Source organism: Zootoca vivipara, chromosome 15 (genome assembly GCF_963506605.1).
Source record: "Zootoca vivipara chromosome 15, rZooViv1.1, whole genome shotgun sequence".
Lineage (NCBI taxonomy): Eukaryota > Metazoa > Chordata > Lepidosauria > Squamata > Lacertidae > Zootoca > Zootoca vivipara.
The window spans coordinates 1,961,210-2,018,447 of record NC_083290.1 but is presented as its reverse complement, the minus strand read 5'-3'; the positions used below and the strand labels follow the sequence as shown (position 1 = coordinate 2,018,447).

Here is a 57,238-nt window from a genome sequence, read left to right as displayed (position 1 = left end):
CAGACTAGAATTGGACGCAAACAATATTGATATCTCTCTCTCTCTCTGTGTATATGTTGCATAAAATAGACAAACGCGCACACACATATATTTTCTTGATCTGCATAACTAGTTCATGGCACCAGTTTTGACTTTTATCAATGCTGTGATTGAATTAGCAGTGCAAGAGCAATAAAAGGGTTGCTGTTGTTGTTGTTATTACTATTATTATTACTATTATTATTATTATTTTAAAAAATACTAACTCCCTGATGGGATTGGAGTGTTAATGGAATTGCTATTGGGGGGGGGGAGGTGTGAGAAGATGCTGGAGTTTACAGAAGCAGAAAAAATATTGAGGGGAGATACCTAAGCTTTCTCCCCCACCCTCTCTGTCCCACCCACCTTCCAAAAATAAAAATAGCCAAGGAAAGGAAAAGGGGAGGGAATGAAAAAGGAAAATGGGGTGTATGGGATAGAGTATCCTGGAGGAAATAATGGGTGACTTGCTCCCTGAACAGGGGCACTCTTGTGGGGAAAGGAGGGTGCGCTGCAACACTTTGTTGCTGCTCCCCCCCCCATTTTTTACAATAAAAAATTGAGGGGGTTTTAATATAAAAAACTGGGGGTATATCATGTGGGCTACATTTTTAGGCCTTTTGGAAGGTTTTATTTGTTTCATAAAACATCAAACAATAAAAATACTACTGAGAAAAGCTAACGACAGTAATAGAAGACTTTCAAAAATTAAAATAACAATAGACTAAAAACAGGTGAAAACTCACATCAGCTTTCTAAATGTCTGGGTAGGCTTATCTAAACAGGAATGTTTATGGAGGAGCTGAAAACAGTACAGGGAAGGCACCGTCAAGAGGCAGGGAGTTCCAGAGGTGCGGGTGCAGCCACACTACAGAGTGATTGTGGCAGGGCCAGTTCCTCAGATCAGAGCAGTTTATGGGGCAAGGCGATCTCCTCGGTCAACGGGCTTGGCTTGGGGTTGGCTCTGCTTCTTCTGTGTGCCCCCTGCTGACCCCCCCTCTCTCATTCTGTGTCCGCCCTTCCCCTCTGCCGCCCCAAAAGAAGCAGGATCCCTCCGCCATGAGTCGCCGGGTGGTGCGCCAGAGCAAGTTCCGGCACGTCTTTGGGCAGCCGGTCAAGGCCGACCAGATGTACGAGGACATTCGGGTCTCCAAGGTGACGTGGGACAGCTCCTTCTGCGCCGTCAACCCCAAGTTCGTGGCCATCATTGTGGAGTCTGGCGGCGGGGGGGCCTTCATGGTTTTACCCCTGGCCAAGGTACGTTTTTCCACTCACCGCTGGTGGGAGAGAGCATGTTTGGAGGAGGGGGAGGCGGATGGTTGCGAATGGTTGTTCGGCTAATAATAATGACTTGCATAGCATTCAATATCTGTATATTCAAAGCATGTTGCGTTCCTTATCTCTCTGCAACAACCCTGCGAGGTGGGCCAGTTGTCTTCTGCCCTGGAGTGTGGATGGAGTTTTGTGGCTTGAGGAGGGTACCTAGCAGCAGCCCCCCCCCCCAGTGTTGCTGGGTTCCAACTCTCATCATCCCCAGCCACGCTTGGGCTGCTGGGAGTTGTAGTCCAGAGGTGGTTGACTACAACTCCCAGCAGAACATTAGACAATTCGGGACAGGGAAAAGAAAGTCCGTATTCACTCAGGGTATAGTTAAACCATGGAACTCGCTGCGGCAGGAGGCAGAGACGGCTGCCAACTTGGATGGCTTTAAAGGTAAAGGGACCCCTGGCCATTAGGTCCAGTCGTGACCGATTCTGGGGTTGCGGCGCTCATCTCATGTTATTGGCCGAGGGAGCTGGTGTACAGCTTCCAGGTCATGTGGCCAGCATGACAAAGCCGCTTCTGGCGAACCAGAGCAGCTCACAGAAACGCCGTTTACCTTCCCGCTGGAGCGGTACCTATTTATCTACTTGCACTTTGACGTGCTTTCGAACTGCTAGGTTGGCAGGAGCTGGGACCGAGCAACGGGAGCTCACCCCGTCACAGGGATTCGAACCTCCGACCTTCTGATCAGCAAGCCCAAGGCTTAGTGGTTTAACCCACAACACCACCCACGTCTCTCTGGATGGCTTTAGAAGAGGACAAATTTCAGCAGCACCCTGTGTGATGTTAAAATTGCCCCGTGCCTCTTGCCCTCAGTTCTACGCCGCTGGCACCCAAGGCAGCCAAACTGGTCATGCTATCCTAAAATTGCTTCTGCTAGATGGGCCACTGGCCTGATCCACCGAACTCTCGTTATGTTGTAATGGAGGGCAAGGTAATATTTTTGCTGAGGGTTCAATAGCTTCACGTTGGTAGCCACTGCAGCAGAGGTGAAAAGTCTGATGCCCTTCAGACAGTTCGCAGGGTCTTAGAATTGCAGAGTTGGCAGGGACCCCCAAGGGTCATCCAGTCCAGCCCCCTACAATGCAGGAATCTCAGCTAGACCCTCCGTGACAGATGGCCGTCCAACCTCTGCTTCTAAAACCTCCATTGAAGGTTCTGTCGTCGAACAGCTCTTACCCTCAGAAAGTTGTTCTGATATTTAGTTGGACTTGTGACTTGAAGCCATTGGTTCGGGTCCTCCCCTGGGGAGCCGGAGAAAACAAGATTGCTCCATCTTCCGTGGGACAGCCCTGGAAGTGGTACAGCCCTGACTCACCTTTGCCGCATCTGTCTATCACCTGTACTTTGGTCCAGCATCACCTTGAAATCTGGGCACCCTCGCTTCTCACCTCCCGGTGTTTGGGAGAAGCAGAATTGATCAAAATCCTCCCTTTTGGCGTGACTATGAAAAACTGCCAGAGGTCTCTGTGCATTAGCTCAATCCTAGCCTTTTGGGGGGGGCGGCAGGGGAGAAGTTGCCTGAACCCCACCCCCTTCTGTTCCTGCATCCATTCTTGGGAAGAATTATTACCCCTTATTGTTATGCAACCTTGCATTTGAATTCTCAAGAGCTGTTTTTTTTTACAGGTAGGTAGCCGTGTTGGTCTGGATCGAAGTAAAATAAAAAAATTCCTTCAGTAGCACCTTAAAGACCAACTAAGTTTTTATTTTGGTATGAGCTTTCGTGTGCATGCACACTTCTTCAGATACAGTGAAGTGTATCTGAAGAAGTGTGCATGCACACGAAAGCTCATACCAAAATAAAAACTTAGTTGGTCTTTAAGGTGCTACTGAAGGAATTTTTTTGTTTTTTTTTTTAATCTCTCCACCACACATGCCCTGATATCCTCAGGCACAGCAGGGTTTCAGGGAGGGGGGGGTCCCAGCTGCCTCGGCAGGGGGCACTGTGTGGTTGTAGGAGAAAGGAGACCACCTGCCGTTCCCCTTTCTGAGGGGGCCATTTTTGTGTTACCATAAGAATGGAAAGGCCCCTTGCCAATGCTGGGCCTGCTGCTTAGATGAACATCTAGTAAGGAAGTGTTTTTTTTTGCTTTGTGGGGATCTGAATATATCAACCCCTTTGAGTCCCCACAAAGTTGCAGGAGTGGTGGGTGGGGAGAAATGAGTTGGATAAACTAGGTTTCTCTGTATTAAACCAGCAAGATAATTTCCTGGTCTTCTAAAACATGGAGGCTGTCACCCAATGTAAATGGATTTGCCAGCTGATTAATTGATGTAACCGCAGCTGATTAATCCGTGAACTGACTGAAGATCATTGGATCTTCCCTTAACAGGGGCCTTATTTTCTTGGGAGATTTATGTCTCTGCGAGAGGGTTTTGATTTTTCAATGAAAACGTGCTGTTAAAAAGAACCGCTAACATTAGTATCTCCCTCTCTTACATTTCCTAATTACAGTAACACACCAGGATGAAAGTAGGTTTTTATTTTGTTTTATAAAAGATAGCAAATGTGGACTTAGCTGTTTCTAATACAGCAGCTTGATTCTTTTAAGTGAATCAGCTGGCGCTTCCCATTCATAAACCTACAGCTTAGACGTTTTGCAACCTCACAGAGTTCTTTCGCATAATTCCAGCAGACCCATTGACACAAATGCATAAAAGCGTCTAAGCATAATAAGCATTTTTGACACACCGCCTTCTTGGTTACAACACAAGCACAATTGTGGGCCAGTGTGATGTTAATGGTTGGACTAGGACTCTGGGTGCGAGACCAAAGTTTGGATACCTGCTCTGCCATGGAGCTCATTAGATGACCTCAGGCCAGCCACTCATTCTCAGACTGACCTACCTCACAGGGTTGTTCTGAGGATATAGTGGGGGGGGGGAGAGCTATGTACGTCACCCTGAACTCCTTGGAGGCGAGGTGGGGTAAAGATAAAGAAACCGCTTGTGTTTCTCCAGTGAAGGTGCTGATTATTGCTACGTTGTATTCAACTTATGTTTCACTCAGCGTAGACCTATTGAAATTAATGGACCTAATTTAGTTTGCAATCCTGTACAGTTCTACTCAGAGGTCAGCCCCATAGAATTCATGGGTACATGAGTATAGGATTGCAGCTTGAGTCACACTTGTTAATTTCAGTAGGTCTAACTCTGATTAAAACAACAACAACAACAACAACAACAACTTATTTATACCCTGCCCACCCGGCTGGGTTTCCCCAGCCACTCTGGGTGGCTCCCAACCGAATATTAAAAACACAATACTGTACAGCGTTAAACATTGAAAACTTCCCTAAAGAGGGCTGCCTTCAGATGTCTTCTAAAAGTGAGATAGTTATTTATTTCCTTGACATCTGATGGGAGGGCGTTCCACAAGGCGGGTGCCACCACCGAGAAGGCCCTCTGCCATGTTCCCTGTAACCTCACTTCTCGCAGGGAGGGAACTGCCAGAAGGCTCTCGGTGCTGGACCTCTTGGTTGAATACCACCGATCATTATTGATTAAATGTCTTTTCTGTCCTTATGTCCAAAGGAGCCCAGGGTGGCAAACTCCCCGAGTGCAATTAAAAATAAAATAAAAACTTTATTTTAAAACCTTAAAAATACTGAAAAAACTTTTTTAAAAAGTAAACATTGTAAAACTTAAAGGAAAAAAAGCCCAGTGGTTTAATGGAAACATTAGAATATGGAGAGGAGTAAGATGGAGACCTGTGTTGATGCCACGTAAGTCAATGCCCAAGATGCAGAAGGGGCACCCCCCCAACTTCTCCTTCCCTGGTCTTTTGGGACTGGAGCCTCAAATAAAATGGTGTCCCCTCCCCTGGTTTTCCATTCTGGGCAGGCAATCTGGAAGGCTGGAACAGTTGATGGTCTTGTGGTAGTTGTTATAAGGATTTACTTACAGAATCAGCCTTGCTGGCATTTTGCAACAAGACAGGTCTCTTTTCCTTGAGGAGGCTAGTGATAGTATCTGTTAGGCCACTGAACAGGAGGCTGGACTAGATGGGCCACGAGCCTGATCCAGCAGCCAGGCTCTTCTGATATCCTTACATTAGCACAGGGGACTCTTGCACCTTTAATTGTGCAGGAAAATCCTTCTGTACATTTTAATTAAAGATGCAGTAGCCCCCTGATTATTATTATTTTTTGCATCCAGCCGTCCTACATAACTGAGGGGAGGGAGATTCCACGCCCTGATTCAGAATCCTGTTTAAAAATAAATAAATTCAAATTTATCCTCCTCTATGAACCAGATTTCTTTTATTGCTGGGGCTCTTTGGCTAAAGCGAAGCTCCTTTTCAGTTTTTTGACTTCATCCTCCAATGTGTTTGCAGTTCCTCCCGCTTTTGTGTCGCCTGCAGGCAAGGCTCCTTTTGTATGTGACGGGTAACTCGTCTTACGCCGCTGTGTCCAATTAAAAGGACGTCATAAAACCCCCAAGGGGTTGTACGAAACGCTCGTTTTACCCCGAGCAGATCCGTTGAAAACAAAGGGAGTGACTCATCTTGGGTCCGTGAATTTTGGCCGATTAGCTCTGAGCAAGATGTGGTTGAATGCATCCCAAAATGTTGATTGAAACCCCTCCCGATGTGTTCATTTTCCAGCTTTGTCTCTGCAGGACTTCTGTCCCCTGCTCCTGACCCCATCCCTCGCTTTCCTTTTTCACTGTCTTTTCCTTCCTGATGCCCCCCCCCCCGGCCTCTGAAGGGCCTCTCCCAGGTCCAAAACTTTCCCTCCCCTCCCCAGGCGATGGTTGAGAGATGGACAGACGAGAGCAGTTGGCCTTTCTGGGGACAGCGCTGTGCTCACAATAATGAATGACTCACTTCGGGAACAATTGAAATGATGGCAGGAAGTTGGGGGGGGGTCACTTTTTCCAGGGCTCAGGTTTCCAGCTGGGCTGTTTACTGCGTGACGCAGGGGGATCGGCCCGCCTGACAAGGCTGGCTCTCTCAAGGTCGTGTGGCTAAGGCAGAGGGTGGGATATCTCGGCTGGCTGAGCACGAGACACTTCATCTCAGGGTCATGGGTTCGAGACCCACGTTGGGTAAAAGATTCCTGCACTGCAGAGGGTTGGACTTGATGACCCTCATGGTCCCTTCCAACTTTATGATTCTGCGGTGAGAACAGATCAGTGATGGAACCATTTGCCTAGACCAGTGTCTCCCAAACTTGGGTCGCCAGCTGTTTTGGGACTACAGTTCCCATCATCCCTGACCATCCCTGCTAGGGATGATGGGAGTTGTAGTCCAAAAACAGCTGGAGACCCAAGTTTGGGAAACCCTGGGCCCTGGAACATTCCCTCAAGCAGAGATTGGACAGGCATCTCCTGGAGATGCCCTAGCTCTAGATTCTTCTAGCTCTGGGCTGGACTAGATGACCCTCGAGTCCCCCTGACGACTCTTAGTATTCTATGTGTTGATAATATACTTTACTGTTAGCTGGAAAAAGTTCTGCGACCTAACATACCCTGTTCAGCAGGGCAGGAAACCTTTAGTAGGTTGGCCTTCTTTTTGTGGGTTGGGGGCCAAGTGTGTGGGGAGAGGAGGGCTGCCTTTCCCAGAAATTCCCAAGATCTCTGTGTGTTTACAGACCGGCCGTGTGGACAAGAACATCCCCCTGGTGACGGGGCATACGGCCCCCGTGCTGGACATTGACTGGTGCCCCCACAACGACAACATCATTGCCAGTGCCTCCGAAGACACAACCGTCATGGTAAGCGATGGCACCTTCGGAGCAAAAGCGTGGCCAGTCGAGGGAGACACCAACATCCTGAATATTGGCAATTTCCTCCTATTTTTAGAGGGGAGGATGTTTCTAATCGGCAAATGGGGCATGTACTGGACGTGGGTCTGTACCCTGTTTCTCATATTTTAAGGCATCCCCATAAAATAAGCCATAGCAGGATTTTTAAGCATTCAAGGAATATAAGCCATACCCCGAAAATAAGACATAGTGATAGGCGCAGCAGCAATGCCGGCCGCGGCAGGAGGAGGAGGAGGAAAAATAAGACACCCCCTGAAAATAAGCCATAGTGTGTTTTTTTGAGGAAAAAATAAATATAAGACGTGTCTTATAATATGAGAAACACGGTACCTGTAGACACCTCATCAGTTTGGGTGCCCGGATGTAGTACAACAGCATTTTTCGGAGGTGGCATGGGGGGGGGGAGATGATTCAAACGCATCAGGTCGGGGTTTTTAGGGCCCCTCCACCTTTTGCTCAAAGCACACAGAACCAGCCTCCTCTTCCAAGCCAGGGAGTGTGGCCGTTTGTCTTTAAATCACTGGAAAAGGTGTCAAGGGCTGTTTATAGCTGGCCGGCCGCGTCCTCAGCCTGGCGTCTGACTTGCCTGGTATGATGCAGCGTTTTGGGCTAAGAATAGCTCGGCGCACGACAACTCAGCAACTAAGAATAGTTGGCTCTGTGGCCTTGGCCGGAGGGCGGGCGGGCGGGAATGAAGAAGGCGGCAGCTTCCTCTGATTCCCCCCGCCCCCCCAAAAAAATCCTCTTCCTCCCCTTTTTCTTCTCCTTTCGCAAAGAAAATCTTCCATGGAAGATTTTTTTTAAAAAAAATATATGTGTTTATCTTTGAGTTCATGGAATGTAGGCAGCTGCCTTATCCGGAGTCAGGTCCATTGAGTTCACTGTTGTCTACACTGACTGGCAGCTGCTCTTCAGGGTTTGAATCGGGGTTATCCGTCCCTACCTGAAGGTGCTAGGGATTGAAGTTGGGACCTTCTGCATGCAAAGCAGGTGATCTGTCACAGAGCTGCACTGCCTCCTCCTCTAAAATTGGAACAAGTTCCTAGTCCTCATGGTTCTTAATTAAAAGGCTGGTTTAAACAGGAACAAACCATGGGCCCATTTAGCTCAGCGTGGTCTGCACTGACCAGGGGTATTTCCCTGGGGTTTCAGGCAGGGGGAGCCTTATCCCAGCCCCAACTGGAGGTGCCATTGGGGCTAGAACCTGGGACCTTCTGCATGCAGAGCAGGTGCTGAATGCCTCTGAGTTGCTGCCGTCTCCATCGCCGCCTCTTTGTCCCACCAGGTGTGGCAGATCCCCGACTACATCCCCATGCGCAACCTGACGGAGCCAGTCGTCACCCTCGAAGGGCATTCCAAGCGGGTGGGGATCCTGACCTGGCACCCCACAGCACGCAACATCCTCCTGAGCGCAGGTGAGACCCTCTCCCCAGATTCAGGCCCCTCGCTGTGCCTGGTATGCTTATTTAAAGCCTGCAACTCCCAGCGTCCCAAGCCATTGGCTGGGAGGGCACCAAGTTGGCAAAGGCTGCTGCTTTGAGCTCCTTGGAGGGAAGGTAGGATTCAAATACAACATCAAGTAGCGTATGTCGTACTAGGGGCTGCCTTCTTGGCACATCCTCTGCTAAAACAGCTCACCTGGACCTCACCTGCCACCCTTTCGTCCTGCTGGAGTAGGCATGGCCACCTACTGGCAGCCACAGTTACTGCAGCGTGACGACAGCCTTACATGCATCTGTATATAGTAAGATATTTGTCTCGATCAGCCTTCCTGCAATGTGATGAAGCCTTCCAAATGTTTGAGGATTGCAGCTCTCATCACAGCTGACTGTTCTGTCACGCCAGGCTGACTGATGCCTCCTTTTGGCCCTTTCCCAATTCCCCTTCCTTCCTGCAGGGGGCGACAACGTCATCATCCTCTGGAACGTGGGCACTGGGGAGGCGCTCCTGACCCTGGACGACCTGCACACCGACCTCATCTACAATGTCTGCTGGAACCACAACGGGAGCCTCTTTGTCACCACCTGCAAGGACAAGCACCTGCGGATCATTGACCCCCGGCAACACCTGGTTGTGGCAGTGAGTAGCCGCTGCTCACCCCAGCCTGCCACTGAGCATGTCTGGACAGCCTCTCCTGCTCCCTGGCTTGTCTCTCCTTCCCTCTCTCCCCTCCCTGCCCTGGGACAGACATCTAAGGGTAAGCAGTGTGGCTCAGATTCCCTTGGACCTGTGGGTCTGTTGCTAGACTCCAACTCCCATCAGCCAGCATGCTCAATGGTCGGGGACAACGGGAGCTAGAGCTCCCTAGATGCTTGACAGCTCGTAGCGGAAGCGGTGGGCGGACTCTGCACATGCTCAGAGGCCCACTCTTCAGGCACCCTCAGGGGTACTTTTCTCCCCACGCTGTCCCCAAGCTTAACAGTGGGGTGTTCCCGTTCGAGTGTGTAGCCACTTTGAGGTGCTTTTAAACATATGTATTTATTTATTTCATAAAAGTTATACGCTGCTTGATTGTAGAAAACCGCAAAGCAGTTTACAAAAAGGATAGAACAAGAACACTAAGAAAAGAATCGCAGCAATCATTTAAAGCTTTCAAAAAGTTAAAATGACAATAGATTAAAAGCAAATTAAAACTCTCGCCACTTGCTTAGGCTTCTATAAACAAAAATGGTTTTAGCAGGTGCCAAAAAAAGGGACAGTGGAGGCACCTGTCTGATATCAACAGGCAGGAAGTTCCAAGGTATTTTATTTTATTTTGCTTTTTTAATGGATGAGCCTCTTTGACATCCCAAATGAGCCAGGGGTGCGAAGCGATCCTGCTCACATCGTGATGGAGATACGGTGTCAGGAGAAGTAAGATTGTGGTCCTCATGGTTCAAAAGAAATATCTGGTTTCGAGAGGAAGCTGCCTTAGGCTGAGTGAGACTCTTGGTCCACCTGGCCCAGTATTGTCTGCACTGACTGGCAGCAGCAAGGCAGAGTTGCAGGCAGGCGCATTTCTCAGCCCTGCCTGGAGATACCATTAAGATCCTGGGACATTCTGCATTCAGGGCAGATGCTCTCCCAGTGAGCCAGTGAGCTCTGACGCTTTCCATCTGGGAAGGGGCAAAACAGCACCGATCTGTATGTTTATGGCAGTTAAACTGGGCTTTTTTCGCGATCTGTTAACTGGGACGCGGTTTGCAAAGCCAGATCTGGTTTCGTCTCAGACCCAAAGCACCCTCCTTTAGGATCCGTCCCCCGTTTTGACCCAAAGCACCCTCCTTTAGGATCCGTCCCCCGTTTTGCACTTGCACAGACGTAAAAACGAGCCTCTACGTTAAAGGGATGTGAGTGCTCTCTGTCAGGGACACAGGGAGCAGAGAAGAGCCTGCTGGATCAGACTCACGCCAGCCTCTTCTCACAGTGGCCAACCAGGTGCCTGGGCCAAGCCCTCGAGCAGGATTCGAACACAGGAGCAGCTCTCCCTTCCTGTGATTATCCCGGCAAAGAGCTGTGTCCCTTCTTCCTCTCCTCCCCGGAGTGTGCTCTTACTTGGACCTCTACTAACCTCGCCTTGTGTGTCTGTCTCTCTGTTTGCTCCTAACCTGCTTAACCCTGCGGCCGCCAGGAGAAATTCAAGCCCCACGAAGGCGCCCGTCCTGTCCGAGCCACCTTCATGGCCGATGGCAAGGTCTTCACCACCGGGTTTAGCAAGATGAGCGAGCGGCAGCTAGCGCTTTGGGACTTGGTATGGCTTGGGGAGGGGGGGGGACACCTCTGGGGCTGCATGACGGACGGTGGGGAGGTGTGTGTGTGTGTGTGTGTGTGTGTGTTTCTCGGGAGGTGGTGGGCTAGCCTGGCCTTTCTACCAGCAGGAGGAGATGAGAAGGAAGGAGAGCATATTGAAAGCCATATCCCGGGAATCACCTCTGGTATTTTGGGAGGAAACTGTCTAAACCACAACAAAGGCCTACCAGAAATGTGTGCTAACCACAGTTTCCCCTTTCATTATCAAGGGGGGGCAGGTGGAGAAACCTCACTCTCTCTCCCCCCCACCCCCCGCGAATCATTCAGAAAACTTTTTGAACTGGTTGCCTGGAGCCGGTTTTAACTCGCCCCAGGCAACCAGACACATCTGCTAGGGCTCCCCTTGCTCTCTGTTCCATGATCTGCAGAGATGTGGATGTGAACGGAGATAAGAGGGAAAGGTTAGGGACAGATTAGGAAACACTGACTCTGGACTACATTAAAAGCCAATTTCCTTTCCCTGAAGAATCTTGGGAAGTGTAGTTTAAGGGCGCTGGGAATTGTAGCACTTTGTGGTGGTTAAACTACAGTTCCCAAGATTCTTGGGGGGGGGATAATGTGCTCTAAATGTATTATTATTATTATTATTTATTATCATTATTATTTATTATTATTATTATTATTATTATTATTATTATTATTATTATATTCCGCCTTTCCTCTAAAGAGCACAAGGAGGTGTACTTAATTCTCCCCCTCCATTTTATCCTCACAACAACCCCGTGATGTAGGTTAATCTGAAAGACTGGCCGACGGTGAGCATCATGGTCAGGTGGGGATTCGAACCCTGCTCTCCCAGGTCTTAGCCTAGCACTCTAACCACTACACCACACTGCAAGAATGTGTCCCCATGGAGTGGGGAATGAGCAGTGCTGCCCTCTGTGGCTTTTCCTCAGTTTTGCCACTTGGGGGCGCATCTCTCAAGGAAAAGAGACACCAGAGAATTACAGTACAGTGGTACCTCTACTTACAAATAACTCTACTTACGAATTTTTCTACTTACAAATGGAGCTCCGTCTGCCATCTTGGATGCGGATTTTTTCTACTTATGAATTTTTAGATAGGGTTGCTTCGACTTACGAATTTTTTCTCTCAATGCTTTCCTATGGGATTCGACTTACAATTTTTTTCGACTTACAAATGTGTGTTCGGAACGCATTAAATTCGTAAGTAGAGGTAGCACTTACAGGGATATCCCACCACACAGTGAGTTTTATTAGAAACTAGCTGGCCCTGCCACGCATTGCTGTGGCTAATTCCTGTGACTGCCACCACCCTGTCCCGTCCCATGACGTATCATGCCCCCTCTTCCCCCCACCGCCGGCTCATCCCTGTGACTGGTCCCACCGTGTCCTGACCCAGGCGAGTCCGTACCTCCATTCGGCCTAGTTTGTAAAGGCTTCAGCCTAGTATGTGAATGGCAGCCGAGGTGCTGTTTAGAGGGAAGGTTCTATAGGTGCAGTACCCATGTAACCACCACTAGAGGGTGCTGGTTTGCAACCTGGTTCTTTTCCCAGCATGCACTTTTGGCTGAGTGGTGCGTTCTGGAACAGGGTTTTTTGGGGGGTTTCACCTGGCGGAGGTGTGGCATCTGTCTTTGGTAACTTTCTAAGGTCCATCGGACATTCGCATGGGATGTTGTGTCAAAATTTGAGCGCAACTGGTCAAGCGGTTTCGGTGAAAAGTGGATACCCACCCACATGCCCTTTTTACGTTTTTATATATATAGATAAAGGTGAGGTACGTGAATAATGACCTTCCTTGAGAAATCTCGAGGGGCAGCAGCTCCCGGCCGCCAATCTCTCTCTCCGTCCTTCTCACCTCCTCCTCGCTTTTCCTTTCCACACACCCTTTTTAACCCTTTCTCTCCCCTGCTCGCCCCAGGAAAGGTTTGCCCCCCACGAAGGGATGCGGCCGATGCGGGCTGTCTTCACCCGCGATGGACTTGTCTTCACCACAGGGTTCACTCGCATGAGCCAGCGAGAGTTGGGACTCTGGGATCCGGTAGCTCAGCCACGCATGGTGTGGAGTGTTTCCCCACCCCCCCACCCCACCCCCAGGAACCTGGGCGCTTTCTGCGACATTGCCACCTCTCTCGGCACGCCGAGTGTTTGGAGCCAGGCCAGAGTCGGGCAGCTGCAAAGTTCAGGCGAGGGGACATGTGATCAAAGGCATTAATGCGCAGAGGAACATCAGAGGAACATGGATCCAATGGGGCTGGTCTAGTCCACCATCCTGTTCTCACCCATGTGGGCCATCCTCTCATTCAGTGTTTCCCAAACTTGGGTCTCCAAATGTTTTGGACTACAGCTCCCATTATCCTTGGCTAGCAAGACCAGTAGCCGGGGATGATGGGAATTGTAGTCTGGAAACAGGCAGAGACCCAAGTTTGGGAAACAACAGCTCTAATTCACACGCGCATAAAGAATCAGGCGTTGTAGCTGCTTCTTGCTCACTGACAAGGCATTTTGAACTGATTTGCATTGCTCAGTCAGTAGAGCACGAGACTCTTCATCTCAGGGTTGTGGGTTCAAGTCCCACGTTGGGCAAAATATTTCTGCATCACAGGGGTTTAGATTAGATGACCCTCGTGGTCCCTTCCAACTCTCCGGTTCTAAGATTCTAAGACAGAGGTGGCCTATAGCTAACGTTAGTCCTACTCAGAGTAGACCCACTGAAATTAACAGAGGTGGCTATCTGAGGTTCATCCCTTTCCCTGTTTTGCCCCTGGAAGGCGCATCTCTAAGTTGCTTCCTGGAAGATGTAGTCTTTCAATGCCTTCTCGGTGTTGGATTAGGTGGCGCTGAGGACTTCATCCCCCATCATGCATTGTGCAGGAGGCCAACTTTACCACATTCCCCTGAGTAGAAGGATCGTTGGATTCTAATCCAGCCACCATTAGAGGCAAATGCCATGTTCCTGGAACCTTGCAGTGGTGTGGATTTGCAGGCGCGTGTGCTTGTGGGGAGGGGGGGGGATGAAAACCACAGAGCATGCTGGGAATGCTGTGCTCCTAAGTGTGCAAAACAGAGGTGGGGTTTCTAGTTGGGGGGTCGGCCCCTACCTGGGGGCAGGGAGAGGCATCTCCACCGCCACCACCCAATGAGAAGTGTTAATCCCAGAGCTGCCACAGGGTGGGCTGTGTTGCCAGGCCTTTACACACCTGGCATTTGGCATAGCCTGCCTAGACTTCCCGCTCCAAGGCCAGCTGCGTGCTTGAAGAATGACCTGGCCCACAGCACATGCTCAGAGGCACGCAGTCTCCTTGTTTTGCTCCTCCTGGCACGGGAACCCAAAAGTCAAGGTGGTGGAAGGAAGGCGATTCAAACGCCTGACAAAGGGAAGCAGGGGGGTGTCCCTAGCTTAATGGGCTTCGTTGGCGGGTCAGACTAGATATCCTTTGAGATGCCTTTCAGTGGAGCTCAGTGGCAGAGCCCCTGCTTTTAGAAACATTGCACGCTGCCTTTGTAGACCAGGCATCCCCAAACTTCGGCCCTCCAGATGTTTTGGACTACAATTCCCATCTTCCCCGACCACTGGTCTTGTTAGCTAGGGATCATGGGAGTTGTAGGCCAAAACATCTGGAGGGCCGCAGTTTGGGGATGCCCTTTGTAGACCATGCCAGGCTCTTTCTCCATATTGCCCAGTGTTGTCTGCACTGACTGGCAGCGCCTCGCCGGGTCTTTGGCAGGAGAAGCTCTTTTCCCATCACAGGCTACCAGTTTCTGGAGATGCCAGATTTCGAACCTGGGACCACCTGCGTGCAAAGTGGGGGCTCTGCTACTGAGCTCCAGGCTCCCTCTCCACTTGGCTCCTGTGGCTAAGAGGGAGATCGAGTAGAGCTGGGCTATTGGCTGAGAAAAGCCATCCGAATTTGTGTGTGTGTGTGATTGCTGTGCCAAGATTGTGTCTGGTCTGGTTTTCCCCCTGTGCCCTGACACCCCCCTTCTTCCTGCAGAAGAACTTCGAGGAGCCCATAGCCCTCCAGGAGATGGACACAAGCAACGGGGTTCTCCTTCCCTTCTATGACCCTGATTCCAGCATAGTCTACCTGTGTGGCAAGGTAAAAAGTAGGAGGCTGTAGGATTCCTGTCTGGCCACAGAAGAGATGGGGCACTAGAACCCCTGAGACCAACTTCCCCCATTTCTCCCACTTTCCATTTTGGGCATTCTTAGAATTGTTACCCGAGCTTGCTTGCTTGCTTTCCTCTACCCTCCTCCACCCTTTTCCTTTTGCAACAACACTTCTTCTGCGGCATAGTGGCCTGTAAGAGTGTCTTGTGCTCCTGGGGTTCAGCCATGAAGCTCCCTGGGAGACCTCACGCACTGGCCACACACTCTCTCAGCCTGCCTACCTTGCAGGGTTGTGAGGATAAAACAAGGAAGTGGGCGAAGAGTCTCCAGGACTGATATCCAAGGAAACAGTTTGCCTTTCAGAAAAGTGGAAAGATGCTCAAACATATGGATTTAGCTTCTTGGATTTTGGATTTATGTAGATTTTGAGGGTTTGGGGTTTTGTTTTTGTTTTTATCTTTAAAAATATATTTTGATGTTTTGAGATATTTTGGATTTTTTTAAGTTTTGATTTGTAGAAAGAGAGCTCTCCCCTAAGGCATGCCTTACCCTGATTTTCAAAAATGTGTGTGCATTTTTTCCTATTTATATTAACCTTTCCACTTGGGGCATCCCCTATCCCTGCTTTGCAAACTTCCGTGCTGATAAAAACGCAGCGAACTTTTCCTTGCACCCTGAAATGTGTGAGATTCACGCTAACTAATTAAAAAACAAAAAACAAAAAGCCAAGTTACTTCCCATCCTAAATCTCCTGCTTCCGTGCAGGGGGACAGCAGCATCCGGTACTTTGAGATTACGGACGAAGCCCCCTACGTCCATTACCTGAGCACCTACAGCAGCAAAGAACCCCAGCGAGGGATGGGCTTCATGCCCAAGAGAGGCCTGGATGTCAGCAAATGCGAGATTGCCAGGTATGGCTCAAGTTCCAAGAGGTGGAGGGTGGCTTGAGAGGTGTGGGGAGAAGGACCTTCCTAAGGTAAGTTTGTGGCTTCGGAAAGGAAAAAAAAAATCAGTTATTACCAACCTCAGCTGGTGCATGCCAGCCTGACAAGAATTGGACGTGAATTGCATCACAGAACTGTAGCTTTGAAGGGGCACCCCAAAGGTCATCTGGCCCAACCCCCTGCAATGCGGGGATCACAGCTAAAGGGTCCCTGACAGATGGCCGTCCAACCTCTGCTTAAAAAAGAAAGAGAGTCCATCCCCTTCCAAGGGAGTCCCTTCCGCTGTCAAACGGCTCTTAATCAGTGAATCACCCAGTGGGCCTCCCTGGAGAGCATGTTTCACTGATGGAGGGGCCACCACCGAGAAGGCCATTTCCCCAATGGCTGCTAGCTCCATCTAGGTCAGTGGGATCTGAATAAAAGCCCCCAACAAACACGACCTCAGTGGATGGTGCAGCCCAGTGTCCGGGGAGCTGATACTTAAGGTGTTGGCGGTGCAAGAATCTAGCATGGGTTAAAAGGTTGTGCCTGCCCCATAACCCACAGAGGGGGAGCCGCAGCCCAGGGCCCAGGTGCTGCTCTCCAAGCCTCTCTTCCCGGCCCTCGAAACTTTCCCCTGGCCGCAGCCCTTTTCCCTCACTGGCCCCACACCTGGTGGTTTTTGCCTGGCTGGAAAATGCCTCTCGAAACTCTGACCGTGGCTCTTCACTTGCCGGGATGGAGGATGCAGAGGTGGGTGGGTGTGTCTGTGTACAAAATTTGTTGCTCCCCACACTTTTGCCTCTGGCCTCACCCCAGTCCTGGCATGCTGCCCCCAGACTGAAAAACAGGCTCCCTGCCCTCACCTGACCTCGTGTCCCCCTTTGCCTCTCCCCCATGAAACAGGTTTTTCAAGCTGCACGAACGCAAATGCGAGCCCATTGTAATGACCGTTCCACGAAAGGTGAGCAAAAAAGAAGATTCGGGGACCGTGGGCATGTAAATTTGAACTGGGGAGGGGAGGGAAGAGCCATTATTGGGGACACCCCCTCCCCAGGCTGCATCAGTTTCCCAGTATACCTGAGCTACAAGTCACGTCAGACCCAGAATCCAGGCTTGGTGGGAGTCATAGTTTAGGAGCACCCGGAGGGCTAGAGGCTCCCCCATGCCTGCTCTAGAACCGTGGTTCCCAAAATGGGCAATAGTGCCCCCTGGGGGAGGTTGGAGTACTTAGGGGGGCACTAAGAGGCAAGGGGGGTGGTGTGTGTGTGTGCTAGAGGGGTAAATGACTATCAGACTTTGAAAAACTGGGGAAAGTTCACTAATTCTATTTAATTAATTAAACCAAATAGTTTAAATTTTGTTTGGAAGAAATGTGCAATTAATGGTTGCTGCTTGGAATTTTATTGTAATATCGTCTTCCTGAATTGCTATTCTGAAATCTAAATAATGCTGTTTGTAGAGGAGGGGAGGGGGCATGGGGTGAGTTTACGGAACGGGGTGTGTGTGTGTGGCCCCCAAATGTTTGGGAGCCATTGTTCTAGGTGGAGCAGGGCATTATGGGTAGCAAGGACAGCACAGTCTGGAATCTCTCCTGTTCCCTCCTTCCTGTCCTGGGCAGTCCGACCTCTTCCAAGACGATTTATATCCGGACACGCCGGGTCCTGAACCCGCACTGGAGGCAGACGAGTGGCTGTCGGGAAAGGACGCGGAGCCCATCCTGGTTTCGTTGCGGGACGGCTACGTCCCTGTCAAGAACCGGGAGCTCAAGGTCACCAAAAAGAACATCCTGGACAGCAGACCCCCCACAGGGCCACGGCGAAGCCAGTCCACTTGCGACACAAACCTTTCGGTGAGTTTTTCTCATCCACTCAGGGTCTGGAGCGGGGTAAACTTGATGGCTGTGAAAGGGGAATGCTCTCTGCTGCTAGAGTCAAATCAAGTTGCGGCGCCACCTGGTGGCGGTTGGAGAAACAACCACGCAATGCCCTTCAACGCACTTTGATGCTGTTCAGTTTCCTCCAAAGTGGAAGTTTCAAGGGGGCTGCGGAGTGGACCCGAATGGCTACGACATTGGTGGAGGCTCACAATGCTGTGGGCTAGAAGCTTGCTTTTCCCCAACCGAAGGAATGAAGGGTTGAGACCTTTCTCAGGGAGCGTGGTGGGGTCCCCTAAGTTCTTCCTAATGTTTAGGTGGAATCTTCAAACTACAAGAAAGAAGATTCCACCTAAACATTAGGAGGAACTTCCTGACAGTAAGAGCTGTTCGGCAGTGGAATTTGCTACCAAGGAGTGTGGTGGAGTCTCCTTCTTCGGAGGTCTTTAAGCAGAGGCTTGACAGGCATATGTCAAGAGTGCTTTGATGGTGTTTCCTGCTTGGCAGGGGGGTTGGACTGGATGGCCCTTGTGGTCTCTTCCAATTCTATGATTCTAACTCTTGCCTTTCTCTCTCTTTCTTTCTCCATCCCTTCTCCCCACCTGCTCCCCCAAAGCGCTCCGCCTTGGAGGAGCTTCTTGAAGAGATCCGGTCCTTGCGGCAAACTGTCCAAGCTCACGAGAAGCGCATCTCTGACCTGGAAAACAAACTCTGCCAGTTCACCAACGGGACAGACTAGCAACTCCGCCCACCCTCCCCGAAAAACCCACCCAACAGCCTTGGCCATGCCTGGGGACACCCTCCACCGGAGACCCGGATTCTGCCTCTTTCCCCCTTCCCGGAGACTCTGCTGCTTATTCTCCCATGCTCAGCGGACGTTTGCAGTGGGGAGCTGGGACACCCCCTCCCCACCTACTGGAAATGACCCACCACCACCCTGACCTCCACCCCTAGCTTGGACTTTGATCTTAGCTGCTTTGGAACGACAGGCAAGACCTTTTCGGGGAGGGGGCAGAGAGAGTGAAGATGAGAGGGATCATATCCTGGCTCCCCACCCTGTCCCAAACTGGGCCCGACACCCACCCTCTACCTCATCCTGCCTTCTCCTTGCCACGGAACAGGACAACTGTGTTATTTTTTTGGGGGGGGTGTTCCACGTGTGTTTTGGGGTGCAGTGACTGGGGTGGGGGGGTTGAGATTTGAGGTTGAATGGAGACTGGGGGCGATGGGGGATGAGGGAAGTGGGGGCAGGCATTGTTTTCTGGGTGGGGGGAGAGACAGACCCTGCGGGCGGGGGCAGACATTGGCCAGGGGAGAGCACATCGGGTAGCCGCTGTGCTGAGCGAACCGGTGGGGCATTATGGGATGGCTCGGAACCATTATTCAGAACCCTGATGAGTTGCCTCACTTCTTTGGTTGTTGGGGGGCGGGTTGTTCTCTGCAATATTTGGTGGGGTTGGGTGGAGTGCCAGCTGGTTAAAAGGGGGCGGAGATATTTGTAGGCCATCCCTGATTTGTGCCCAGGCTTGCGAGGATGTGCCAATGAATTTTGGGGATCCCTGGAATGGAGCGGGAGAGGGGGCTGTCCCCTCCCCCCCATGCTTGCATTGCAAAGCTGCAACCTCTGGTGGGGGGGGGGGACAAGGCAGGAGGGCCATTGCTCATGCGCAAACGCTGATTAAAATATATGTGCAGTTAAAAGGTGCTCGTCAGAGGCATTCTCTTTTTTCTGTCTGTAAAAGGACAAATCTGTGTCCATCAATCCCACCGGATCCCTTCCAACGCTTATGATTCTATAGCCTCCAGGGCTGTGTAGTCATTGGACAGGGTCGGACCCAGGAGGGGCTGGGTTCGAATCAGCGCTCGGCCACAAAGCTCATCCTCAGGTGGGTTGCTCTCTGCTTAAGCTACCTCGCAGGGTGGTTGTGAAGATAAAATGGGGGAACAAACCACGAGGGAGCTCTGCCACAGGATTTCAGCAAGGTAAGAAATAAAACGAAAGAGCTTCTTCTTAAACCGTAGCTCCATGGTAGGTCCCAGATTCAGAGTTGCGGAGCCTCTCTCAACCCACTGAGCTACCACCCTTTCCCAACAGACGCCAAAAGGATGGAGGCAAGAGACAGCGAAGGTTCACGAGGTTTTATTTTGTGTCTCTGTGTAGGTAACACACCTGAGCGGGCTGGTTGGTGTGGCTTCCCCCTGGCACATGGGGGTTAAGGACCCACATCCTTTCCAAAGAGCCACATACATCCCCCCCCCGACCCCAGACCACCCCCCAAACTGTGCACGACACATTTGTCTTGTCTCGATGGGGTGTTGAGGTGGGGGCACGTCCGAGAACTAGGCCTAGAGGCATATCCCTGGCCCCCCGCCATTGCCTGGCAAAAGTTTTGGACAAGGAAGAGGTGTGTGTGTGTGTGTGTGTGTGTGTGTGTGTAGGTTAGCACCATTGAACAACAGGGGGTTGTCGTGACCTCAGAGAGCCTCAGACGCTCTAGTGGGGCTACACCAGGGGAGGTGTGTTTTTCAGGGAGAAGGGGGGGGGAGGAATAAGAACTGGAGCTAACCCTTAGCTGCAGCGTACAACCCCCTCCCTTGAAGCCAGTAAAGCCAGCGTTCATGGCTGAAACCTTCCACTTCAAAACCACTGGCCTGGTTCAGCAAACCATGGTTTACTGTGACGCCCGCCAACTTCCGAGCTCTGTCTCAAAGAGGAAAAGAAGCAAAGAGTTTGGGGCAGGGATCTGCGGGAGAGCGGAGGACAGCGAGGCAGGTTCAGGGCCGTCACATGGAGGATGGAGCAAGCTTGTTTCCTGCCGCTCCGGAAGGGAGGACCCGAACCCATGGCTTCAAGTTACGAGAAAGGAGATTCCAACTCAACATCAGGAAGAACTTAATGGCGGCAGAGCAGACTCCTGGTAGGTTTGTAAGCGGAGCTCGGATGGGCACCTGGCGTGTATGATCACATTGAGATTCCTGCATCGCAGGGGGTTGGACTAGATGACCCTCGGGGATCCCTGCCAACTCTACAGTTCTTTGCTGCTAGGGTGCGCCAAGCTGCAAACGTCTCCACCTTCAAAAACAACCTGCCCATTTACACGGACTCAGTTGTAGATGGCGATCGGAGCCCTTGAGATGTCGAGGAAAGCTTTCCCCACTTCCCGGGCTTGGGGGGGGCACGGCTTCCTCCCCCCCATGCCTGGCACTTAGACAGAGCTAGCAAAGGGTTCCCCTTGCCCTCCCTTTGGAGTTTGGAAGCCATGTTTAGGCAAAAACAGCATTACAGCATTGATAGCAAACAGGGAGGCTCCGGAATCGGGCAGGAGAGATCTGGGTTTTTTAAAAGCGGGGTTCACAAGTGCACTTGGTGCTGGACGGACGGCAGGGGAGGGCAGAGGCAACTAGCTGAATTGCAGCCTTTAAATTAAAATAACCTAGAATTTATCTCCATTATCCACCTCCAGGTTAAATTATCCCAGCGCTGTGGACTTACAAAATTCAGGGCTGAAAGTGGGGCCCACCACACCCCCACCTCTCTTTTGGGCCCTTAATCCCCAGGCCCCACCCTCTCCCTACAGCCCCCACCCCTAACTGCCCCTGCTTGAAGATTTCTGCCTGGAAATGCGTCCTGTCCTCTTGGATGGATAGAGCAGAGTGAAGACAGGTAAAATTGGCATCCTTTGCTCCGCCCACTTTCCCCGAGCCCCACCCACCGCTGTCCTTCCTTGCCAATCATCTCCTGCTTTTCTGTGCACTGGTTTTCCTGCTCTGATTCAAGCACAAGTAAAAATAAAGCTCGTGAAGGGATGTGAAGGGAAGACCCACTGCCGGGAGGGGGGAGGCTGTCTGCCATCAAGGTGTGCAACGTTTTAAACTTAAACCAACACCTTGCTGCAATTCTGGCATTGCAAGAGAGGTTGGAGTAGACGATTCCCTTATAATAATATAAATATAATACCTATCCATTCCGCCATTTTATTCTCCCACCCCCACCCCGCTTGTGACGTTGATGGTTTCTCCCAGGCAAGGGGAAGAAATTAATACATTTTGGATGGAGCTGGAACCATGGAGTTGTACTCAAAGCTGATTCTCCTCAGAGTAGACCCATTGAAGCATATAGATATGACTGACTTGGGTCCATTAATTTCAATGGTCTACTCCGTGAGCAGCCCCACGGACTCCACCTGTCTTCCACCCCCAGCCCAAACACACACAGAAGTCACTGCTTTCCGGCCCATCGTCCACATGTATCTCTGGTGCCAATGAGGGCTAGAACCTTGCTGCTTTTAAATGAAAGCTGTTAGCCTGAACTAAATAGGACATTAAATTCTCTCCTGGTTAGTTAGTTTGTAAATAATTAGCAGCCCCACAGGCTGCTTTGAAGACTGCGGCTGGAGAGATTAAGCGGCACTTGAGGAGAACGTGTTTAAACCTGTCTAACGCTAATTTTCCATAATCTGGATTCTTAAACTGTGACTCCTGCATCGCGGGGGTTGGACTAAATGACCCTTTGGGGTCCCTTCCAACTCTACAATTCAATGGCTCCAATTCATTTAAATTTTCTGTTTTTAAATTCCCCCCGCCAGAGCTAACAACTTCTGTCTTCCTCCCAGATCTAATAGCAGTTGGTGAGGGTTTTTTTTTGGGGGGGGGTTATTATTGTTATTGCTTTCTATCGATTTAATGGTTTATTTATAGTCTGTATAAGATACTCTGTTTTTTAAATGTTTGATGTTTAGTTGTGTTTTTATATATGCTGTAAGCTGCCCAGAGTGGCTGGGGAAACCCAGCCAGATGGGTGGGATATAATTTTTTTAAAAAATTATCATTAGTTGTACCTTGGTTTTCAAACAGCTTAGTTCTCAAACGTTCTGGCTCCCGAACGCCGCAAACCCGGAAGTGAGTGTTCCATTTTGCAAAAGTTATTTAGAACCCAGACATCTGATGGGGCTTCCGATCTGAGTGCAGGAAGCTCCTGAAACCACAGCCTGGTTTTCTAACGTTTCTGGAAGTCAAACAGACTTCCGGAATGGATTCCGTTCGAGAACCAAGATACGGCTGTATTAAGAACATGAGAAGAGCTTGCTCCATTAATTTGTCCGGTTCTCTTTCAAAGCCATTTTGGTTGGTGAGTTAAGTTAGATCGGGGAACGTAGAACGTTAAACAGCTCCTTTTTCCACCCACGAATCCCTCCAACTTCCAAGGCCAGCGGCTGCTGCATAGAACTCCCCACCCCCAAAATATCCACTCTGGCCCGATATTCATTCCCGCTCCCTTTGCTATATTCTGCTGGTGCCCAGAATTGCAGAAACACACACAGCCGCTCCCCCCCTGCCCCTGGCCACAGCCCCATTGGGAGGGTGGGATGTTTTTCATGGGCAATGCATAACCGTGAGGACGAATCCTGCCCACCGCAGGATGGGGAAGACACCCAGCTAAGTCTGGCAGGCTGCACAGGAACAAGGATGAAGTGTTTTGAGTGTGTGTGTGTGTTGGGGGGGGAGGATGCAATTTCTGCTTCTCTCCTCCCCCCCCTTTGCTCCCCTAAGTGCCTCCGCCGTGCAAAAACCTCCAGTTCGTTGAGACTTACCTGCCGCCGCTGCCCCCCCCCCCTAGAGGAGTGGGGAGGGCTGTTAAAATGGCTCAGTATTGGAGAGGTGGGGCGCATTTGCGCCTCCCCTGTCGGGTCAGTATTTCTACCCCCGCCCCCAAAATTATTCCATTCCTGACCCCCCACTCCAAATTCTTGCTGATAAGTCACTTGGCATGGCTGAGAATAGAAAGGGGGGGTCCTCAGAGTCCGCAGAGCTCTGGCACCACCTGGAGGCAGGCCAGGGGATTGTGCATGGCTGCTGCTAGCTCCCCACCATCACGCAGCCCCCCCTTCCCGGATCACTGTGTGTGTGTGGGGGGGGGTGCTCTGCTACTGTTCGGTGAGTGAGAGGCGCAGGATCCGCTCAAACTCCTCCTCTTCCTGCCGCGTGCGCCGCTCGGCCTCCTCTTGCTCCTTTGCGGACAGCTCCATGGCTAGGCGGAGTTGCTCTGCGTAACTGGGCAGCGGGTGGCTGGGCCCCCTGCCCGCCGAGGGTGCCGTGGGGGGCTGCTGTGGGGTTGTGGGGCGGGGCGGGGGCGTGTGCTGGGGCGTCCTGGAGGAACAAAGGAAAGAGAGGTTACTGCCTGCTTAAGCCGGCATTCAGATAAAAGCTATTGGCCAAGGGAAGACTTATTCTGCTACCTGAATGGAATTACAGTGGTACCTTGGTTCCCGAACTCAATCCATTCTGGAAGTCCGTTTGACTTCCAAAATGTTCGCAAACCAAGGCGCGGCTTCTGATTGGCCCCAGAAACAATGCCGACAGCCAAAACAGACGTTCGGCTTCCAAAAAATGTCCACAAACCAGAACACTTACTTGCAGGTTTGCGATGTTTGGGAGCCGATTTGTTCAGGGGCCAAGCCTGAACCAAGGTACCACTGTATAACACACAGAGATTTTGATTTATTTCACTTTGTGAGGATGTGGGAAGAGTCCTGTTGGAACAGGCCAAAGAGGGCCCATCGAGTCCAGCACCCTGTTCTCAAAGAGTAATGAGGGCTAGGAACTCGTCTCTTAAAAATGAAAACGATCTTCTCCAAAAGCTGAATTCCACAGCTAGCGTTAAAGAGCAGAGCCTGCTGGATCAGGCCGAGCCAAAATATTCCTGCATTGCAAAGACTAGATGACCCTCAGGGTCCCTTCCAATTCTACAAATTCTATGATTCTGTGGTTCTGAATCCACCATCCTGTTCTCACAGTGGCCAACGAGATGTCCCAACAGGCTCTTCTGATGCGAAAATGGACAGTTTTACTACGTTTGCTACACTGAATTCTGGATCCCACCCACCAACCAGCCGTGGACAAGAACATCTATCACCAAGGAGGGAGAAAGGTTGTTTTCTGCTGCTCCAGAGAAGCGGACACGGAGCAATGGATTCAAACTACAAGAAAGAAGATTCCACCTCAACATTAGGAAGAACTTCCTGACAGTAAGAGCTGTTCGGCAGTGGAATTAGCTGCCAAGGAGTGTGGTGGAGTCTCCTTCTTTGGAGGTCTTTAAGCAGAGGCTTGACAGGCATCTGTCAGGAATGCTTTGATGGTGTTTCCTGCTGGGCAGGGGGTTGGACTGGATGGCCCTTGTGGTCTCTTCCAACTCTATGATTCTATGATTCTAAGACAACCTTGAAAAATACAACCCTGTGCATAGTTCTCTATTTCAACATATTATAATACAAAACCAGTAACCACTTAAGAAGGTTAATGCTTCTCCTTCCCTATACAGTACAATTTTGCCAGTTCCATCTTCTGATGTTCTTAACGCTTATACCATAATAAAAGATGTTCTTCTTTTACGAATGAAGTGGACTCTGGTCCACAAAAACTTGGGGCCGTAATAAAATGTGCCCAGCCTTTAAAGTAAAACAAGGCACTTTGTGGATGTTGACAAACAACTGGGAGTCAACAACTGGGAGACAAACAGCAGTGGGAACACCCAAAAAGTGCCTCACTCCACCCGCCATGGTCCAATTAGGTCTCTGAATCAAAAACCAATCTTTTGCTAACGAGAAATGGACTTTTGCATGAGCCCATTGTTGAAAACAGATCCCTGAGCTCAGAGGCACTGAGTTCTCAAAAGTTTTCCCCAATGTATCTTTTGCAATTGGTTCTGGCTGGAGGGTTTGGGGGTTCTGTTAAAGAAACCCAAAGCAGATCTGACCTGGGTGAAGTTTCCCCGCCCCTGGTGTGGAGACCCCAGAAATGGAGAAGGGATTTTGCCAGAAGCATCCTGCGCTTACCTGTCGACTTTGCGCCCGTCTTTGGACATGGGGTGGGTGCCTGGCTTGCTGTTAGTCAAGGCCTCCCAAATGGTCACCTGCAAGGGACGAGAGAAGGTGAGGTTGCTTGGGGGGGGACGCAGAAGACATTTGCTTCTCGGTGCACCTGAGAGCTTGCACCCTCACCTTTCTGCCTGCTTTTGTACTGTAGTTTAGCGTTCTGCGTATGAGCGGAAGAAACGGGAAGGTTCCGCTTCCCTTTTCAGCTAACCACAGTTTAGGGTTACGTCCCAATCCAAACAAAGCATGGCTAGCCTTAAGCGTACTTTGTTCAACTGTGGTTTGCCGAAACCACGGTTTCTGAAGCTGGCTCATTTCTTTTAAACTGTAAGATCAGTCACAGTTTAGGGTTCAGGCATGCAAGCCACAGTTTAGGGTTCTGTATGCAAGGGTCGTTGCATACAGAAACAGATGCACCGGAAGAAAAGAGGGAATTGTGTGTGAGAGCCCAGAACCGCTGCATGTCACAGCAAATCATAGTTCATTGTTGCAACCAAAGCAGCCTCTTGCTTGCCTGCAAGGAGCAATGTACATATGGATGAGAGCCATGTCTGATGTGCAGCCACTGAAAGGTTCTCACTAGGTTCCCCGGCCTTGATTTAGCAGATTACTCTCGCTCTCCCCTGAATGGCAACAGCTCCCCTACGCAAAGCTCTCCCCACCAGCCAGGCTCCTGGAGGTCCTTTGAGACACCGGGGGGGGGGGTGTCTGCCAGTGACTCTTCTGCATGCAGAATAACAGATCCCCCAAGCCCTACAGCTCCGGGCTCAGGGAACAGGGGAGGGAAGGACAAGCCCACCTGGTCATACTCGCTCCCAGCTTCTAGCAAACTCTGCTGGATGGCGAATTGGAGGAGGTCGTCGTCATCTTCTCCCCGCAGGGGCTCCGGATGGGTCCCAATGACGCTGTAGCCTTGCGGGGCCTCGAACAGAGACGGGTCCATTTCATAGCACCGGCAGGAGCCTGGGGGGGGGGGCGGAGAGGATCAAAGCCACAGCACCCCTGCCAAAGATGTCTCGCTTCATCACGGCCTGCTCTGCTTCCTCCCCACCCCTGGAAAATGTACCTGCGCCCTCTCCCCCATTGCTCTGCCGAATGGGGCCTCGGACGTCTGCTCTTTCCTCCGCTATGGATCTGCTCTGTATTTTGGAAGGCGGTTTTTCTGTTTGCTGGAATCAGGTTTTGCAGGATAGCTCCCGAGACCAAGGAGCAAGATTCTTGCCCGTATTTGGAGACGGTCAGATGCCAACTTGAATCAAGACTGCAGCGGAGAACAGCCTTGACCAAAGGTGTCATGGGCTTTGAAGAAACTCGAACTCAGGACGCAAGGGAGAAACGTGCTAATCCACACCGTGGCAAATCCACACCGGGATCAACTCCCGCCCGGAAACCCATGTCCCCACTGTGGAAGGACGTGTGGATCCAGAATTGGCCTCCACAGTCACTTATAGACTCATTGTTAAAACCATGTTTATGGAAGACAATCTTACTCAGCTACGAGGGATCACGAGGAGGAGGAGGAGGAGGAGGAGGAGGAGGAGGAGGAGGAGGAGGAGGTTTTAACCACTTGTTTCCAAACTGCACTGATTATTATAATTTTTGTTTTGTTTCTGAAACTTCCGAAGCAATGTTGGGCACGTGGCCCCTAAGTGGTGTTATGATTCCTTCTGGGTGCATTGAGGATTTTGTATCTTGCTTCATGCCCCCTCCATTCCCTTTAAAAGCTCCCCCCCATTTACATCTATTTCCCTCGTGCCTCATACAGCTGAGGGGACCCCCCCTCCAAAGGCTCCCAGCTGTTTCTTCAAACGGCACATAGCTAATCTATGGAACTCCCTCCCACAGGAGGCAGTGACGGCCACCAACCAAGAAGGGTTTAAAAGAGGATTGGACTGCACAAATTTGTGCAGTAAGGAAGGGCCATCGATGGCCGCCAGCCACAATGGCTCTGCTCTGCCTACACACACAGAGTCGGTGATGCTTCTAAATCCCACCTGCTAGAAACCGCAGGAGGGGAGAGGGGTCTTGTGTTCAAGTCCTGCTTGTGGGTTTCGCTTTGGGGCATCTGGCTGGCGACTGTGAGAAGAGGAGGCTGAACCGGATGGGACATGGGCCTGATCCAGCAGGTTCCCCTTATGTTCCTCCTCCTCTACCCCCCCCAACATACCAAGAGAGCTGGAGCTGCTTATGCTGGAGCGATCACTGCCTGGCGACGGGGCGTCACTGCCGGGGCTGCCGGCCCCTCGGATCGAGACCACGGCTTCATCGCAGCCGTTGAGGTTTCCAAAGGTGATGCGGGCATTGAGGATGTGGAAGATGGGGATTTCTAGCCAGGTGGGGAGAGAAAGAGAAAGACTAGTTGTTTTATAGAACGTTACTCCTACTCAAGAGTAGAGCCACTGAAATGAATAGACATGCCTATCTGGGTTGGCGTCCATCTGTCTCTGAAGACAATGGAGTGCGCCTCCAGTGGGGCAGACGACAGGTTTGTGAATAGGGATTTTTTGAGGGATGGGAGAGTGTTGCAGGTGGAAAAGAATAAGAACAGCCCTGCATGTTGGGTGTGACATCTCCATTCCCTATGTTGATGAGAAAACCTCTGTGTAAATGCAGCTCCAAACGCAGCCGGGGACAGAGGGGATGATGACCTCTCTGCATTTCAAGCCACGAATCTTAACATAGTGTTGTCTACAGGCCCTGCCTGCCCAGAATTAGCCACGAATCCTGCACTGCAGGGGGTTGGGCTGGATGACCTTTGGGCCCCTTCCAACTCCATGATTTCTGGGAAGTGGAAAGGCTGCAGATCACCCAGCTGGGTCTCTTGCCCGGAGTGAAAGGAGCATTTCGTAAAATTGTGGATCTATTCCTCCAGGTGCTATAAGAAAACTGCAGATATTGTGCAGGACCATGAGCATCCCGGAAATGATCTCTTTCAGCTGCTGCCTTCTGGAAGGAGGTATAGGGTCATAAAGACCAGGGCTAGCCACCTGAGAAAGAGCTTCTTAGACTCATAGAATCATAGAGTTGGAAGAGACCACAAGGGCCATTCAGTCCAACCCCCTGCCAAGCAGGAAACACCATCAAAGCATTCCTGACATATGGCTGTCAAGCCTCTGCTTAAAGACCTCCAAAGAAGGAGACTCCACCACACTCCTTGGTAGCAAATTCCACTGCCAAACAGCTCTTACTGTCAGGAAGTTCTTCCTAATGTTTAGGTGGAATCTTCTTTCTTGTAGTTTGAATCCATTGCTCCGTGTCCGCTTCTCTGGAGCAGCAGAAAACAACTTTTCTCCCTCCTCCATATGACATCCTTTTATATATTTGAACATGGCTATCATATCACCCCTTAACCTTCTCTTCTCCAGGCTAAACATACCCAGCTCCCTAAGCCGTTCCTCATAAGGCATCGTTTCCAGGCCTTTGACCATTTTGGTTGCCCTCTTCTGAACACGTTCCAGCTTGTCAGTATCCTTCTTGAACTGTGGTGCCCAAATTGGTCTATCCAAGACCAATTTCAGTTTTGAACGCAGCGAAAGGCAGTCTGTGAGGGAGGGTCTGTATTCAGTCATGGGGCATTAGAGTTTTAAGGGGTAAATCAGGAGGGGTATTAAGAGTTTTTTGGGGGGTAACTGTTGATGGTTGTGTAAGCTTGATGTAGATGTTTAATTTCGTTGTTCTGCATGGGACAATGACAATAAAGATTATTGTATCGTATTGTATCGTATCGAGTTGCAAGGCACCTCGAGAGTCACGTCGCCCAACCCGCTGCAATGCACAAGCATTAAGGACAAGGACCAACCAGCCCAGCTCTGCCCAGGTGTGTGTGTGTGTGTATGGGGTCTCCTCACCAATTTTCACAGGGAACCCCGGGGGCAGGCGCAGAGTGATGAAGTCCCGCAGTTTGGCAAAGAGGGCGTTGCTGACGGCCATCAGGTCGATGATGGGGGCCACCTGCTCAGCCAGCGAGAGAGGGTGGTCTTCACAGAGCCACAACTTTGCCTTGAACCTGATGGAGGGAGACAGAGAAGCCCAGGCGATGGTGGGTGGGTGGGTGGGGAGAGACAGTGAGCCCTGGGCTGTCCTTCACCCCCACCTCACCCAAAAGAGGATCCCCCTCCCTCCCTCCCTCCCTCCCTCCCTCCCAGCCAGCCTCACTTCTGCGTCTTGGTGGTGAGTTCAATGGGGCGCCCCATATCCCGGCTCCCCAGCTCGAAAGTGGGGTTGAAGTATTCCTCTGGCGTGATGGCGTTGGGGTTGGCGTGGCTCAGCGTTTGCGTGATGAGAGCCTGGGGGGGGGAGAGAGAGAATCGAGTCCAAACCCCTCCAATGCAGGAAGTGCAGCTGAACAATCCCAGGCGGATGGACAGCCAAGCTCTGCTTAAAACCCCTGATGAAGGAGGGTCCGTCACCCTCAGGGGACGTCCGTTCTGTGGCTGAACGGCTTCTGCCATCAGAAAGTTCTCCCTGGTGTCAGAATCTCCTTTCTTGTAACTTGAAGCCATGGGTTTGAGTCGTACCCTCCAGAGCAAGAGAAAACAAGCTTGTTCCGTTTTCCAAGTGACAGCCCTTGAGATATTTGGAGATGGCTCTCCTATCTCTCCTCTCAGACTCCTATCATCCAGGCTAAACATACCCAGCTCCTTCAACCGTTCCTCATCAGGCTTGGTTTCCAGACCCTTCATCATTTAGGTCGCCCTTCCTCTGCGCATGTTGCACCTTGTCAATATCCTCCTTAAACTCTAGTGGAGGACTTTGGGTGGATGTCGGCACTCCAGACACTTTAGGGGGTGGGGTGGGGGACGGTGTTTGGGAAACCAAGGCAAGGTTGGAGGAAGGGTATCTTAGGAAGGGGGCCTTTGTTGCTTCGCCAAGCCTTGGTTTCTGTTTGAGATCCTTTTTATCCCACCTTACGAGGGGGACAGCGAGCCAGTGAAGGCATTGTGGTTAGAGTGCTGGGCTGGGACCCCAGAGAGACCAGGGTTCGAATCTTCCCACTTGGCCGTGAAGCTCTCACTGGGTGACCTCGGGCCAGTCAATCCCTCTCGGCCTAACCTACCTCGCAGGGCTGTTATGGGGATTAAATGAGGAGATGTGGAGAACTATTCACGTCTCCTTGCACTCCTTAGAGAAAAAAGGGGGGATATCAATTCAATGAATGAATGAATGAATGAAGGGAACCGTCATCAGCAATAAAAGCTGAAAAAAGGACAGGGGCCTTTCTCAGCCTTAGGGCCACCCTGCCTTTCAGACAAGCTTCTGGGGGCCACATGCCAGAGGTTGGTGGAGCTAGAGGCAAAAGTGGGTGGGACGAGAAATGCCAATTTTACCTTCATGCACCAGGCTGGTTTCTACACAAACAGCCCCCCTCTCTGTCCTCTATCCTGGAGCCGTTAGCAGAGCTCAAGGACACCTTTCCAGGATGGGGCAAAGCAAGGGGCAGTGAGGGGCCTGGTCAGTGCAGGGGGCGTGGCCTGGGAAGAGTCCCATAGGCCAAGCAAAGAAGCCTGGAGACCCACATCTCGGCCTGAAGATCTCCAAATGTGCAGCAAAACAGTATTACAACAAAAGGAGGCTTCAAATGGCCTCTGGGGTGCGGTGTCTCTCATACCTGCTGCCCCCTCTTATTACTCACCCCATTGTTGGGGCCCACGTGTTGTTCGGCAATGCCCAGGAAGGACTGGAGAGGGGTTTTCCCGCCTGTAAAAGATAGACACACCAGAAGATCTTTCTCCCAGGCTGGGAAGCTGTGCCTTCCTCTTTCTTTCTTTTTGGAGTTTAAAAATATACTTTATTAATCTTTAAAATGTTTACAAAATCATTAAATCATATAAACCATATATATCAAATCCACTCATTCAACATAAAGATTGAATAAATCATATAAATCATAAATGTTTCAAATCCAGTCATCAAACATAATATAACTGATAAATACAAAATCATAATAATTGGCTTACATAATGAAAAATGAAAGAAAAAATAAAAAAGCAAAAACAAAAATAGAAAAAACAGAAGCAAAAAATTTATTCCTACTATTTACGGCACGCTTTCCTTCTCCTAATCACTTTTCCTGCTATATCTCTCTATTCCTTTATTTATATTCTTTTCTATTGACTGTACATCCCTCCTCTCCTTTTATATCTTTCTTCTCAATGCTCAATGCCTTCCTCAATGCTCTCGGTCGTCAGCCCTCACCCACCTCTGAGACTTTGGGAACGGGCTGCAGCTCAGCGGTAGAGCATCTACATATAGGAAGCTGCCTTGGGCTGAGTTGGTCTCATCAAGCCCAGTGTTGCCTGCACTGACTGGCAGCAGCGGCTCACCAGGTTTCCCAGCGAGGGGTTTTGTCTTACCTGAAGATGCCTTTGGAGACTCAACCTGGGACTTGCCACTGAGCTACAGCCCTTGACTTTTAACTGGACTGGCAATTGGTTTGTCCACCGCAAATCCACCGAATCGCCCTCAGTTTAGGCTCTAGACCGTGGCTCTTGGGTATCAGGATTCTGCCCGCCTTGTACACCCTGGAAGACGCCTGCAAGGCTTACCTTTGGTTTTTCCTTTGTGCTGCTCCGAGAGATGCTCGGTCCGCGTCCGAGTGATAAGCTCTACATTGGAAGCCCCGTAAACCTGAAGAGGGAGGCAGGGGAAATGCCAAAGGTTGCTGCCGGTGGCTCTGGGAAAGCACAACTTCCCCTGGCTCCCCAACATTCCCTGCGGCAGCTTCAAGCTCCTCGTCTTCAGCGATAAAGCTCTCTGCTTCCATCACCCCGACTGTATGGTCCGTTGCTTACTCTCTCTGCTCAAAGACCCTTCTCCTACGAAGATACTCGCCCCGGCCGGTCCTCACCTTGGCCTCGTACCCGTTCACCACCTCCGTCTTCTCGCTCCTCCAGCCCAAAATACCCGTCTTGTTCCTGGAAGGGAGAGGTGACACAACAGCAGAGGGGAAGCTTCTCTCTCTCACCCGGCCACAGAATAAATCACCACTCAACTCCATGGGTCCAGTTCAAAGAGGAAGATGGGGAGAGGCCAGGTGAAGCCCAGTCTTGGGTGCGATTTCATAGAATCGTAGAGTTGGAAGAGACCACAAGGGCCATCCAGTCCAACCCCCTGCCAAGCAGGAAACACCATCAAATCATTCTTGACATATGCCTGTCAAGCCTCTGCTTAAAGACCTCCAAAGAAGGAGACTCCACCACACTCCTTGGCAGCAAATTCCACTGCCGAACAGCTCTTACTGTCAGGAAGTTCTTCCTAATGTTTAGGTGGAATCTTCTTTCTTGAAGTTTGAATCCATTGCTCCGTGTCCGCTTCTCTGGAGCAGCAGAAAACAATCTTTCTCCCTCCTCTATATGACATCCTTTCATATATTTGAACATGGCTATCATATCACCCCTTAACCTTCTCTTCTCCAGAGAAGAATGGATCTCTGGATCATCTCTGGAAGCAATCAGCTGGAGGAGACATTGGTTGGAGATCCCTACAAGGGGGGCTCTCACAACTCAACTCAACCCCAACATTTTCAAAACGAGGGCCACATGTCCTTCTGGGCAGCCTCTCAGGGGCCAGATCTCAAAGGCAGAGCAATGCTTGAAAGTTCTCCCTTTCTTCAGTAGGAGAGCTTCTACTCTGTCGTCATGGACTGGATGAATGCAGAGGAGTGTGGGGAGGCAGCACTTGAGGAGCCCCCAAGGGAAGAGGGCTCAGAGTCAGGGGATTGGTGGTGAGACGACAATGACTGGTCAGAGGGAGAAGAGGGAGGAGGACGGGGTGTCGGAAGCTGAAGAGGTAAGGACTTAGTGAGCCAAGAGAAAGCCAGAATCAGAGGCATAAGCGGAGGCTGGAGAGGAGGGGGGGGGTGTCAAAAGGCAGAGATGAGGCAGGCTGCTGAAGAAGCCAGGGAGCAGCTCATCTCCCCCTGCTCACGCAGAACCAGTAGAGGTATGAAGAGGGTGAAGCAAAGACAGGCAAGAGGAAGGAGCCTCAGACTGCTTGGGCAAGACCTGGGAGAAGAAGAGATTTAGGGAGCAACTGCCTTCTTGGGGCAAGTTCTGCTGGGAAGATGTGCTGTGACCACTAGGCCTGCGCTGTTTTGTTTCTTTGACTAAAGAGTCAACTTCACCGACACCTTGTGCGTTGTGGCTGAGCTGCTCCCGGCACCCACCCTGACACTGACACACACACCCTGCTCCTTCCAGCCCAGCAAAGAGGAATGATCAGGCGAAAACACTCAAGGAGAGGGTGAAGGAGGGGTGGCAAGGGGCGTGGCTAAGGAGAGGGCGTGGCCTGGGGAAGAGTCCTGGAGGGCTACATTTGGCCCGCAAGGCAGAGGTTTCCCTCCCCCCCTCCTCCAGAGGATGCGATCCTGGCTCACCTCTCAAAGGCAATGTTGCGCGTGTCCAGCTGGGTGGCGACCACGGGGGCCAGGAGGCGACCCATCACCTGCTCCTCCGTGGGCTGCACCATGGCCAGGAGTCCCTCCCGGTCGTGGGTGGCCAGCGCCAGCGTTTCGGTGTAGACCACTTGCCGGTCGTGGTCAATCTCCATTACGACGGCGCTGCTGTCTGCGGGGCAGAGGAAGAGAGAGAAATGACCGGTGCCCTTCTGAGAGGGGTGTATCCTGACAATCTGGCTTGGCCAAAGGGGAAACCAGTGGAAAACAAGGCACTGCCCCACCATTGCTAGTCTGATCTCAGCCAGCCCCCACCCAGCTGCCTTTTTGCTGCCTGCCGGTCTCTGGGGCTGCCAGCTTCCTCCTCTTCCACCGTCTCCATGAGAACTTAGCAGGGAGGAGGAAGACGGGGACAAAACAGAAGTTGGCTCTGGTGCCACCTGCCGTCGGGCTCTCTGCCTTCTGCCCCATCTGTCCCCAAAGGGCACCAGCCACCATAGGGCGCAACCCAACCCCCCAATTATTTGCTGCTTTGATAATGTGTATACCCCTCAGTATCAAAAAACAAACAAACCTCACACAAATTGTAGCAATTGCAGCAGCAAAGCTGCCAGTTGCACTAATACAACTTGTGCAGCATGCAGGTCAGGAACAAGCTTTTCCCCACCCTTCAGCCTAGCCTACCTCGCAGGGTTGTTGTGGAGGCCGCAGGCAGGTGCCTGCAGCCTCAAGGCCCTTAGAGCAGGTTAGAAATACAGAGCAGCTATACAACCAATACATATTTTATACAACTCGTCACGATATCATTGTGCCCCGTTTCAGAACCATGCACTCCTGTGGTCCCCCAAAAGCACTGGCTTTCCGCAACGGGAAAGTGTGGCCCCTGAATTTTCCTCCTTCCTCAAGTTCCCTTCCCTACGGGGTCCTGGGACGCGAAGCGGCTCAGCCGAGCTCCCAACCACCTTGTCCTCGGAAGATGAAACTGCGGCTGCCACGCTGCCACGTCATGTGGTCAAAGCCCAGGAGCGTCGTGTCCACTCGGAGGTTCTGCCCACACTTCCAGACCTTGTACGTGTCGCTGGGACAGATTTTGGAGACCAGGGGGACTGCCGAGGGGAGGGGAAGAGAGGCAGGATTAGGGGTCGGAGCTTCTGGGTCGTCCCCTAATTTACCCTGCCCGTTTTTCTATTTTGTTTTGGCTGCATGGCTTTATGTATTTTTGCTGGTTTTTAATGGGACAGTGGTCTATATAAATAAAGATCTTGTCCGCTGGGGCAAAGCGGGTTCCCAGCCATGGCTCAAAGCTCCCCCTAAAAGCCTGGCTTGGAAACCCCAAAGTGGGGAGAAAGGACTCTGTGCATGTTCAGAGGTGCTCTTGAATTATCCCAAGGATGCACAGAAGGCACTGAGGGTGGACGATAAACCCCAATTACGCTGATATCACCCATTCACCTGGGCACACTTTTAAGGGGGACAAGGGCTAGATTGCAGGATGGAGGTGGGAGCGTGTTTATTTCAATGATGGGAGGGGGAGCCCACCCACCCCCAAATGAACCCAAAGTAGTTATTAATGTTGTTATATTTATTGTTGTTGTTGTTGTTATTATTGTTGTTGTTGTTATTATTATTATTATTATTATTATTATTATTATTATTATTATTCTGCATGCAAACATACCCCAGCTCGTAAACTCCCACTTCATCTCCACGTAGAAATCTTGAGCCTGGTGTAAGGAGAGAAGAGGTCAAAGGTTAAGGGCTACAGAGGTCAAAGGGACACCGGATGCCTGGGTTCACTCCTGGCCCAGCCCTTGCCCAATCTTCTCGGTATGAGGCTTGAAAATTTGGCCTCTAGCCCAGGCATCCCCAAACTTCGGCCCTCCAGATGTTTTGGACTACAATTCCCACCATCCCCGACCACTGGTCCTGTTAGCTAGGGATCATGGGAGTTGTAGGCCAAAACATCTGGAGGGCCGCAGTTTGGGGATGCCTGCTCTACTCTAGCCCATCTCTCTCTCTCTCTCTCTCTCTCTCTCTCTCTCTCTCTCTCTCTCTCTCTCTCTCTCTCCCCGATTCATTCATTTAAACGTACAACTAGAATTGCCAACTTTTTTAAACCACCCCGGACTCCTCTGCCTTTAACAACAGCTCTAACCCCCAGGAATTAACAGATGGGAACATTTACACCTGTGCTGGACTCCAGCTCCCATCACAACCCTGTTTTTGGACCACTCTGGCTGGCACTGATGGGAGTTGTAGTCCAATAGAGGAAGAGAGGAGAAACAGAGGCAGGGGTAAACCGGGGTGGAGGGGATGCATTTATTTCCGACAAAAGGCTATAGGTCCCTGCCCTGAGGGAGTTACAATCCAGAAAACCGCAGGCAGCCGAGACAACCAGGAGGGTATTTTTTTATTCTCCCTTAGGGATGATGATGGCAACGAGTTCAAGGAAGTCCCCCTGCGTACCTTGCGCAGCCTCTCAAGCAGGAGGGGGATGCCGGCCAGGCGCTTGATGGCCCGCTGGTAGTCGCGGTAACGCAGCACCAGTTGGACGAGCTCCAGATCCCGGGTGCTCACTGCCTCCTGCAACACTGTGGAGGGAAGAGCAAAGGAGAGTCCCGGGGGCATAAAGTTCTTCCCGTGGTTTAGTTGGAATCTCATTTCTTGTAACTTGAAGCCATGGGTTCAAGTCCTACCCTCCAGAGCAGGAGAAAACACGCTTTCCCCCTCTTTTATGTGACAGCCCTTGAGATATTTGAAGGTGGCCATCCCATCTCCTATCAGTTTCTTCTTTTCCAGGCTTAAAAGACCCAGCTCCTTCAACCCTTCTTCATAAGGCTTAGTTTCCAGACCCTCCTCTGCCCACCTTCCACCTTGTCGATATCCCTCTTAAACTGAGGTGCCCAGAACCAGACACAGATGGGGTCAGACCAATGTATATAAAGAATTTATCCCTGCAAACTTCACACATCTGATGAAGCGCCTGACAGCTGACATCATAATAAACCAGCTCGCCTTTGCAGGGTGGGCTGGGGGGCCTCTGGTCCAGGATGCAATGTGGCCCTCCACCCCTGTCTGTCTGGCCCTTGCAAACTTTCTCTAGGCCCCTCCGCCCCTCCTTGATTGCTTTTTGCCTGCCTAGAACGAGTCCATTCTTCCATTCCCTTCCTGGATGAAGAAGTGAGGGCAGGTCTATGCCGAAAACTCCCAACTTTCCCTGTACAAAGGTACGGTAGCATTTACCTTTGTTGCCACGCCCACTTTTGCCCTAGGCCCCGCCCACTGATGTGGGAATGTGGGCCCCCCCACCTCTGATGAAAGGAATTTCCTTGCTGTCCTTAAATTTATTCACCTTCCCACACCCCGCCCCCACAGGAAAAGCGCCACCCTGGCATCAGAGTGTCAGACTCAGACCTGGGAGTGACCCGAGTTCAAATCCCCCCACTCAGCCATGAAACTCATTGCCTGTGACCTTGGAGGGGGGTCCTTCATTGCCCCTCAGCCCAGCCTACCTCATAGGGTTGTTTTGAGAATTAAACGAGGAGGGGAAAACTAGTGCGCATCACCTTGAACTCCTTGGAGGGTATTGTGCTGAGATAATTATGATATTAAAAAGAGTTAAGATAAGGTGCAGCAAAGGAGAGATAAGTGAAACACCATGGAAAATGGACTGGGAAATCAAAAAATAGAAAAGAAATATCTTTTTAAAATGTGTTGAAATTTGTGTGCCTTTTTAAAAAAAAATTAATAATTTTTTCATTATTTTTTTAAAAAAGAATTCCTTAGAGGAAACGGTAAATAAATAAATAAATAAATAAATAAATAAATAAAAATTATTATTTATACCCTGCCCATCTGGCTGGGTTTCTGCAGCCACTCTGGGCAGCTTCCAACAGAAAAAAATGAAATAAAATAATCTATTAAACATTAAAAGCCTCCCTAAACAGGGCTGCCTTCAGATGTCTTCTAAAAATCTGGTAGCCGTTTTTCTCTTAATAATAATAATAATTTATTATTATTATAAAGTATTATAAAGTATTATTATAAAGTAAACCGCAAAGCAAAAAAGTGAAAAGTGAAGGTGGTCAGAAGGTAAACCAACAAACCCATTGTTTAAAATAGAGGAAACAGAGAATTAATAACAGGTTGCACATCAGCCGTGGTTGAACCGGGCCGTCCAATGAGAGCAAAAGCTGGTTTGGAGAAATCTAGCTCCGCCTGCTTGTTTCAAGGCTTGTCGTTTAGCAGAGGAGCGCAATTCCATCCAAGTGCGTTAATTTCATAATTGGCTCAGCATCCTGGTAGCCGAGCTGGAAGCGATTATAGGAGGCAAAATCTCTGGAAGGACAGGCCCCATTTATGCCGAGGACACCTCGGCGGTTTTGATGTTTCATATGGCAAATTCCCTAAATAATTTTTCAAAGCAGTTAAGGGACACTCCCACCCACATCAAGAAAACCACAGAGTCGCGAGAGGTTGAAAGAAAGAAAACAAAGCCACGTAATGAATTTGTAAAAGCGACAAATCAAATATTTATTGCCGTAGGGCCGGCAAAGAGATCAAAGCTTACATCCCGTCAAAAAGGCAAAGGCATTTTAATTAGGGCAGTAAATGGGCCCTGGTGGAGGAAGGCAGTGGCGCCGTCCCAGGAAAAATTACTCGGAAGTAAGCCCTGCTGCGTTCTATGGGACTTACTCCCAGCTAACTGCCTACGTCAGGGGTGGGGAACTATTTTCTGCTCAAGGGCCGCATTCGCTTCCAGGCAGCTCCTTGGGGGCCACACGACCACAGTGGGCGTGGCCAGAGGCTCCAAGAGTGGACGGGGCAACACATGCAAATTTTACCTTTATACAGGAGCCTGGCTTCTACACCTGCACACTTCTCTCTGTCCTCCATCCAGGCAAGGCAAGAGGCATGGACAGAGTTCGGGGACCCATTCCCAGGTGGGCAAAAACCCTCGCGGAAGGTGTAAAGTCAAGCTAGTGAGAGGCACAAACAGACCATGCGCTTGGCATCTGAGGCCCAGAGAGGCTCAGAGGGTGGCAACATGAGACCTGGCCTTTTCTGTGGTGGCCCCCCAATTGCGGGATGCTCTCCCCAGAGAGGCTCACCTGGCGCCATCATGACATATCTTGGTGCCAGGCAGAATCATCCCTCTTGACCCAGGCCTATGGCCATTAAATAATCTTATGGCCTGTCAAATGTAGGAAGGACTGCTATTGCGATTATTTTATTATTATGCTCAGTGTTATGTTTTTATTATTGTGCTGCGTAAATTATATTCTTAACGTTGTACATTGCCCTGGGATAACCGGATAAAGGGTGATATATTGAAACGATAATAAAGATGATGAAGCAATAAATAGATAAATAGCAAGATATTGAGGAGCCGCCTGTGGGGCTTACCTCTGAGTAAGCATATGCACAACTGTGGCTTGTGCACTGATCCAGCCAGAATAAAACACTATATCAATGGGAAAGACTGACTGAAGCACAAGCACAGCAATCAAGGGGGTGGTACTTCATTTTGGCCGGATCGGGCCCACCCCTTTCCTGCATAGCTGCCAAGTCTCCCGTATTCCCCGGGAAACCCCCGTTTTTCCAGCTGTTCCCAGCCAAAAAAAACGGATTTTTTTTTTGTTTTCCCCCGGTTTATTCTGGCGCAACGGCCATTTTGGAACTGGGCGGAGCATGCTCAGAAGCGACTTTTGATGCTGCTTTGCCCAGTTCCAAAATGGCTGCAGCTCGACTTCTGGTGCGGCGGCCATTTTTGAACAGGGCAGAGCAGCATCAAAAGTCGCTTCTGAGCATGCTCTGCCCAGTTCCAAAATGGCGGCAGCGCTGCTTCCGGTCTGCTACTTCCGGTCCAGTCCCTTATTTCTCAGGCCGGAACTTGGCAGGTATGCTTTCCTGGCCCTTCCCCTGGCCTGCTGCTGCCAGCCAGTGCGGATCAGGCTGGCCCAAACAAACTGGCAGCCTGCCCCTGCCCCCCACAATGCAGATTTCAACTCCCAGGCGGAAGAGGTGAGACTCACCTGTCCAGCCACTGCGGTTCTCCTTGCCCACGTCCGCCCCATGGCGCAGGAGGACTCGGGCGCACTCTAGGTGCCCCAGGGTGGTGGCTAGGTGCAAGGGGGTGCGCCCTCGGGGGTCCAGCTGTTCGATATCCACCTGCCAGGAGAAAGGAAGGATGAGGTCAGTATCCTTGGGGCAGGGAGGACCCTTCGCTTTCCCCCAGTTCTTCTCTGCCTCGGTGCCCCGTGGAATCGACAGCTTGCAAAAAAATAACACCTTTCTGGACAGAAGCATGTTGTCGGCTACTCCCGCACAATTTAGAGGAATTAGGCAAGAAAGTCCACTTTCACGCTTGCTTTTCAATATTTGCGTGGAAACCTTGGTTTGCGTTAAGAGACAACATAGGGAGAACTATATAGCAGTATATATTTCAGTTGGATATAAACTGTTTTTATTTACAGATGATAGTCTTCTGTTTATGCCTCATATTACTATTCCCATGTTGATGCAAATGACAGGTGCCTTTACTAAAATATCAGGATATTCTATTAACTGGTCCAGGGTGGAAAGAGAGCTAATTGATGCCAATCTGGTGAAAATTTGGTCACCCATCCATTTAAGGAGTATCAGTTCCGCATTTGTTCTGAATCCATTTAGGTATGTCTATACCAAAAGGTCATCACCTTGCCAACAAAGGTCCATATAGTTACAGCTATGGTTTTCCCAGTAGTGATGTATGGAAGTGAGAGCTGGACCATAAAGAAGGCTGATCGCCGAAGAATTGATGCTTTTAAATTCTGGTGCTGGAGGAGACTCTTGAGAGTCCCATGGACTGCAAGAAATCAAACCTATCCATTCTGAAGGAAATCAGCCCTGAGTGCTCACTGGAAGGACAGATCCTGAAGCTGAGGCTCCAATACTTTGGCCACATAGCTGCCAAGTTATCCCTTTTTTACAGGGATTTTCCCTTATGCTGAATAGGCTTCCTCGCGAGAAAAGCGAAAACTTGGCAGCTATGTTTGGCCACCTCACGAGAAGAGAAGAATCCTTGGAAAAGACCCTGATGTTGGGAAAGATTGAGGGCACTAGGAGAAGGGGACGCCAGAGGAAGAGATGGTGGGACAGTGTTCTCGAAGCTACCAACATGAGTTTGACCAAACTGCGGGAGGCAGTGGAAGACAGGAGTGCCTGGCATGCTATGGTCCATGGGGTCACGAAGAGTTGGACACGACTAAACGACTAAACAACAATACCAAACGATATAACTCTGTTAGTAAAATGAAATATAAATAAAATATATAGCGAGGTTTCTTCAGATATTGATAGATGGGTGTCATTAAACTTTACCCTTTGGCGATTTTCTTTGTTTAGAAAATATCTATGGGGTTCCTCAACTCCAATAATGTATTTACAGAAAATGCAATTACAACTTAATGAAGGAGGGTTTGGTATTCCGAATATGGAGCTATATCATATGCTTAGGTAAAGGTAAAGGGACCACTGACCATTAGGTCCAGTCGTGACCGACTCTGGGGTTGCGCGCTCATCTCGCATTATTGGCCGAGGGAGCCGGCGTATAGCTTCCAGGTCATGTGGCCAGCATGACAAAGCCGCTTCTGGCGAACCAGAGCAGCACATGGAAACGCCGTTTACCTTCCCGCTGTAGCGGTTCCTATTTATCTACTTGCATTTTGACGTGCTTTCGAACTGCTAGGTTGGCAGGAGCTGGGACCAAGCAACGGGAGCTCACCCCGTCACAGGGATTCGAACTGCCGACCTTCTGATCAGCAAGCCCTAGGCTCAGTGGTTTAACCACAGCGCCACCTGGGTCCATATCATATGCTTACTTATTGCCAAATATTAAATACTGGAAGGCAACAACTGGCATCAATTTTCTGATCTGGGCAACTTTGGAAAGCACATATATAATAACACCTTCAGTTGGATGGACAGTATTAGGATCAAAATACGTTAGAACTTGTGAATCTCTGGAAACAATTATGCCAGATAGAAAGTTATGGAATGAAATGTCTAGTAAAAAATAGATTGGACACCTTTTCCCATGCTAAAATTGACTTTGTGGGGAAACCCAATTTTAAAAATTGGGGGAAAGATGGTGATATGGAAAAATTGGATGGGATTGGGCATATTGATTTTGGATCAACTTATAGATGATGAAATTTTAGCATACACTGTCTTAAGAGATAAATCATCTATTGGATGTAACCCAACAGCAATATCTACAACATTTGTTAACAACTTTGTTTGGACCAACAGCATTTACGATGTCTGAGACACCTGAGATAATGGAAATATGTCTTCTTAAATGCCTGCATAAGCCTAGCGAAATACAAGCTTTCAGAATCTCTAGTGGCAGAGGGTTCCACAGGACCAGGCCAATGACAGTAAAGGCTCAGTCTCTTGATGCTGTCAAAAGAACTTGCCAACTTGGGGGAATGACTTACAATGTTCCTGCATGTGATCTCAGTGATATCACTGCGGTTCACAAGGTACCTTGAAGCTAGGTTGCTCAGGGATTTGTAAATTAATACAAAGACCTTGAGCCTGGCTTGGTAGTAGATGGACAACAGCCAATGGTGCGAGGCTCCTGAGAGCCAAGCTGCCTCTCTCAGGGTTCGAATCCTGCCAGGGCAGGTGTCGGATACGGTTCCCTCGAGGGGGGATCCGCAAAGAGGCGGCGACAATCTCTCCTCCGAGACTTGTGCTTGTTAATTGCAAATAATGGGAGCTTGCTAGCATTCCAGGCTGCAGCATAAAGGAAAACATTTTGCCAAGTTTCGGGGGCGAGCTTTCCGAGAGACAGTTGCCAAGGGGCAGACCCCTGCCATCCATCCCGGCTCGTTTGTTCTGTGTCGTGACACAGTTTTGACGGCTGCCTTCTTGCCTGCATCGGATCTGCGTTCTTTTGAGAGCTGCCCCCCCCCGGGGGAAGGATGCTTGGTGATGAAAGGCAGAGGATAAATTTTGCAGAAAACAAACGATTATTTTCTCCACCTCCCCGCCCCCCTGCCGTGCCACAGAGCCCCCCCCCAAAGAGCTGTGCTTTATTTGCATTTTTACAGGTACCAGGAGGCAACTATACAAATCTGCGGACAGAGGATTGCGTGGTGTTTGCATCAGCCGAGTCACTCGGCCACCACCTACCTGTTTACTCAGAAGTCAGCCTCACTCTGCTCAAAGGGGCTGACTCCCCAACAATATGAGAATACGTGCAACCACAGAATTGCATTTTTATTTTTATTATTTATTAAATTTGTATACCGCCCTTCATCCGAAGATCGCAGGGTGGTTCGCAACACGGAAATACAAAATGAGAACACAAAATGCACAGCAGAAACAAGTGATCAGTTGGTTAGAGCAGGGTGCTGATAACGCCAAGGTTGCAGGTTCGATCCCCCCGTATGGGGCAGAAGCCTATACCTGCATTGCAGGGGGTTGGACTAGATGATCCTCAGGGTCCCTCCCAACTCTACAGTTCTCTGAAGTACAAAGAACAAGCCAATAACCCAGGCATCCCCAAACTTCGGCCCTCCAGATGTTTTGGACTACAATTCCCATCTTCCCCAACCACTGGTCCTGTTAACTAGGGATCATGGGAGTTGTAGGCCAAAACATCTGGAGGGCCGAAGTTTGGGGATGCCTGCAATAACCTCTCTCCACATCCTAGTTTGTCTACGATTATAGCCTTAGGGCCATTTCACACATTAAGTTTGTCACCCCATTCTATCTCCTTTGCGAACACTCCCGCATAATATATATGTGTGCAAATTCGACGCATTATAGATTTTTAGGTACATGTCTAAAAAGGTATCTGCCAAAGAATCTAATGTGTGGAAAGTCCTTCATTTCTTCAAAATGGAATTGCTTGATTACGATACAATCATAGAACTGACTTGTGCTCGCTCAAGGTCCTGAGTATATTAAAAAACCAAAGCTTGCTTTGGCTAAGAACATAAGAAAAACCTCCTGGATCAGGCCAATGGCGCGTCTAGTCCAGCATCCTGTTCTCACAGGGGCCAACCAGATGCCGGGGGGGGGGGGACCTACAAGTAAGACCAGAGCACAATAGGAGCCCTTTGATAGGCCTCTCCTTCATTGAGATGTCCCCGAGTCCTAACGTTAGGAGAGAGGGAGGAAAACTTCTCTCTCTCTCTCTCTCTCTCTCTCTCTCTCTCTCTCTCTCTCTCTCTCTCTCTCTCTCTCTCTCTCTCTCTCTCTCCACTTCTGAAGCGAACTTTCCCATTGAAAGTAATGGAAAGTGGATTAATCCGTTCCAGACGGGTCCGCGGAGTACTCAACCTGAAGCGTACTTAACCCGAAGCATGGGTGTAATTGGTCCCGGAAGTCTGTTCATAAACTGAAGCGTTCATAAACTGAAGCGAACTTTCCCATTGAAAGTAATGGAAAGTGAATTAATCTGTTCCAGATGGGTCCGCGGCGTTGGTAAACCGAAAATTCGTAAACCGAGGTTTCACTGTATAGGGGATTTGCTTCATCCCCTTATTATTCTACGTTGCCCTTTTCTGAATCGTTTCCAACTCTCTACAGTATCCTTTGGGAGGCGAGGAAACCAGAATATGTACACTAGGGTTGCCACATTTCAAACAGTGAAAATCTGGACAGAAAAGTTGTTGAGCTATTTATTTATTTTGCCTGCGCGCGCCCGCCCATTTTTTTTTTTAAAAAATCTGTTTTGGAGCTATTTTTAGGGGGGAATGGCAAAAAAGGCGCCACTGACACAGGCTGCCAGATTTTCCTGGACATTTTCCCGATTTTCACCCGGACACTGCTGCAGACTGCAGTATTCCGAAAATGTCCAGGAACTCCGGACGTATGACAGCCCTACTTGTACACAATAGCCCGATATGGGGGGAGGGGGTTCTTTCCTGGCTTGAAAGCAGCGCTCAGCCCTGACTCCCACACCCCAATATCCACTCCCCAGGGTGTGACTTCACAAGTCCGTGGCTTCCTTTCCCTCACCTGCTACACACCTCTTCCCTGCTTTCTGCCCCAAAAGCTGAAATAATCTCCGGTTCCATCTTTCACTCCTATCCCCACCAGCCACTGCGGGAAGATCTGTTGTTTCCCTTTAATTACAAACCTTTTTCATTAAAGTAATTAAAAGAGTGTGGCACTAAGAGAGAGAGAATCACCCTCTCGAGTTTCAATTAACTGTCCTCGCTCCTTAGGCAAAATGAAATTGTTGATTTCTCCTCGCGGAAAGAGCATAGCGAGGGGTGGGCACTCTGTACATGCTCAGAAGCTTTCGCCTTCCCAAAGTCCAGCGTTGGGTCCCACCAATGGGAAGAGACATCCTTCCTAGACCCTGAACATCACTTGGTCTCAAGTCTTAGGAGCAAGTCAAAGCACAGCTCTAAAATATTCCTCCCAAGTTACTAGCCCCTTTGATCTGGGAAAGACTTTTTCCTCCCACCCTAAGATATGTGGGATGTTAGATGGCTCTTTAATGGGGTACATCCTAGGGTGGGGTCAGTTTCTTTGGCATAATACAATTCTGGTTCCCCCAGGCAGCTCTTTGATGAAGCCATTTCTAAGATAAGGAAATTAATCAACCTGATCTCTGATCTCTTTGCATTTATGCAAATTTGGAACCATCCACTACAGGTAACAGACAGTGGCCTTAAAGTAACGAAGAGCAACAGGGGGAGGGAGGGGGAAGCATTAATCAATAAGTGTTCTGAGAGATTCTGCTTTTATAAACCAGGAAACTGGACCTGAGGCCTAGGAGCCATTTGCCAGGCAAATATGGAATGAAAAGTAATCAGGACAAAGAGGAGGAAGAAGTTCTGCAAACAGAGCATAGTCTCCACTAAGTCTCTGAGTCTGTGCAGAGTGCATTCCCCACTCAAGGCATTAACTAATGTCAGTCCACTTCCATGTATCTCACAATACAAGAACATTGGGGGGGGGAGTAAAATTGGCAGTTAGTCAACAGCGGATTTTTTGGGGGGGGGGGTAATTTATTCAGGAAAGCACGCTTAAAAAGACTTCACAAGAAGTTGTGTCAACTGCTAGATTAAATGGGGGGGGGAAGGGTGACCTAAATTTATGGAGGAGCAGATGCTCTATCCTTGGCTACAACAGCTAAGTAGAGCCCCCATACCCAGAGGAAGTCTATTGAATACCAGATACAGAAGAACAAACAGGGGAATGCTTCCGTTTCTCCTGGGCACACTAGTGAGTTTTCCAGAAGGTCCCCAGCTGGCCTCTGATGGAAGGAGACTGGACGAATGAACCATATATACCTGAAGGAGCATCTCCACCCCCATTGTTCAGCCCGGACACTGAGGTCCAGCGCCCAGAGCCTTCTGGCAGTTCCCTCTTTGCGAGAAGCCAAGTTGCAGGGAACCAGGCAGAGGGCCTTCTCGGTAGTGGCACCCGCCCTGTGGAACACCCTCCCACCAGATGTCAAAGAGAACAACAACTACCAGACTTTTAGAAGACATCTGAAGGCAGCCCTGTTTAGGGAAGCTTTTAATGTTTAATAGATTATTGTATTTTAATATTCTGTTGGAAGCAGCCCAGAGTGGCTGGGGAAACCCAGCCAGATGGGCGGGGTATAAATAATATAAAAGGTAAAGGTAAAGGGGCCCCTGACCATCAGGTCCAGTCGTGTCCGACTCTGGGGTTTGCGGCGCTCATCTCGCTCTATAGGCCGAGGGAGCCGGCGTTTGTCCGCAGACAGCTTCCGGGTCATGTGGCCAGCATGACAAAGCTGCTTCTGGCGAACCAGAGCAGTGCACGGAAATGCCGTTTACCTTCCTGCCAGAAGGTACTTGCACTTTTTGATGTGCTTTCGAACTGCTAGGTGGGCAGGAGCTGGGACCGAGCAACGGGAGCTCACCCCGTTGCAGGGATTCAAACCGCCGACCTTCTAATCAGCAAGCCCTAGGCTCAGTGGTTTAACCCACAGCGCCACCTGGGTCCCATAATAATAATAATAATAATAATAATAATAATAATAATAATAATTACTACCGTACTACTATTATAACCACACTTATAGAAAGGGGGAAACACAGCCATTGTAAATAGCAGCCTCAAGGTGCATTTCAGATTCTTGCTGGCCAGCACTGAATATCCAGATGCCCATCCTGGCCACCAAAAGGACAGCTTTCTTAGCAACTTGTGCCAACCCAAACTACAACTCCCACCAGCCTCAGTGTGCCCTGTGTTATTTTGAAATTTGGAGGGTAAGGCACAATGGGATGGAAGTGGTGGGAGAGAGAAGCCAAATTAAGACCATTGACTGCCACCCCCAGCACAGACAAGACACCTGACACCTCTCGGAAGCCAAACAGGAACCCAAATTCCCCTGCACAGCCCCACATATCCTCTCCTGCCCTAGATCTACCCTTGATAGTCAATACCATAAACCCCAAAGCTCAGAGCGTGATCTTGTTTGTTTGCCGGCAGATCCCCAGCCACGCCTCACCGCTGTTCATTGTTAAGAAAAAGGGGGAAATCCGGGTGTGGCTAGGACGGTTTCTGCAAACACATCTCACCCGGAATTGAGAAGGTCTGGCAAACAACTCCTGAGCTGTGCCCTTAGGTGTCTGAGATTCATGCACCAGGCCCTAGATTTCAGCTCATCCATCTGTCACAAATGGGGCAGTGCCCCACCAGACCCTAGCAGGGTGATCAAGTCAGGAGGATTCCGGACCCTGAGATTTCGGGGCCCTCACCTGAGACTTAGGGACTGCCCCAGGTTACCATAACTTCCATCATAGAGCTTCAGTATGCTGATGACAACATAGTGTGTGCACACTCAGAGGATGACCTCCAAACCATCCTAAATATCTTCACAGCTTATGGAAAGCTTGGCCCATCGCTCAACATCCGAAAAACCAAAGCGCTGCACCAACAAGCACAAAACAACACCTCTGCAGTGCCACAAATCCACCTCAATGGTGTAACGTTGAAAAGTGTTGATCACTTCTCCTACCTGGACAGTTATGTTTCCACAAGGGCTGATATTGATGCCGAAATCCAGCATCGCCTGAGCCCTGCAAATGCAGCTTTCTCCTGATTGAAGATTTGCAGGGAAACCAAAATGCTTGTTTACAAAGCCATTGTAGTATCAACCTGACTGTATTCTTGTGAAACATGGACCACTTATAAAAGCCATCTTCAGCTCCTCAAAAGATTCCATCAATGGTGTCTCTGAAAATGTTTACACATCACTTGGGTAGACAGGCGAACTAATATCAGTGTACTGGAAGAAGCAAAAATCACCAGTGTTGAAGCAATGATTCTTCAACATCAACTTCGTTGGACTGGTCATGTTTTCCGGATGCCTGATGATCGTCTTCCAAAGCAACTACACTATTCTGAACTTTAAAAAGGAAAGTGTAATGCTGGTAGTCAACAAAAGAGGTTTAAAGACTCTCTCAAGGCAAATCTAAAAAATGTAGTATAAACACTGACAACTGGGAAACACTGGCCTGCGAGCACTCCAGTTGGAGAACAGCCTTTACCAAAGGTGTCATGGTCTTTGAAGACGCTCAAACTCAGGACGAAAGGGAGAAATGTGCTAAGAGGAAGGCATGCTTGGCAAATCCACACTGTGATCAACTCCTGCCCGGAAACCGATGTCCCCACTGTGGAAGGACTTGTGGATCCATATTGGCCTCCACTGTTAAGACTCACTGTTAAGACTCACTGTTCACGGAAGACAATCTTACTCGGCTACGAGGGATCGCCAAAGAAGAAGGCCCTGGAAATGGAGGTTAAGTGGGAGAGGGGTTGGGCAGACCCCACAAAATGTCTATGTTAGAATGTGCAGGCTGCTGGGCTGAAGCTGGCAAGATGCATCGTAAGTTGTTGTTGTTGTTATAATATGCACTCCTGTCCACTTGGAAATTCAAGCCCACCACCACCAGGAGGGAGGATCAAGCAAACCTGGAAACTTCGGGTCAGATCTGAAGGTCTGCCAACTCTACCCACCAACCTCAGTCCATCCTTTTTGCTGCCTGCCAGTCGCCAGAACAGTCAGCTTCTTCCTCAATTTCAGTATTGCGTCTTGTAGAACTCAGCGGGGAGGAGGATAGGGTCTGCATAGACAGCTTCCTGCCAGGTGGTGTGTGCAATGGAAGCTGGTTGTCTAGGGCGAATGGGGCACTGCCCTCCCAATCTCACCCGCCCCCTCAGCCAGCCCCACACCTAACTGCATTCTTGCTGCCTGCCGGTCTCTGGGGCTGCCAGCTTCCTCCTCAATCTCAGTGTTGTCCCTTGTAGAACTTAGCAGGGATGAAGAAGATGGGGTCAAAACTAGAATGTTAGCTCTGCCACCGCCTACTGTTCAGATCCCCTGTCTTCTGCCCTACCAGGCCCAATGGGTGCCAGCCACTTCTGGATGGGGCCTGTTCCTTTAAGGAGTGAGCAACACCCCTGGGAGCAGAGTCAAATGCCCCTTTTTCAATTCCATTCCTCCACTTCCATGCTATTCCACTTGGCCAGAGTTGCTGGATCCAACTCTGGAGGTGAAACTTCCAGAATCATAGAGTTGGAAGGGACTCCCAGGAGTCATCTAGTCCAACCCCCTGCAATGCAGGAATCACAGCTGAAGAATCCCCGACAGCGGGCCATCCAATTTCCTGGACCCCGTCCCACAACGTCCCTTAAGACTGCAATCCTATATAAGCTAACTGGGGGTGGGGGTAGAGATTCCCATTATTTACAGGTAATTTTCTTCCGTTAATACAAGGATGGCAAAGGTGAGGTGTCTTCCAGCAGCCAGTCGTTGCAACTTTCCCCAGCCTGGTGCCCTCCAGATCTTTCAGACTACAACTCCCATCTGCCTTAGTGTCTCTCGGCTGCGCTGGCTGGGGCTGATGGCAGTTGTAGTACAAAACACCTTGAGAGCACCAGGCTGGGAAAAGGTAAGCTGTTTTCTGTTGCCAGCTAAGCAGGTGCCTTCGCTGTCCTTCATTGTGGGCTTCCGGAAGCCCAGAGCTCTTCCCCAGTTCACTGCTTCCAAGCTTTTCTGCAGCAGAGTATGCTTGCGGGAGGGAGGAGGAGAACCACGACAGGGGCATTCAAAGGCCTGAAAGACTGTCAGACACAAGATGGAACAGAACACCTCTGGAGGCAGAGGTCTCTCCCCTTCCCCTTGAAGCTGAGACCACCCATCTGTTACGCTCTCCTTCCACCCTGGGTCTCAGACCCTGCACTGAGCAAAGCACTGGACCTCCTCCAGGAAGCCTTGTCTCCGGTTCTCACAGGTATACTTCCTCCGATTGTGGAGGTTCCACCTTTGGATATTACAGGTACCAACAGATGGAAAGTTTCCTTTGCTTGGAACTTGATTGCTCTCTAATGGATAGTCATACCTTGGTTGTCGAACGGAATCCGTTCCGGAATCATAGAATCATAGAATCATAGAGTTGGAAGAGACCACAAGGGCCATCCAGTCCAACCCCCTGCCAAGCAGGAAACACCATCAAAGCATTCTTGACATATGCCTGTCAAGCCTCTGCTTAAAGACCTCCAAAGAAGGAGACTCCACCACACTCCTTGGTAGCAAATTCCACTGCCGAACAGCTCTTACTGTCGGGAAGTTCTTCCTAATGTTTAGGTGGAATCTTCTTTCTTGTAGTTTGAATCCATTGCTCCGTGTCCGCTTCTCTGGAGCAGCAGAAAACAACCTTTCACCCTCCTCCATATGACATCCTTTCATATATTTGAACATGGCTATCATATCACCCCTTAACCTTCTCTTCTCCAGGCTAAACATACCCAGCTCCCTAAGCGAAGTCCGTTCGACTTTCGAAAATGTTCAACAACCAAGGTGCGGCTTCCAATTGGCTGCAGGAGCTGCCTGCACACAATCAGAAGCTGCAGAGGCCGCGTCACGACGTTCGGCTTCCAAAGAACGTTCGCAAACCGGAACACTCACTTCCAGGTTTGCGGCGTTTGGGAGCCAAAACGTTTGACTCCCAAGGCGTTTGGGGTCCAGGGTACAACTGTACTTATTGATCACCAAAATGATCACCCTGCCTCCCTACCGAAAGCTTGAAGCAGGCTAAATTTTATGCAATATTGTCCAAGAATGCAAAAGCAGGCCTGGAGGGTCCAGCCAGTTCAGCATCCTGTTTTCAGCATCAATTGGAAGCCAAGAGAGTCTTGTAAGCCTAGGGTGAAGGATGTTGTTCTCCAGCAACTTGGCATTGAGGACACAGCCTTAAACACAGCTGTTCAATTTGGAGCCAAGAGGTGCTGATAGCCTTACCCATCGCAAACTAGGATCCCTGTTTGGCTAACCCAGCAGAGCTGTTCATCTTCAGAGCACAGGGGAAGCGAAGCCGGTGTGGATCTGTTCTATACCTGGGCTGGCAGGTGTGTTGCAAGAAAGGTGAGGGATAGCGGTAAGGAAATGGAAAGATTTTGTGAGTTTCAACAATCCCGGACCACTGGCCAGACTCGCTGGGGCTGGTGAGAGTGGCAGTCCGAGAAGCTGCCTTGTTGTGACTCAGACCAACAGTCCATCTAGTTTGGTATCACCTACACTGACCGGCAGCAGCTCTCCAGGGTTTCAGGTGGTCTCTCCCAGCCCCACCTGGAGATGCTGTCCAGGGTATCTCTGATTTTCCTTTTCGGAGGGCACTAGATTGGGGAATGTAGGGACCCACGTGGCGCTGTGGGTTAAACCACAGAGCCTAGGGCTTGCTGATCAGAAGGTCGGCGGTTCGAATCCCTGCGACGGGGTGAGCTCCCGTTGCTCGGTCCCTGCTCCTGCCCACCTAGCAGTTCGAAAGCACATCAAAGTGCAAGTAGATAAATAGGGACCGCTCTGGCGGGAAGGTAAACGGCGTTTCCGTGTGCTGCTCTGGTTCGCCAGAAGCGGCTTAGTCCTGCTCGCCACATGACCTGGAAGCTGTCTGCGGACAAACGCCGGCTCCCTCAGCCTATAGAGCGAGATGAGCGCCGCAACCCCAGAGTCGGACACGACTGGACCTGATGGTCAGGGGCCCCTTTACCTTTACCTAGATTAGGGAACAGTGTCCTAAAGCAGGAGCGGGTAACCTGTTAAGACTCTGGCTCCCATCAGCCCCATCCAGAACAACCAACGGTCAGGGATGATGGGATTTGTAGTCCAAGATACACCTGGAGGGCCACAGGTTAGCCTAGGATGGAGGTGTTTGTGAGAACGAGGCAAACGACGACCTCTATGACAGCAAATCAGAGGCAACCCCAGAATTGGGGATCGTTGGGACATGATTAATTTCTGAAGTGGGACCCCTGTAATGTAGAGCAAAATAATAAATTGGGTAGCGCATAAAGTAATTATGTGAACCCCAAGTAAGAGTGGCTGGGGAAACCCAGCCAGATGGGAGGGGTATAAATAGCAAAATTATCATCATCATCGAATAAACATCATAAGCAGGGAGGTTGTTTATTCCATCCCTCAGCTTTTGGAAGGAGTGAATAGCAGGTGTAGTGGAAATGGACATGGGATTCAGCTAAGCCCCAGCATGGTGCTAGATCTCAAGTTCTTGCTCATTGGGGGGGGGGAGTGCAGGAAGGAAGGTCAGGGCCCTCCCCTCCTTTGGCCACCTTGAGGCCACATAGCCTCCAAAGAGTTGGGTCCTATTACGCTTCTGCAGCATCAAACGAAGGCTTCTTCTCTGCACGTGCTCAGGTGCCCTCTTTTACTGTGCATCATGCCCATGTCTCTCTCTCTTTTTTTAGGCATGCCAAAGACAGCGCCATGGCTTTCCTCACCTTAGGGAGGATCCTGAAGGCTGTTTGCTGCCAGAGGGTTTCAGGGTGGCGGAGGGATCTGCTTGTGCCAAGCCACAGTCGCCAATGCCAAACCCTGGAAAGAGAGCGTCTGGTGCCAAGACTGGGGGAGAAGGCCGGGGGGAGAAGGGCCCTCCGTTCCTTAGAAACCCCACAAAACTCCAAGTCCCCCTATCCCCTTGCCTTTTGATGCCCAACCCCTAATATCCCAACAGCTCTGTAGGAACCACAATATTTGTGTGTTTGTAGGAGAGGGAGCTACATCAAGAGCAGCCCTCCTCCCAAACATGGCTGGCACTAGAGGCTGGGCAAGGAGCCCCCCTGCCAGACAATGAACTTGTCCCCAACTCCCCCCCCCCAATATGCTGGACTCTGTCATTAACATACACTGTTATTTTTCTTTTGGGGATCTCCCCCACCTACAAATATACTTTGCCCATTCTGTGCCCAACAGGATTTCCCCCCTGGGGCTACCACAGCTCCCCAAGCCTCTCCTCCCTCCCACCCCCCAAATCGTGGCACCTCCCCCTCCCTGCCCCCCATCCATCCCCCCTCTCTCTCTTGCGGGCGCCTGGTGGTTGCAGATATCGGGGGAAGCCCCTGTTCCCGCGAAGGATGGCGAGAGCGCTTCCTCGGAGCCGCGCCGCCGGGCGCCTCCTATTGCATCAGCCCCTCTCTCTATTGTTAGGGTGGGACCCCAGGCAGCCTCCCCTCCCCTCCCCTCGCCCGCCCGCCCCCCACCAAGCCCAGCCCCGCCAGCTCCCAGGGACACCCACCTGCTTGGAGCTGAGCTCGGCCTCGAGCTCGCGGGGCTGGTTGTGCCACACCAGAGAGTGGAGCGGGTACCCGGCCTCGGCGCCCTTCCTGGCACCGGGGGAGGCGGCCAGCATCCTTTTGGCACCGGGGCGAGGCCGTCGGGCGGGCTGCAGCCGCATGTGCGCCGCCGGGCCGGGCTGGGCAGGAAAGAGGGAGGGAGGGAGGGAGGGGGCGAGGGCGGGGGATCGACGCTGCGGGCCTCTCCGCCGAGCCGCGGCAGCAGCAGCAGCAGAGGGGAGGGCGAAGGGGAGGGAGGAGGAAATGCAGGAGGAGGCGGCGCGGCGAGGGTGGCGCGCGGCGGGATGGAGAGGATGGGGGTACCCCCACCCCACCCCGCAAACCACCGCTGCCCCCGCAGCTGCAAAGGACTGGGGAAGCTCCTGCCTCGCCCCAGCTTGGGGAGGGGGGGGGGAGGCAGACGCGGCAGCAGGGCACCACGGGACTTGTAGTCTTCCGAGGGGGCTGGCAGCGTGAGGGATGGAGGGGGGGGCGCATGAGTGTCGAAGCATCTGCTTTGCGCGCAGAAGAAGAAGGTCGCGGTGCCACATCCCTGACACGTCCAGGAAGGGTGGGGAAAGGCTGCTAGCCTAGAGAGCCGTTGCTGCCGGTCAGTGTGTAGACAGCACTGAAGAAGGTGGGACATTGATCTGACTCAGCTTCGCTCCAGGGGTGCCAAGGTGAATAAAATATTGGGGAGCCCAGGGGAGCCCCATCCTGCATAATCAATCACAAAATATGGTGTGCACACATCATTTGAATGGCAATGCCCATCCACTTCTTTTTGGGGGGGTGGCCCCTCAAATATTTTACTGGGGTCTCTGTGAAGACCCCTTGGCCCCTAGTAATTGTCTCCTGTGCTGAGAGCCAGTGTGGTGTAGTGGTTAAGAGTGGTTAAGACTGGTAGACTCGTAATCTGGGGAACCGGGTTCGCTTCCCCGCTCCTCCACATGCAGCTGCTGGGTGACCTTGGGCTAGTCACACTTCTTTGAAGTCTCTCAGCCTCACTCACCTCACAGAGTGTTTGCTGTGGGGGAGGAAGGGAAAGGAGAATGTTAGCCGCTTTGAGACTCCTTCGGGTAGTGATAAAGCGGGATATAAAATCCAAACTCTTCTTCTTCTTCTTCATGTGATGCTGTTTCGAAGCTTGAGTGGGATGTTGGTTTATTTGTAAAGGAAGGGCCGTGGCTCAGTGGCAGAAGACCTGGCCTGATCCAAGGTTCGGTCCCCCAAACCCTGTCAGTGTAGACCAGGCATCCCCAAACTCCCATGATCCCTAGCTAACAGGACCAGTGGTCAGGGAAGATGGGAATTGTAGTCCAAAACATCTGGATGGCTGAAGTTTGGGGATGCCTGGTGTAGACAATAGTGAGCCAATGGCCTCTTCTGATGTAGGCCAGCTTCCTTAGCATCACATAGCTTCCTTCGTGTGGCTCTAGGGCGATGGCTGCCCCTTGCCTCAGACCAGGCTTGGGTGTTGCTCCATTTCCCCCAGCACCGACCATTTTCACCCGCAGCGGCTTCTGGAGGTCTCTCTAGGGCAGAGAGGGGGTCCGTCCCTCTGAAAATAAGCAGGACCCTGTAGCTGGATCAAACCCTAAAGTCCTTTCTGTGTTGGTCATTCTTGGCTTCATCAGGATGTTTAAACCAAGGTGAGGCATCTGTGGGCCTCCAGATGTTGTTGACCACTGACCATGCTGTCTGAGGCTGGTGGTAGATTTGGAGCCCAACATAATAATGATAATAAATAATAAATTTTTATTTATACCCCGCCCTCCCTGGCCAGGGCCGGGCTCAGGGCGGCTAACACAAAATATAAATTACAATAAAATGTAATAGAAGAAAAACAACAACAACAACAATAATAATAATTTATTATTTATACCCCGCCCATCTGGCCGGGTCTCCCCAGCCACTCTGGGCGGCTTCCAACAGAAGAATAAAACACAATAATCTATTAAACATTAAAAGCCTCCCTGAACAGGGCTGCCTTCAGATGTCTTCTAAAAGTCTGGTAGTTGTTTTCCTCTTTGACATCTGTTGGGAGGGCGTTCCACAGGGCGGGCGCCACCACCGAGAAGGCCCTCTGCCTGGTTCCCTGCAACGTGGCTTCTCGCAACGAGGGAACTGCCAGAAGGCCCTCGGTGCTGGACCTCAGTGTCCGGGCAGAATGATGGAGGTGGAGACGCTCCTTCAGGTATACTGGACCGAGGCCATTTAGGGCTTTAAAAGTCAGCACCAACACTTTGAATTGTGCTCGGAAACGTACTGGGAGCCAATGTAGGTCTTTCAGGACCGGTGTTATGTGGTCTCGGCGGCTGCTCCCAGTCACCAGTCTAGCTGCTGCATTCTGGATTAGTTGTAGTTTCCGAGTCACCTTCAAAGGTAGCCCCACGTAGAGCGCCTTGCAGTAGTCCAAGCGGGTGATAACTAGAGCATGCACCACTCTGGCTAGACAGTCTGCAGGCAGGTAGGGTCTCAGCCTGCGTACCAGATGGAGCTGATAGACAGCTGCCCTGGACACAGAATTGACCTGCGCCTCCATGGACAGCTGTGAGTCCAAAATGACTCCTAGGCTGCACACCTGGTCTTTCAGGGGCACAGTTACCCATTCAGAGCCAGGGAATCCTCCACACCTGCCCGCCTCCTGTCCCCCACGAACATTACTTCTGTCTTGTCTGGATTCAATTTCAATCTGTTAGCCGCCATCCATCCTCCAACCGCCTCCAAGCACTCACATAGGGCCTTCACTGCCTTCACTGGTTCTGATTTGAAAGAGAGGTAGAGCTAGGTATCATCCGCATACTGATGAACACCCAGCCCAAACCCCCTAATGATCTCTCCCAGCGGCTGCATGTAGATGTCAAAAAGTATGGGGGCGAGGACAGAACCCTGAGGCACCCCACAAGTGAGAGCCCAGGGGTCTGAACACTCATCCCCCACCACCACTTTCTGAACACGGCCCAGGAGGAAGGAGCGGAACCACTGTATGACAGTGCCCCCAGCTCCCAACCCCTCTATGCGGTCCAGAAGGATGTTATGGTCGATGGTGTCAAAAGCCGCTGAGAGATCCAGCAGGACTAGGAAGCAGCTCTCACCTTTGTCTCTAGCCCGCCGGAGATCATCAACCAGTGCGACCAGGGCCGTTTCAGTCCCATGATGAGGCCTGAACAGTTAATTAAAATACGGCTTAAATTACAGCTTAAAATACAGCTTATAATGCAGCCTCATTTTAGTAGCAGCCCATAAATCAAGATCATAAAGGGAGGAAACATCAGATATTCACCCGAGCCAGCTATCCATGCTGGTCCTACTTGGGCCAGCAAAAAAGGCAAGGGAAAATTTATATACCAAATACCATATAAGGGGTCAGAGTGAGTCTAAGCCGAAGACCAGGCGGAACAGCTCCGTCTTGCAGGCCCTGCAGAAAGATGTCAAATCCCGCAGGGCCCTGGTCTCTTGTGACAGAGCGTTCCACCAAGTCGGGGCCAGTGCTGAAAAGGCCCTGGCCCTAGTTGAAACCAAATCTAACCTCCTTGAGGCTCAGGACCTCAAGAATAAGTGTTGTTATTTATGGACCTTAAGGTCCT

The 57,238-nt window shown here is 50.6% G+C and overlaps 2 protein-coding genes across 5 annotated transcripts in view; one reads left to right on the top strand and one right to left on the bottom strand.

The window, feature by feature from the left end:
• Positions 1 to 18,990, top strand: part of CORO6 (coronin 6) — a 22,372-nt gene extending 3,382 nt beyond the window's left edge. For 2 of the 4 annotated variants that reach the window (XM_035140233.2, XM_035140232.2), the window contains 10 exons: positions 1,060 to 1,275; positions 6,939 to 7,061; positions 8,398 to 8,527; positions 9,010 to 9,191; positions 12,786 to 12,905; positions 14,860 to 14,964; positions 15,741 to 15,886; positions 16,805 to 16,862; positions 17,520 to 17,750; positions 18,391 to 18,990. In XM_035140233.2, coding sequence (XP_034996124.2) covers positions 1,078 to 1,275; positions 6,939 to 7,061; positions 8,398 to 8,527; positions 9,010 to 9,191; positions 12,786 to 12,905; positions 14,860 to 14,964; positions 15,741 to 15,886; positions 16,805 to 16,862; positions 17,520 to 17,750; positions 18,391 to 18,513 — 1,416 coding nt within the window. In that variant the 5' untranslated portion in view covers positions 1,060 to 1,077 and the 3' untranslated portion in view covers positions 18,514 to 18,990. Of the gene's footprint in view, positions 1 to 1,059; positions 1,276 to 6,938; positions 7,062 to 8,397; positions 8,528 to 9,009; positions 9,192 to 10,722; positions 10,843 to 12,785; positions 12,906 to 14,859; positions 14,965 to 15,740; positions 15,887 to 16,804; positions 16,863 to 17,519; positions 17,751 to 18,390 lie in introns of all 4 variants that reach the window. The other 2 variants (XM_035140234.2, XM_035140235.2) reach the window with 2 other exon arrangements.
• A 4,500-nt stretch (positions 18,991 to 23,490) lies between these two features.
• ANKRD13B (ankyrin repeat domain 13B) lies at positions 23,491 to 53,797 on the bottom strand. The gene is made up of 15 exons (XM_035140162.2): positions 53,612 to 53,797; positions 40,073 to 40,208; positions 36,504 to 36,628; positions 35,716 to 35,761; positions 35,000 to 35,143; positions 34,020 to 34,209; positions 32,493 to 32,559; positions 32,191 to 32,272; positions 31,278 to 31,342; positions 29,801 to 29,931; positions 29,494 to 29,651; positions 27,813 to 27,971; positions 26,445 to 26,608; positions 25,607 to 25,683; positions 23,491 to 23,921 (listed from the first exon to the last, which is right to left on the bottom strand). Exons 1-15 carry the CDS (start codon positions 53,768 to 53,770, stop codon positions 23,699 to 23,701), a joined length of 1,926 nt encoding a protein of 641 aa, XP_034996053.2. The 5' UTR covers positions 53,771 to 53,797; the 3' UTR covers positions 23,491 to 23,698.
• Positions 53,798 to 57,238: the final 3,441 nt, after the last annotated feature.

Coding starts and splice junctions, on each gene's coding strand:
- ANKRD13B (XM_035140162.2), bottom strand. CDS start 53,770: ATGCGGCTGCAGCCCGCCCGACGGCCTCGCCCCGGTGCCAAAAGGATG. Junction 36,629..40,072: donor GAACCGCAGTGGCTGGACAG/GTGAGTCTCACC, acceptor TTCCCTCCACAG/TGTTGCAGGAGGCAGTGAGC. Junction 26,609..27,812: donor AAGCAGCTCCAGCTCTCTTG/GTATGTTGGGGG, acceptor CCCCCCCCCCAG/GCTCCTGCCGGTGCTATGAA.